This window comes from Ursus americanus, chromosome 32 (assembly GCF_024610735.1).
Source record: "Ursus americanus isolate L20-20 chromosome 32, mUrsAme1.1.p, whole genome shotgun sequence".
Classification (NCBI taxonomy): domain Eukaryota; kingdom Metazoa; phylum Chordata; class Mammalia; order Carnivora; family Ursidae; genus Ursus; species Ursus americanus.
The window spans coordinates 17,831,892-17,903,531 of NC_142158.1; the positions used below are offsets into that span (position 1 = coordinate 17,831,892).

The 71,640-nt window shown below is 46.5% G+C and overlaps 1 protein-coding gene across 2 annotated transcripts; it reads left to right on the forward strand.

Annotated features, from left to right (window-relative positions):
• Positions 1-13,728: 13,728 nt before the first annotated feature.
• CD83 (CD83 molecule) lies at positions 13,729-32,628 on the forward strand. Of its 2 annotated transcripts, none has more exons than XM_045811682.2 (5): positions 13,729-13,921; positions 14,017-14,132; positions 27,287-27,497; positions 29,933-30,039; positions 31,481-32,628. In XM_045811682.2, exons 1-5 carry the CDS (start codon positions 13,885-13,887, stop codon positions 31,604-31,606), a joined length of 597 nt encoding a protein of 198 aa, XP_045667638.1. In that variant the 5' UTR covers positions 13,729-13,884; the 3' UTR covers positions 31,607-32,628. The 2 variants fall into 2 exon arrangements, with proteins under 2 accessions (XP_045667638.1, XP_045667637.1); XM_045811681.2 differs by having other exon boundaries at positions 13,733-13,921; positions 31,478-32,628.
• Positions 32,629-71,640: the final 39,012 nt, after the last annotated feature.

The following is a 71,640-nucleotide window of genomic DNA, read 5'->3' on the forward strand; positions in this document are numbered from 1 at the left end:
GACTAAGCGGACACATGAAAATGTAAGATCTGGATCTTTGTGAAGAATTCAAGATTATGGCCTGTGACTAGTGAAAATATTAGAAATAAAATTCAAATTGATGTTATTTTCAGTCATGTACAGTGATTTGGAAGTTGGTGTAGAGGGAGGAGAAAAGTGCATACTGGACTTGGGGGCCCCCTGACTCACGCTCACAGGGACCAAAGGGATGAGGTAAGAACTCATCTCTACTTTCATGTGGTGTCCCAGGAGGTCCGTGTGTGGAGGAAGGGCAAGGTCCTACCAGCTCTTACTCTCAGGCTGTGCTTTGCCCAGGACTTTGGGTTCCAAGGTTGGCAGATGGAGCCTGGATTGGGGTAGAAAAGTGGGATGGGTGAGGGTGGTTCTTTTGCTCAGAGAAAAATGGTGCCTCAGGGTTCCTAGCCCTGAATCCCTATCGAAAAGAGATGTCTCAGATCTTGTAAGAACACACACAAACCCACTCCTACATGGGTATATCCTCAGACCCACAAGCTCAGAGTTGTGATTTTTTCCCTCTCGGATGGAAGCAGCTGCATACCTTCTATTTGCTCAGCAACCGGAGGTCCTGGGTAAAAGAGGAGAGCCTCATCACATAGAAAATGTGTTTTGAACCTCAAGCACTAAACTTTGTTCAAATGTACAGAGCAGCGGAGATGCCCTTTGAGGAATGAAGACTCCCCAAATCCTCCACCTTCCGTGGCTTTTGGAGGGTTATGTGTCTATTCATCACCCAGCTCTGGGCTTGGGAGCAAGTCTGGGGACCCCGGGTGGGAAGCTCTGCTCAGCTGGGGCACTCTTGGTCCTGCTTGATTCTGGCCGAGGGGCTCAGAGTCCTCAAGGTCAAGGGTCTGTCCCTGTTCCCAGCTTGACTTTGCTGTCCCAAACCGTGGTCTTGGCCCCTGCCACATACACACTGTCATATCCCCGATACCAGTGATCTGTCTTCCTGACCTCCCCCCACAGCATACACACAAACGTATACACTGCCTGCCGATTCCACCGTCTGCTGATTCCACCTTGGACCAACTTTCCATACGTATTTCAGACCCCACTGAAATCTTGTCTTTTGTCCCCCAGACATCCCACCTCTCTTTTTCCTGGTTGGCAGACTACCTTTTACAGAAATACTTTCTGGACTCATAACCCCACACAACCCTGTCTTGGGGATAGCGGACAGCTGAATGTCCTACCCTGTTTTGCTCTTTAGATGAAGTCTATTCTGTTTGCTGTGAGACATGAGAAAGCCTGTAATTTAGTGACGCCATATTACTTTGAGCTCAAGTGGGCAACTGTGTGTGTGTTCCGAGGAGCCTCCATTGCCTTGTCTGGGTCTCTATTACATAAATGACCACAGACAAATTTGGATTATCTCTTTTCTTTTGCCTCGATGCTCACTTGAGTTACCTAGAGCGCAGTGGGGCACTAAAGAAGCATGGACCACGGGGCTCCTTACTGGTGGAGCAAAGGAACGAGTGCAGATTTTGAAGTCCCAGCCAGGGACCAGGTTTAAGTGTGGAAGAGAGTACTCAAAATTTGCCAAGTTCAAGACATATGCTTACCATCTCTAACCGTGGTCTTTTGGGTCGGGTCTAGCTGGGCGTCAATTCCCTGGGGCACAGAAGCAGACATTTAATATCACCTATGGGAAGCATTGTAAGGATGAAACGGTGTGCTGCATGCGTGTGTGGTGAGTACCACTCAGGACAGCTTACATCTTTTCTCTTCCTAGTCCTAGTGGAATGTGCTTTCTGGGGCACTGTTGACATACATTCTTGAGAGTAAAACACTTGGGGCTCCTGGATGGCTCAGTCGGTTAAGCGTCCAACTCGGGATAACCGATCTGGCTCAGGTCATGATCTCAGGGTCATAAGATCGAGCCCCGTGTCAGGCTCCACACCCAGGGGGAGTCTGCTTGAGATTCTCTCCCTCTGCCCCCCTCAGAATAGCTAAATAAATCTTAAAAAAAAAAAAAGGCAGTAAAATCCTAAAGAAACCTTAGACGTCTTTGCGCGTGAACACCTTTGCTGCCATGACAATCGGAGATGAACACTCTGACATATCAGCTCTTCCTCTGGCAGCTGCTCCCAGGTCTGTTCGGGTGGGGGAGCCTCTTCCTGGCCTTCCACAGCACCATCATTTGTGCAGCATCCCCAGGGCGACAAACAGCAAGGAAATGAGGGAAAGCAAGCAACATCTGCTGCAAAACAAATACCGTCATCTTACAAATGAGTTGTCTGTGGGATAATGATTCCTGCATATGTCGAGCAGAGGGAAGTCAACACCCGGACCCGATACTAGACAACCAACACCTGACAGGCAGGCCTAGGGCTTACTGATGGCTCCGCTATGTCTACAGCTAAATTCCAGGAGAAAGCTAAATTTGGAAGAAAGAGCAGGTGCTAATGTTCACAGATTTCAGTCACACCAGACGGAAAGCCCACCTCTTGCTCTGTGGTTTGAAGAGCAGAATTCTGCAGGCACGGAAGCATGAGACTGGGTCAGCGCTTGCAGGGGTGCCTAGTGGAGGGTGAGCTCGTGCGAGCCCCGGGATCATCTCTCGTCTTGCTCCCTCAGCCTGGCCGAGACCATTTCCATTGTGTGTGCCACGGTAGTTGGGCGCTCCCGAGACGTTCTCCAGCGTCCTACAGAGTTATGCGTGTAAATGACTAAGACAGATGCCTTATGACTTGTCTGGTTCTTATGGGGGTTATACCCCCAAAGAAGAAAAATGTTAATGAATCATTCAGTTACACTTAACTAACTCCAATCAGGCTGTGATGGGAATGGCCTGGGGACAGATGGTGATGGAGAATTTTGTCTCTGGTGTCCACTTGTTATGTCCTCTCTTCTCTTAGCATGACTTTTTCTCTCTCACCTGAAATCCCAGGCCATCAAGGATCCTCTCTGAAAGGTCCTAGACAAGCCTGCTGCCACCAGATGTTGCTCACCATGACATAAAGGAGAGGTTGCATGGGGACAGCCATAGAGGGGTTCGGTTCGTCTTGTGTGCTGTTTGGACAAAAATCTATCATTTGCAGCATTTAAGAGATTTCATAAATATCTAAATTCACAGCTTCTCTCTCTCTCTATCTTGCACGTGTGAGTGCACGCGTGTCTGCATGCACGTGCGCGTGTGTGAGCACAAACACGCCCTGAACGATTTGGCAAGCCTGGGTTAATTTCGTATTAGCAGCCATTGGCTGGTGCTGACTAGTGGCTGCTCCTTTTAGATGGGCTGCTGCTGTTCAGTTTACCATAGTCCCCACTATTCCCTATTGCCTCATTCTCACTTAGTTCAAATTTATAGTCAGGCAAGTGGCTCTTTTTATTCACTCACACTATCCTTCCTGGTCCTGTAGGTGTTTGAAGTCTCTGCTTTGGATCTTCTGAGCGTTCTACCTCCTCACCTGTTTCCATACAAACCTGGTCAACTCGTGCCCATTTCCACAAGTTACGCTGTTTCAGTGGCAACCAAAGCAGCTCTGATTGGAGCAGCAAATTCACAGAACAATATTAATCGTCCTTAATAATTTGATAACTTCATCAGTTAATGATGGCCATGATAATACTACTTAAAAACTAACTGCAGCTGAGTAATATTCCATGGTATATATGGACCACAACTTCTTCTTTTTTTTTTTTTAAAGATTTTATTTATTTATTTGACAGAGACAGCCAGTGAGAGAGGGACACAAGCAGGGGGAGTGGGAAAGGAAGAAGCAGGCTCATAGCAAAGGAGTCTGATGTGGGGCTCAATCCCATAACGCCGGGATCACGCCCTGAGCCGAAGGCAGACGCTTAACTGCTGTGCCACCCAGGCGCCCCTGGACCACAACTTCTTAATCCAGTCATCTATTACTCAGCTATCAGAAAGGACGAGTTCTCAACATTTGCTGCAACATGGACGGCACTGGAGGAGATAATGCTAAGTGAAATAAGTCAAGCAGAGAAAGACAATTATCATATGATTTCTTTCATCTATGGAACATAAGAACTAGGAAGATAAGTCGGAGAAGAAAGGGATAAAGAAAGGGGGGGTAATCAGAAGGGGGAATGAAGCATGAGAGACTATGGACTCTGAGAAACAAACTGAGGGCTTCAGGGGAGGGGGTGGGGGAATGGGATAGACTGGTGATGGGTAGTAAGGAGGGCACGTATTGCATGGTGCACTGGCTGTTATACGCAACTAATGAGTCATCGAACTTTACATCAGAAATCGGGATGTACTGTATGGTGACTAACATAATATAATAAAAAAACATTAAAATAAAAAAAAAGAAATATATGCATATTGACCTTCCATATTAACCAAAAAGTCATAGTGTGAACAATTGTTAAATCACTTTAGTGAAACTAAATTCCTTGTTTACACGTGTTAACATGAATTTCCAGTCAGTTTTTATAAAGAATAAGAGTATCTTCAGATCCTAAAAACAAAAACAAAAACAAAAACAAAAACAAAAACTAATTGCAGACTCTTTTCGAGGATTCAGCAGAAGGCATTCACTTTGCTCAGTGGATAAATGTTCCAGGTTGGGTTAAGCTGGAGGGGAAAGGGGGATTGGCTCTATTCCATGTTTCTTATCTTCTTCCTGGGACTCATGGGCCAGCCTAGACATGTTCTTCTTACAGTGATAGCAGAGGTATGGGAGAGAGAGTGAAATTGGCACATCTTGACTTCTGCCTCATTCTACCAGCCAACAAGTCATAAAATGAAACCCAAGGTCAAGAGGTGGAGAAGCATTCCCACCCACAGCTCAAGGGTATGGACAAGTTACAAGGCATATATATATATATAGTAACCTGTTAACCTTACCCCAAAAAAGATCTGGCCTTTGCCCTTGGCTATTGGGAGGTGATTGCTAGGCCCTGGAAAGCCCCACTTGATAGGATTATCTCTGTCAGCCTGGGGGTTTTGGCCACTGGAGAGAAAGTTTAGCAATGCGATTTTTGGTGGAGGCTTGTGGTGGAGGTAGTGTCTCTATGACCCCTCTGGAGGGACTGGGCACTAAAGGTGAGCCATACACGTAGTATGTGATAGAACCCAGTGAAACTTCTGGACGCTGAGGCTTGGGTGAGCTTGCCTGGATGGTAACATTCCATGCATACTGTCTACATCACGGCTGGGGGTGGGGGGTGATGCCGTCCATGGCTACACAGGGAGAGGATGCCTGGAAGCTCCATGCTTGGGTGCCTCCCCTACTTTGCTCAGAACCCCTTCCTGATTTTCATCTACATCTTTTCCCTGTAATAAACCATAGCTGTGAGTATAAAGGTTACCAGTGAGTTCCGTGAGTGCTTCTAGTGAATTTTCAGAACTGAAAGTGGTTTGGGGAACCCCCTTGAAGTTGAATTGGTGTCAGAGGGGAAGGCAGCCATCTTGTATGAGCTCTTCCCTGACTTTGCAGTTGGCCTAAACTCACAGCACAGAAACAAGAAGGGATGAAAATTGAAGCTAATAATGCAAATTGCCACAATATCCCTCTCAAGTATATCTTTATCCGTTTAGCAAACATTTATTGAGCACCTACTGTATATGTCTAATGCTATTCCAGGATCTGAGACTAAAAGAAATTAGTAACATATAGGCTTAAATTCTAGCAGCAGAGACAAAATATAAAAAAGCAAACAAATATATGAGATCATGTCAGATTGTGAGACTGACTGTGGAGAAAAATAAAGCAGGGGTCAGTAGGTGGTGGAGGGCGGCTCTATTTATATAGGGTCGTTAAGAAGGACTCTTGAAGGGGCACCTGGGTGGCTCAGTAGGTTAAGCATCCGACTCTTGGTTTTCACTCAGGTCATGATCTCAGGGTCCTGAGATGCAGCGCCATGGCAGGCTCTGTGCTCAGCAGGGAGTCTGCTTATCCCTCTCCCTCTGCTCCTCCCCCCCCCCTCTTTCTCACTCTCATTCTCTCTCTCATAAATAAATAAAATCTTTAAAAAAAAGGGAACTCCTAAAGTCCTGGAAAGGTGACATTTGAATAGATTTGGATGAACTGAAGGAGAAAATTGGGATATGATTCAGGGCAAGAAGGTTCTAGAAGGGTGGATGAGCAAGCCCAAAGACATAGGACCTAGGAGCATGTAACAGGGTGCTCCAGCAGAGATGTTACTGTAACACAAAGAATTCATCCTACAGAAGGTTTTCCTCCTGTGTCCTTGTGCCTGAAGGCTTTCCTTCTAAGCGTCTCAAGTCAAGCCTGAGGCCTATTTCTCTGTGTTTTGTTTTTGTGCACCTTGCTTAAGTGGTGTGGTTCCTTCTGCATGGTCAACATGGGGACCATTTCTCCTGCCTCTTTCCTCCCTCACAGAGGATGAGCAAGTGTCTCCAGAGGCTTCCAGCTTCTCAGAGAGGGAGAAAAAAGAAAGCAGGAAAAGTACAGGAATACAAGTTATTTCTGTTTATTTTGTCCATTAAGTGAACAAATGAGCACATCGCTGGAAAGTACAGGGTGACTAAGGAGCCCAAAGGGAAAAACCTAATGGGGGAATTTTATTAAAAGGCATAATTTACATATCCACCCTTTGGGCTTCCCTCTCAGCTTCTCTGTGGTTCTCAAAACCCCAGGGGGTGGGAGGGGGGTTGGTGGTAGAGGGGCTGATACCAGAAAAAAAAAAAAAGAGTCAAGCAGGGTGTGCACGAAGGTCTTTTCGGCTTGAGGGAAGGACCGTGGGAGTGAGACCCAGGACCTTGTGACCAGCTGATAAGAGCTCCCCACATAGGGCTGTGTTGGGGGCTGAGATGCAGAAGGTGCTTACCACAAACCTCGACTCTTGACAGGGCTCCACGATTGGTAGCCGCCGTGGTAGGTTTGTTGGCAGAATTAGTTCAAGTGTATTCTTTTCTCTCAAAACCCCTTCTCTGGAAAGGTTCAGAAGGCACCCTTGGGGCAAAGGGGAACCCCGTCTTCCCCTTTTGTGGGACTTCCTTATCTACCAGGTCTGTCAACCCAAGGGCGAGAGACTGGAGAGACAGATGGGTGCACAGAGTGCCAAGGCCACATTTTGCCCCCCTCGACTGGCAGCAGTCACCAGACGAGCTACTCCTGGTCGATCTCAAGCATATTCTGCGGATTTGTGACGTGCTCAGCATTTGAGAGGTTCCTGAAGACTATACCACAAATGTGCTCACCGGCCCCTCGTGCAGGACTTTTCCTTAAAGGGTATGCCTTCCTCTCAGTTCCTTTCCCCCTTATCCAATCTGTGCCATCCCTGAAGCTCTCCTGACTAGTTCCTTCCCTCCTTGTAGGGCTGCTTTCAATCCCCCCTCGACCCCAGCATCAGACTGTCAAAGAGAAATGGTGTAGAATCGAGACACAAAGCAAGGTCTACCTTAAGAAGTCGTGTCTTCCCACGTCAACTTCTTGAGAACAATCTTTCGTATGCACAACTTCCATGCTGCTTAGTAAATGTTTAACTATGAGCTAAGATTTCCTCCTGGCCCTGCCCATCTCCCCGTGTCCCTGCCCTGGAAGGGGTAGGTGAGAAGAACTCATGGCACATTCTAGAATTTTCTTCTCTGGGTCTCCAGTCTCTGACCAGTCTCTCAAATGTCTTGAGTTCCAAATGTGACTCTTAGCTTTTACTGGCATGTTCTCTGAGAGAAATAAAATAACAGAGCCACAGTCCTGATGTGAGGAGGAAGGAGAAAGGAGGCTTTGAGGGTCAGCAGAAATGGTGAAGGGCACGGGCTATCTTCATTTTTTTGCCCACGGTTAATGAATGCCTACCAATGACAGTGAGGATGTGTAACCACGATGTCTTCTAATGATTTAGGGGTTTTCTCTTTTTAAAGTAACGGAACAGAAAAAAGAAAGATGTGAAGGGGCCAGCTAGTGGCTTCAGGAAGACAATAAGCACTTTGTATTCACTTTCTTTTCTGTCTCCAGTCAAAGTGGAGATCAACACGCTTGTAAACTTCTCTCACTTGTTCAAAGAGGCCCCCAAGCTAGTGCTTGGAGACGTGGCTTTCCCACGTCCACCGCCACTTAAGATCCACGCTGTGGGGCACTCTGGTTTTGCAGTGGAACGTGGCCTATAGCTAACCTGAGAAGGTTTCATAAGGAATGGCCTTCTCAGAAATACGTTCATGCCTCAGTGCGAGGGACTGTGTAGAAGATGAGGAAGACTAAGCGTGAAAATGTACTTGGGTACTTCAGTGGGTTAAGAGCGAGTCGCTGTAAAGTCACACTGTTAAATAACTAACGGGTTGGGTATTTCTATTTTTAGCAATATGGTTTTCTGTGTAATTAAAAAAAAACGCTTTCGCAAATTTCTAGAACTAAAGAATAAAGTCTAAGCGATGTCTAGATGTACGTGTGAGAGAGTAAAGGCAATTGAGGGGGGCAGAAGGAAGGAAGCTTATGAAACCTCATGAGCTGTCTTGGGGGCAGGGATGGGGGGCAGGGGGTGCAGGTGGGGAAGAGCAGTAGTGCAGGCTTGGGAATTAGCTGTGACATCCAGGAGCTCAGGTTTGAACCACCAGCAGGCACACCAGAGGCGGGAGCATAGAAAGGCAAAACGGAGTTCCCCTGTCCCCGCCCCCCAGTAGAAGGATAAATGAAAGCAGCTGCCCTCTCACACTCGAAATGACAAGAAAGCCTGTAGATTTTTAAACAAGAGCCCCCCCTTAAAATTCATAACCATAGAGATGCCCTCACGTGAATATGATATTTAAATTTATATTACCAGAGTAATCTAGCCCATACCTGACCAAGAAATTAATAGAAAATGCTGTCACAGGCTGGTAACGCCTTTAGGGCACCTGGTTCAAACACACATAAACTGTCTCTGGGAGTCCACATCCAGGATTCCCTTACGTGAAGTCCCAACTAGAGATTAATTTACAACTAAGAATTACAAAACATAAGGAAACAAACAATCCATGGAAAATAGGAGTTAGCAATGAAAACAAAAATCAATATTCAAGAACTTCAGATAATAAAATTGTCAGGTAGATTATCAAATAAACATGCCTAAAATTATGAAAGTCTCAAAAGAAGTAACAAAGAACACCATAAAAGAGTAAGACCAGACTTGAGTTAAATAAGAAATCCACTCTAACTGCAGAAATTTAAAAAAAAAAATTTAAATTTAATATGTTAAACTGAAGATTACATAACATTGAATAATTAACTAGTAGAAGGGAAGATCAATTTGAGGAATGTTCAGAGGTCTGCACAGAGAAACGAAGAGGGGTGACACGTGGAGGAAGGGCTTACTGACATGCGGTATGCAATGGGAGGGTCCAACACACATCTACCAGGTGTTCCAGAAGGAAAGAGCAGAGCAAATGGAGATCAGGCGATAGTCCAAGAGAATAAAAGAGAATTTTCCAGAACTAATGAAAGCTGCAAACCTTAGCAGGTTAAAGAATACCACATTCTCTGGTATCTGGTATTCACCAGATACAAGGCCAAATAGAAAGGGAAGATTTTAGAAGCATTTGTAGATAAAAGACCCATTGCCTACAAAGGAATGAGAATCAGATTGTCCAGAACTTTGCAAAACCAACAACAGAAGCCAGTGGACAATGGAATAATATCGTCAAAGCCCTAAGGGAAAATAACAATCCCTTTACATTACAACTAAATTATCATTTAAGAATATGGGCAAAAGAAATATTTTCAGACAAATGAAAATGAAGAGTGTTTACTGCTAACAGGCTTTTGCTGCAAGAATTACTCAAGAATATACTTCAGAAGAAAATGACCCTAAAAAGCAGCAGTGAGACTTACGATATTAGATAGATTTGAACAAATATATAATATATAAAAAAGACTAACTGGGGAGTAGAGAAACAGGGCCGAATGAAGGTACTGGTCACACCAGTATTCAAAATGGGCAGTGAACGGGCAAAGGTCAGGCATTTAGATATTTTGGGGAGAAATGTGGCAATATTGGTTAACTTCCGACTTTATTAAATCAACTATGCTTATTAAAATTGTGTAAAGATAATCACATCAGATGAGAAATTGTATGTACAACTTTTTTTTTTTTTTAAAGAAAGAGAATGTGCTTGTGCAAGCAGAGGGGAGGGGGAGAATCTTAGCCTGGGGTCCGATCTCACGGACCCTGAGATCTCGACCCTGAGATCACCACCTGAGCCAAAAGCAAGAGTCAGATGCTTAACCAACCGAGCCCCCAGGCACCCCTATATCTTTCAAACCAGTAGAGAGAACACCATTGAATACAAAGAAATGGGTCAATATTAAATAGATGCAAGAAAGAAAAAAAAAGACTCAGATGGAAAGCAGGTTAAGTATACAATATGAAATCAGATGACTGAACTAGATTCAATATAGCAGAATTCAGATAAATATAAAAATAACCCTGAATTAGAAAGACATTGTCAGTTGCCTTGGATTAGAAAAATTTAACTATATGCTTTAAAAAACACATTTAGAACTTAAAGGCAAAGAAATAGTGAATTCAAAAGTATAAAAAAATAAAATAAAAGTATAAACAATACTGGCGTGATACTAGCCCAAAGAAAGTGGTGTGGCTGTAATAAGAGTGGATAAAATTCCTTGAAGCAAAAAAGGAATATTGGGGGAGGGGGAAGGTCACAAAACAAAAATAAAAAGAACAATTCACTGCGAAGAAATCATTATAACTTGCTGTCACCTAAAACATAGCATCAAATCATAGGAGGCAAAAAAAATTGATAAAATTGCAAAAATAAATGGACAATTTCATAGTCCCAGAGGGGTTTTTAACATACCTCTTTCAGGAATTGGTAGTTTCAGATCACAAAAAGTTAGGACCGATATAGACCCGTCATCCAATGAGCAAGCTTGATTCAAGAGACCCCTGTGGGGCATTTGGGTGGTGCAGTCAGTTGAGAGTGGGACTTTCGGTCTCAGCTCAAGTCTTGATCTCAGGGTGGTGAGTTCAAGCCCCTTGCTGGGCATGGAGCCCACTTAAAAAAAAAAGAGAGAGAGAGAGACACCCATGTGGAGAATGCACATTCTTTCCAAGAACACATGACACATTTACCAAAAGCCCACATCTTAGGCCACAACAATTTCTTGAGAACTTACAATCACACAGGCCACATTCTCAAATATCCTCAAATATCAGTAGCAACAATTAAAACCAACCTACATATTTGAGATTTTTGGAGAAAAAAATACTCTAAATAATTCATGACTATGAACATGTCTTAATGAGAATCTAAGAACAGATTGCTAACATTAACCAGAAAGTTCAACAAGCTTCCTAAGTATACAAAAGTAAGTTTTTCTTCACTTGTAATGGGCAACTAGAAAAATTTAGTTTAGTTTAGAAAATTTTATGTGAAAATAGCAATCCAAAATATAAAGCTACCTAGGAATCAATCTACCAAAAATGCAGAAGACTTTCATGCATGAAATTTTAAAAGTTCTTGAAGACCTAAACAAATGGAACAATAAGCAATATTGATGGATTTGTAGAATCGCTTTTTTAAAAATGTTAATTTTCTGCAATATATAATTTGAGTGTGTTCCTTTTAAAATTCAAAAGAAGGGTTTTTTTTTGAAATTCACAAGTTGATTATAATATGTATAAGGTAGAGCAAAGAACCAAGAATTCCAGACAATTATGAAGGGGAAGATCAACATTTGAGAGCTCACCCCTCTCCACCACCATAGCAAGACTTAACTCTGGTTTAAGTAATAAGAAAATGATATTAGTACAGAGACAGACTAGGGAAACACATGGAAACTTGTATATAACAGAGATGCTATTTCAAATCGATGGGGAGAAGAAGGACTTTTAGCAAGCAGCACAGGAAAACTGGTTATCCATATGGAAGAAATAAGTTAAATCTCTACATCAAACCATATTTAAGTGGATTAAAGACCTGTTTACGAAAGAGCATGACTTAAAAAGTTCTGAAAGAAAATGAAGGAGGATTTTTTTATGTTCTCAGGGTAGGAAAAGATTTCTTAAACACAGCACCAGAAGCACAAACCATAAATGAAAAGACCCATACATTTGACTACATTAGCTTATTTTTTTAAAAACCCTTTTGTACATTAAAGACATCATACACAAAGTAAAAAACACAAACCCTTGACTTGGAAAAGATATTTGGCATGCATGTAACCAAGAAAGGATTTGGCCCAGAATTTATAAACAGCTCCAACGGAAAAGGCCAAAGGATATGACCGGCAATCTTCAAAAGAGGACACCCAAGGGCTTCAAAACGTAAGCAAAGACGTTCCTCCCTCCCGTAATCAGCGTCATGTAAATTAAACAAAAAGGATCTGGTATTTCACACTCATTAGATTGGTGAAAATGGAAAAAAAAGAATCTGATGATGCCAAGTCCCGCTGAAGAGAGCATAAATGGGCATGTGTATTTTGGAGGACAAGGTGTCATGTTTAATAAGGTGGTAGGATTGCTTGGCCCGCGGATTTGACCATGTCCAGCTTCAGGCAACATTGTTTATCACAGTAGCAAATTGGAGAAAGATATGCTCAGGTATGGGGTCAAGCAAGAGACAGATGTTTTATTAAGAATATATTGCATACAGATGTGTTTGATATTATTATTTTCTGTACTTGCTTAAAAATTTCCTAATTAAAACATTAGGTTGGACGAAAAGCACTTACACTGTCAATTACTGTAACCGCCTCCAAGGGCAAGGGGGAAGTTTGGTAACAATTTATGTTGGCAAGAAACAGACACCCTCATACGCTGCCGGTGAGAACACAGATTGAGAACGCCTCCGTGGAGGTAATTTTGGCGATATTTAACAAAACTGTGAATTCCTTTTGACTTAGCACAATTTCCTCTAGGTATTCACTCAAAGAAAATAAGCCATGTTAGAGCAAAGGTTTATCTCCAAGGAAGTTCATCATAGCAATCACAGCACCGTTTGGAATGTTAATAATAAAAAAGCAACCTACCACTACCAAACGTAGTCTACTAATGATAACATTAGACTGACCATGTCTCACATGATCTAATTGATTCTAATTTACGAGGGAACTGCATGACAGAATATTCTGCAGCCATCAACATGATGCTGTGCAACTTTTTAATGATGTGGAAACTCTTGCAAAATATTAAGCTAAAAGGTAGGTTACAAAATAGTGTATAGCGTGTCCCATTAAAAATACCTACGTATGCACCGAAGCTAAGACCCCGGAATGTCAACAGAAGTGACTTCTGGACAAGGTGATTCCTATTTTCTTCCCTTGTGTTGTTTGGTTTTGGTCCTCTCCCCCTCCCCCGCCCGCCCCAAACTCTGTGTGTGTGTGTGTGTGTGTGTGTGTGTGTGTTTCGTGTTAATAGGAGAGGTTCTCCTGTGGCTGAAATAGTTTCGACAGTTGGGCCTGATAGCCCACGCCGGGAGGCAGGGAGCCGCGTACTAGACTCGCGGAGTTCCGTGGGAAGCCTAAGGAGTCTCTGGTCACAAAAGAATCTGGAGAAGAGTGAGTCCTGAGTTCCCTCTGGCGTCCCCGGCCCCGCGATCTCTCTGAGTCTGGGTTCGTCTCGGTGGAAGGAGGGGACACCCCCCCACCCGGGGCAGGCCCCTCACTCCCCCTTGCGGGGAAGGTCAGCGGGGCGCCGTTACGCGTGCCCGCGCCGTTTGCAAAGCCCAAGCGCGCCGCGTCACGCGCGGGTGGCGATCCCCGCGGCCCCGCCGCCGCCTCAGCCACGCGGACTCCGGGCGCGCGGGGGCGGGGCCGCGCGCGGGGGCGGGGCCCGGGGCGCCCGGCGGGTGGCAGGCGCGGGGGAGGGCCCGGCGCCCCAAGCTGCCGCAGCCCGCTGGGGATTCCCCCAGGCCGGCGCCCGGGGAAGTCCCTGTGCGCGCGGGTATAAGAGCGCGGCGCCAGCGAGCGCGCCCCAAGCTGGCAGTCCCCAGCCATGTCGCGCGGCCTCCGAATCCTGCTCCTGAGCTGCGGTAGGGCCCCAGACGCTTGTCGCCCCCATCCCCTCCCGGCGACCCCCCCCCCCCCCCCGCTGGCTCACGCCCCTCTCTCTCTGTCCCTCTTGCAGTCTGCAGCCTGGCGCCCGCGACGCGGGAGGTAAAAGTGGCTTGTTCCGAAGCGGTGGACTTGCCGTGCACCGTCCACCTGGACCCTCAGGGCCCCTACAGAGTCTTCTGGGTCAAGGTAAGCACGGCGATGCCCGCGGTCGAGGGCTTGGCGGGCTCCGCGCTCCGCCGGAGGCAGCGGGGACCACCTCCCTCGGGCTGGCGACCCTGTGTAGCCCCGGCCCGGCCTCCGAGTCCCTGGTCTTCCCGCACGCCTCCCTCACCCTCCTATTCCCCCCCCCCCCCCACGCATCTAGGAACCACGCGATTAGATTCCATTAGATTTTGTTCCCCAAGGACCCGATCCTCTTCCTGCCCCTAAAGGTAGCCTGAGATGAACGATCCAAATAAGCCTCTTTGGAAGCAGAGACCCTTTTATTTGGATGAATTCTGGAGGCCACCTGTGGTTGTGGCCAGTAGGCCACGAAGAAAGCAGCTAGGGCAGATCTGGATATGGGACAGGAGGCCTGTCCCCAGATTTCTGATTTCTGGTGTTTGGGGACTGTGATTGCCCAGAATTTGGAGGCAGGGAGGGAACTTGGAGAGGAAAGACTAAGAGATCGTCAGAGGTGATTTAGGCTTGTTTCCCAGGTGGGAGTTGTCTGTCCGCCATCCCCTTTGTGGGTTCGCCTGGCCCCTCGCTGGTCCCTGCTGCTTGGCACTCAGGCAGGCAGTCCTGGGAGGCCCAGCAAAGGGGGCGTCTGGGAGGGGGCCGGCGTCACTGTTAGAGAAGTGAGTTGCTCTGGGGCCTTTTTTTAAGGATGCCTCTGAACTGGAACATTTTCGGACGCTAAGACGGCGGTTGTGGCGGCTTTGCCAAGCCAAGCAATCCCTGGTCTTTTGCTCACCTCCGTTCACGAGGTTAGGGCCACAACAGCTCCTCTCCTTTCAGCCAAGTGCATGTGATATGCTAGGCTAACTCTGTGCTCTGATGGAACGTCTGACCTTAGAGGAAATCTGTGCGTTTGCCGCTTTGCACGGAGTGCAAGGTTTTTCTTCTGCCCTCCAAGAAAGATGCCATAAGAGCCTGCACCTGGCCATTTAGCAAGGCAGCATGGGACAGTTTGCGTGTGTGTGTCTCCTCTCCCGACCAGATTGTCAGTTTCCCCCCACTGTGTTGCACCATCGATTTTGTGTATTCTGCACAGCACCCTGTGTTTGCCTCGCTAATTGCGAAGGTGCTTAGTGAATTCAGGCTGGTGCTTGGTGAGTTACGTGCCCTGGCTGTGTTGCTCATGCCTGGGAGCAATGTACTGTGTAAGAAAGTAGGTTTGTGATGATTTCCCCTTTTATTCACTGTGGGATCAGAGAACGTAACACTTCCCAAATTGTTCTTGTAGCAAAAACAATAGCACTTAAAAATATCGTAAAAACATTATTACTTGAGTGCTCACTCCATGCCCAGCTCTGAGGTGAATATTTACCTATGTTACCTGTTTTAGTCCTTCCAGTGGACGTAAGAGATCAGTCCTGCTACTGGTGTTCCCATTTTACAGATGAGGAAACTGAGTCTCAGGGAGTAAAGGAACCCCGCTCACTGTTACACTTCTGGATAAATGATGGGGTGGATTTGAACCAAATAGTCTGATTCCACAGCCTGAGTTCTCAGAGGCCTATCTTAATGTCTCTGTTTTCTACCCCAGTTACTTAAGGTAAAGAAAATAAAAGTGTCCTTGGTCTAGCCAGGCAGAGACTTAGTTATCTTAAAGAAGGGGGAACATGAAACCACGGTCCCCTCCCGAGAGCAATTTAAAGAAGAAAATAATATTAATATCCCCAGGGGAGTAATTAAAAAGTCCTCATGAAACAAGGAGATGGGGTTTCAGACTGTAAAGTTCAAACAGTTGTCAAGGTCAATCTTCTTGCACAAGGTCACTTGGAATGATGCAGTAAACCATAGCAATTAACCTTTGGCTTCTCCTTGGATGTCAGCTGAAGACGTAACTCTATCATGTATGTGTTTGTTTATTGAACACGGTTCTTACGGATTTACCCTGAAGGTCTCTCAAAACTCTGTTAAAAAAAAAAAGACAACAGTCTCTTGGCATTTTTTTTCTGTTGGTTCATGCAATAGGGTCATTGCAAAATCATGCCATAGTAATTTTTTTTAAAGAGGTTAACAGTGATCAGGTCATGGTGGATAGGGAAGCTTTGTGATGCCAATAAACTATTCGGATACCTTGAAAACGAAATGCATTGTTCCTTCAAGTGCTGTTTAACAGGTCTCGGCGTGTTCTGTAGATATTTATTCTTTTCCAGCCCAGTAATTATACTTTTGTGCTGATTGTGTTTGTACAACTAAAGTGGATAGAGTATTCTGGAAATCAGGTCAGTGGTGAAATTCTGAAATACTTGGCTTTACAGAAGGTTGAGCATCTTGTCATTCTTTCCCCACACCTCTTGTAAAATGTTTCAGTGGACTGAAGAGGTGGCTGTCAAAGGAGGACTTTAAGCCCGATGACCACAGCCAGCCTCGCTCGTGTCACGTCCCTCCTCATCCCTAGTGTGGTATGTCAGATCTCTTTGCGCACTTGTGGGCTGTGAGCTGGACGAGGGAAGCAGAGAATCTCTTGGGGTGGGTTTGTCGTGGATTTTTTGTTCTGTTTCGGTTTGTTTGTTTGTTTGTTTACCATCCACCAGATCGATTCACATTCTCACAGGACTTCTGCATACCACAACTATGGTTATAATGACTCACAATTTAAAATTCCGTGTACCACTCGCTTCTCCCACACCATAGGGCACCCTGCCACTGTCCAATTGGCACTGATTACTTGTGATTACCAAAGGACCCATGGAAACCATGTATTTCTTATCAGGTGCCTTTTACAGAAAGACCCAAAGCAGAGGGCATCCAATTAACATTTGTAACATTAGGGCGAGTGGGGAAGAAACAGTGTCCGTTTTACCCTCTGTTTCAAAGGCACAGTGAGAAGGGGCCGGAGGAGGGTTAATACAGACATGCACAGGGGGCCACAGGGGGAGCCAGGAGTGGGCAGAGATAGCCCAACTCCTGTTCGCCCAACTCTTATTTCCCATGGACCAGTGTCCTTCTAACTGGGATCCATCCATGGGTCCTCCTCTTACCCTTTCCTGCATGTACCTGTTAGGGCAGGGTGCGTGATTGAGAAGACATAGAAATGTGTATTCACATAGCCATTAGAATAGTAGCTAAACTTAGCCTTTGGAGTTATGAATTGACTGTGGTTGTTTAGGGAGGTATTTTGAGAAATGATGCAAGCAGACGTTGGTCCAGCACTCTCTCCCATTGGCTGCGAGCGTCTTGGATCAGAGGGCATAGCATCCCATGTCTGCTGGGAGTAAGCACATCCATTAAGGGGCTACTCCTGAGCGTCCTGCTGAGCGTAAGTGGGGTCACAGTCTCTTCAATGAAGCTGCACTAGGTCTGGAGGGAGAGGATGGTACTGGACGGAGTGTTTGAGCACGGTGATGTTCGCTGCCAGTAGCAAGTGGTTATTTATCAGAAAGATGTCCTACCATCTTGTGGCATGCTTGGAGCCCCGGCAGACTATGTTGATGCATAACGAAAGAGGATATATAGTGTCAACCTAGGACGACATTGCGGGGGTGAGGACAGAGACGCGTCACAAGGCAAATGCCCTTTTCAGATTATTTCCAACGGAAGGGAGAAAAGGGAAGTAAGACTGATTTCAGAGGTCAGTCTTGATTTTGTAACAGTGAGAGGAGCCCCCAGCTGTGGCAGATCGTGGGCTATCCCCTGGCCCAACGGAGCTGGCAGAGGGCAGGTTAATGGCTTGCAGGAAGCGACTTCAAAGTTCAAGGACGGTCACCACGTGGCTCTTGCTGGTTCTGAATCTGTTAGGAAGCTGTCTTCCGTGCATGTTGCGAATCTCCTCTCCAGTGTAGTTGTATTTTCTGTCTCGACTATCTTGTGTGATGAGACACCACAGAGCAAAAAGCCCTGTGAAAGCAGAATCCCCTAGAAGGGGCTGGAGTTGATGAACGGTCTGGGCAGATGTCATCTGTTCGGCCACAAATGCTGATGGACCTGTGAAGGAGCCAGTGTGCGCCCCTCACTAGACTTCCTTGATTCTAGAATTTTATCTGCTGTAAGATAGATTTAAGAGCATGTTTTTAGGAGAGAAGGGAAACATTCCTGTCTTAAACAGAGAAGCCCCGAAACATTGAAATGTGGAAACGGTGTGTGTGCTAGCATCAAAGCAAAGTCCTGCTGTCCACATCGGCACCTACAGTACTTGACCTGGTTGAGTCACTTTTATGGGCTCTACCTTAGGTCAGACCATGAAGGACATGAAGTTGGTTTTCAGAGGTCTCTTGTATTTACACTTTCAGTAGCCAATATTTCTGAAGTCCCAAATGTGTTCCAAGTCCTGGGCCTCATGCTGGCCATCTTAAAATCAACAGGAAACTTTTGCCAGAGGACCATCTTGAGCAAAGGCATGGAAAAGGATTCCACAAGCATTTTGGGGAACCAGTGATCTGGAAGGGAGAATTATGCAGGAGAGGGCTGGGAGATGTTACAAAGAAGGCTGGGAGCAGATGGTGAGGAGCCTTGAATGCCTAGCTACACTGGCTTGAACTCCTTTTGGCAGCAAGGAGTCATTGAAAGTTTTTAAGCAAAGAGGATGACCTAATGACACGTATTTGTAAAGAAGAGCATATTTCTTGTGCTGAAAGACACACTGACTCATCCTGGAAGATGAGTCCCAGAGGGAGGCCTTGTTCTCTCACTGCAGCAAAATCCAATCAGGTCATCTCAGCCAAGACCTCAGCACATCTCTGAGATTTACCTTCCCTTCTTTCTTGGCCACACATTGTGTCCCCACAGTTCGACAGAGGGGTGGGCAACACAGCACGTGGCTGCCTCAGAGGGGCTTTGGAAGTCTCAGCCAGCTGCAGACGGGCCATCAGTGAGATTTGGGGACAGTGACAAATCAGAGCAAAGTTGCCACAGTCTTGCAGGGTGCAAGAGGGTAAGGAGGAAGAAGGTAGCTGGGAGTTAAACAGAAAGAAATCAAACACTTATTTTCCATGAATAAAAGGGGGAACCTAGGTCATGTGAGAATCAGCATTATCTTAGTTCTGTATTTGGTTATGTCACCACACAAAGTCAAGAGGAAGTTCGGAGAAGGTCTCAGTGATGTAAGGGAAAGTCTAGCGTAGAGCAGGGCTAAAGAGAGATTCATTACCTAAAAAAGGGTTTCTTCATCTAAAATGGTTTGCATAATCTTTTCCTGGGGACTCCAGCAATGACCCCAAATTTTCTACCAAAAGCCCTAGCTCGACCCAGAGCTGGACCCAAGTACTTCCCTAGGATTTGAAGACCATTCATAAACCTACTTTGGATTTTTGTCTTTGCTCTGGGGTATAGTTGGTTAAAATCCTGTCTGGGTCATGTAATAGCGGTTCCGACTAGGGGCCCCAGGCTTATTCCTGTCACCTGGTGTGCTGTGGAACACCAGCTAGTCTACTGCGTGTTCTTGCCCCAAATCTCCAAGAGATGGTAGATTCCGGAAGAGGGGGTAGTTGTTCAGGATTATAGGTCCAGGTGGGGAAAACCCATGAGAAAAAGCAGGAGGCCAGCTGCCATAAGGAATTCATGATCACCTTGGACCTGACACTCTGGGTCAGTTCTGGAGCACAAAGGTTCTGAATCACATTAGGCCTGTGTGTCTCATTCCCTGAGGAGAGGGAAGCACGTGAGCCCGAGCGACGAGCAGGACTGGTCTACAGGCTGGAGCCATGTGGAGAGAGCTCCCTCCATGCCACATTAATTTATGGGGCGGTTTGAGGTGTCCCTGTCAGTGAGGACCCTTTCAGTTGTGAAGCTTTGTAATCCAGTCAAAACTTGGTTAAATAAAGGGAATATATTGGTTTATGTAGTTGAAATGGGGAAAACTTGCAAATTATTATTCATGCTTCAGTGTTGCTTGGTGTTGTGGGTAGAATTGTGTCCCACAGAAAGATTATCTCTGGTATCTGCAAATGTGACCTTCTATGGAAATGAGGTCTTTGCAGATGTCGTCATTTTAAAGTGCGGTCATACAAGAGAGGGTGGGCCTTGATGCAATGACTGGTGTCCTCATAAGAAGAGAAAACCGATACAGACGTAGACACACAGGGAAAACACCATGTGAAGTAGGGGCAGAGACCGGAGGGATGTGTCTACAAGGAATGACAGGGATGGCTGGCAGCACCAGAAACGTCAGGAATGAGGCACGAAATAGATTTTTCCATAGAGCCTTCAGAGAGAGCATGGGCCCGTCAGCCCCTCGCTTATGGGTTTTGGCTTCCAGAACCATGAGAAAATACATTTCTTTATTTTTTTTTATTTTATTTTTAAAATTTTAATTCCAGTACAGCTACCATGCAGTGTTATAGTCGTTTCTGGTGTATAATGTACCAGTTCAGCAGTTCCGTGCTTGACGTTCATGGTGGTTAGTGTGCTCTCAGCCCCTCACCTGTTTCACCCGTCCGCCCACCCACCTCTCCTCCGGTGACCATCAGTTTGTCCTCTAGAGTTAAGTCTGTGTTTTGTTTGTCTCTTTTTTCCTTTGTTCATTCATTTCGTTTCTTAAATTCCACATATGAGTGAAATCATATGGTGTTTGTCTTTCTCTGACTTATTTCACTTAGCACGGTACCCTCTAGGTCTGTGTTGTTGCAAATGGCAAGATCTCATTCTTTGTCATGGCCGATAATATTCCATCGTGTGTGTGTGTGTGTATACACACATACCATATCTGCTTTATTCATTCCTCTATCGATGGACGTTAGGGCTGCTTCCATAGTTTGCCTATTGTAAATAACACTGCAGTAAACATAGGGAGACCTCCATCTCTTCAAATTAGCCTTTTCAGCTTCTTTGGGTAAATACCCAGTAGTGGAATTACTAGATCATTGGGTAATTCTTTTTTTAATTTCTCGAGGCACCTCCATACTGGTTTCCACAGTGGCTGCACGAGTTTGCATTCCCACCAGCCATGCACGAGGGTTCCGAGAAAATACATTTCGGTTTTGTTATGTTGCTCAGTTTGTGGCACTTTGTTATGCCGGTGCAGGAAACAAATACAGCTGCATTTCGAGGTTCATGACTATCCCCAGGGCTTGGTGACTTTCCGTCCCTCCGCTCTTCCTTTCTCCGTATTGGTTTGATCGTCAGCCTCCATCCACGCGGCAGGGAGACAGGGGCTGATAACTGCAGTCTTGCGGACCCTCTCAGGATCAAGTGCAAAGGAAAAGATTGCGCCTCTCTTCTAATATCTCAACAAGTACCTGATTATATTTAAGCGGCTTTGATTGGGGCGTGTGGCCATCAGAGCCAGTCTCTCTGGTCACAGATGTCAGGCCTGAGTTACGTTGCTTCCACGAGACCCACAAGATGCAAATGGAAGAAGATGCTTGGCGTGAACAACGAATGGGCAAATCCCAGTTCCAAAGGGTTTTGCCACATATATTACCACGATGCTTTAGAAAATTGAGAATGTTGTGGCTATTTTGGACACATTGTGGGTTGAAAAATAATTTCTCTTTAGAGCAGAGGTTGGGACTTCTAGAAAACTTTGCCAGGGAGGAAACAGGAAGTTATCAGCCATGAAGAATGACGGAGAGCATGGATAGAGTGGAAAGCTATCAGATATAACAACTGCTATGACCAGCATGACCCATGATAAAGCACTTTCATGTGTTTTCTCTTTTGATACTTACAATAGCTCCCCGTAGCAAGGAAGAGAGTCACAGGTGGGGAAATGAGACTCAGAGATGAAGTGCTTTACCAAAGAGAACCTAGCGCATCGACTGCGAATCTGGACTTCGGGCCTTCGATTCCAAAGCCAGTGCCCTTGTGATAAAAATTCACTCGTTCACTCAGCAAATGCTTTTTTTTTTTTTTTAAAGATTTTATTTATTTATTTGACAGAGAGAGAGACAGCCAGCGAGAGAGGGAACACAAGCAGGGGGAGTGGGAGAGGAAGAAGCAGGCTCATAGCAGAAGAGCCTGATGTGGGGCTCGATCCCAGATCGCCGGGATCACGCCCTGAGCCAAAGGCAGACGCTTAACCGCTGTGCCACCCAGGCGCCCCTCAGCAAATGCTTTTTGACTAATTCCAGTGTGCCAGGAACTATTTAGAATGCTGATTGAACTGTGGGCTGGGAAAATGAGCGAGAATAGTAACACATTCAGGGTTCTCTGTGTGATAGACAGACGCTATGCCCTACGATGCACGCCCATCATCACAGGTGTCTTCACACCACCCTCGTGAGATGCAATCACCCCCGTGTCCGCAGAGCAGATGGGGGCTGCTGGGTCAGTTGGCCAAGAGCAGGACTAGCCGTGGTAGGACTGGGCTTTGCTTCCAGGTCTGTTCCACTCCAAAGCCTGTGCTCTTAATTACGTTACCTCTGCCATACTCATAACTCGTAGCAGCCATCAATTCAGCTCTGTCTGTTAGACCCAGTAAATTTCAAAGTGGAAAATCATTTTTCCAATAAAACTACACTTAGAAAAAAAACGATGTTAACGTGCATACATTCTACCCTCATTATGACATCAACCTCCGAGCCAAACTATTTTGCACGTTATAAAGAGCTGTTTTTATGATGAATGGGGATTATATTGGCACTTTAATTGAGTTAGAAACCAAGGTACATGGAAGTTAGTGCATGAGAAATGCAATAAAGAAAAAGCTGTTCAATGTGATTGGAATATATCAGATTACTTTCATACCACCTTTAAGTACATCGAGTCCATACCTTTAAATACGTTTAATCAAATTGTTGCATTAAATATTTAAATGAACATAGAAGCACACACATTTTGCTCCTCAAAAAAATCTCTTCCCTTTCCTTTAGATTTCTATCACATTCTTAACAGATCTCATGTATGATAAATTCGGATTCCAGGTTTGTGATCAAAAATCTTTCTTTGCAACAGGCATGGAACTCTTGCTCTCTTATATTCAAATATGGCAATCTACAAGGTGAGCATGTATTTGGATAAAATTATTTAAATGAAAAAAATAACTTGCCACAATAATAGGGTTTTTGACTAAAGTATCGGTTCAATTTCAAACATACTAATTCTTTATTTGGTTTCTTTTATTCTAGTTCACATTTGTCCATCATTAAAATAAACACTTAATTCACATGCCCTTAAAATTAATACTTGTATTTGCTTGCTTTAGTATTCAGCAAATTAAAAAGTTTATTTAATTTGGGGCTTGTGGTTTCCTTAAGGTCAAATCTCCATTTTAGAGGAAGAACATATTACTTAAATTATTTAGTCACATCGAGGGCCTTGAGACAAATCACATGTCCCTCGGCTTTCTGAAAATGAGATGTCTTGTATTTTACCCTTCTCTAATCCAATCAAAAATATAGAATTGTCAGCGTAAGAGTTAGTGCACGAAGCGTGGATTTTTAAAACATAATTGGGATGAGTGTTTTGAGGAATTAATTTTCCCAAATCGTGTTGCGGTTTAGCGCACTACAATGTTAGCTTTGTAAAGGACGCATTAAATAGTCCCCATCAATTATGCGTGGCTGTGAATGAATCCGAGGGTTCCTTTTGTTATAAATTACTATTTCCTAAAATGCTTTTGCAGAGAGGCAATGAAACCCTTTTGGATTTGGAATGTTTAAAGAGCCGTTCTTTGCCAGTGGCTGATTTTGAGCCAGTGCAAATGTTTATAAGAACTCATAAAACAAAGCAAGGTTGAGGATGGCCCCCTTGCTGGTTGCTTCATTTCCCTCTTTCTGGAATTCTCCTTTGGTTCATGAACGGTGCTGCTTTTGCCACAGCGGACTCAGCGATAGCTGCTTGGCCACAGCACTGAAGTTAATGATTTGAACCTTCGCATAAAAAGTCTCTTGGTACTGCTGGTACCCGCTCGCCTTTTGAGCATGCAACGTTAACGTAAAATCGACAACTATTTTTGCAGCTGTAGGCAAATCCCAGAATCCCCAGATGGAGTCACATGAGAAGATCTCTCTTGGAATGGCATCAAGAAGGGGAACTAGGTGTTGTGTGTCCCAATGGCTTGAAGCTAGAGGGAGTGTTCTGAAATATTTCCAGGTGCATTGTGTGAATTCACAGAAGGTTCCTTTTGCTATAGTCAGTCATCAGGCAAAGACCACTGCTCGTGACTTTGGCAAGAGTTCCCAAGTTCAGCCAGTAGTTCGCTCAGGCCATTGGAAGCTGGCCCCATGAGACTTGAGATATTTTGCCATGATCCCACGGATGGCTGTGATGGGTCAGGAAATCAAAATTCTGCAGGTTGCTTCGGGGTTCTTTGTTTTGCCTTTCCCCTGCTTCTTCCCTCTGTCTTTCTCATGATCTCACTCTGCCTTTGTTTTGCCTTTTCAAAATAACTAGAGGCCCACGGGAGGTTTTGCCACAGGCCTGTGGAAATCTGGCCATTGAATAATGCCTTCGCTGTTGTTACTGCTGACTTTTAAAGTGAATTCTGCAGATAGGCAGAAGGCCCCCGCCAGCCCGTTCTGATCACCGGCACACCCTGGCTTCAGCCCGTTCGGCGGCCGACGGGATAGTAGGGCCACCTTTCTGTAAATAAGCACAATAGTTTATGTTTCCACCCCCTCCAGGGGGGGCCGCCGTTTTGATCTTGACTTTCAGTTGGATCTTTCTGAGTTGAGAGAGGGATCACTGGATGGGACCAGAGGCCCCCAAGGAGGAAACCGGTGATTAATAATCTCAAAATGGTTGTTGCAACCAGGTTTCCGTCCTCTCAGATGCAGGATTTCTAGCAAGACAAGGTCTGGTGAAATCTATTAGAAATAAATCTGAGTTGACGCGTTTGGAGGTTAATTCAGAAAAGAAAGGCAGGAGGAGACATCATCGTGCAGGCAGCAGAGATTGGGCTGCGACCCTTCAAAGTGGCCTCGTGGAGATGTGAGGGTGGCTCTCGGGACACGTGGTCCCTGGAGGGCCCTGGGCACACGCCCCTCAAAAGCTCAGGTAGGAGGGAGCCCCTCTGCTGGGCACGGAGGAGGGGCAGGCGTGAGCACACAGTGAGGCTGCAGTTTGTGGTTTAATTAGGCTTGGAAAGGGAAAAACTGGGCTAAATTAGATGCATCCTAGAATCAGTTGTACGGCGTTAGCTCCCCCGAAGTTTCCTTGGGCGCTCTTTGTATTTTGCTTTACTTTTAAACACCGGAAGACACCAGTCTGTAGTGGTGAACACCTTGATGATTTAGGAAGGACCCTTTCCACACAAGAAGAACCGTCAAGAAGTGGGATTTACTTTCGTAGACTGTGCCTGAGAAAAGCCATTTGTCTCAGCCGTGTTTGCCGGCCGAGGATGGAGCCGGGCTTCCTGCAGGAGCGGGGAACCTGCCACCAGATGTCTCTGCAGCCCGCCCGGCGGAGTGCGGACGAGCCCCGGCTTCCGCTAACCTCCGGCTGCAGCCCCTCGCCCCGCACAGGAAGGACAAGCCGCCCAGTGTGTGTAGTGTGTGTGTAGTGTGTGGTGTGTAGTGTGTGTGTATGTGGAGTATGTGCATAGTGTGTGTGGTGTGTGTGTGCAGCGTGTGTATATTGTGGGGGTGCATGCATGTGTATACTGTGTTTTTTGTGTGTGTGCAGCGTGTGGTGTGTTTGCAGCGTGTGCAGCGTGTGTGCATTGTGTGGTGTGTGTATAGTGTGTGTGTGCAGCATACGTGCAGTGTGTGGTGTGTGTGTAACGCATGTGCAATGCGTGTGTAGTGTGCGGTGTGTGTGTGCATGTATGCAGCATACGTGCAGTGTGTGGTGTGTGTAGTGTGTACGCACAGCGTGCGTGCAGTGTGTGATGTGTGTGCAGCGTGCATGCAGTGTGTGATGTGTGTGCAGCGTGCGTGCAGGTGTGATGTGTGTGCAGCGTGCGTGCAGTGTGTGATGTGTGCGCAGCGTGCGTGCAGTGTGTGATGTGTGCGCAGCGTGCGTGCAGTGTGTGATGTGTGCGCAGCGTGCGTGCAGGTGTGATGTGTGTGCAGCGTGTGTGCAGTGTGTAGTGTGTGTGCACAGTGTGTGTGCAGTGTGTGATGAATGCACAGCGTGTGTCGTGCGTGTTCCTCCCTGGGCGTGCCGGCTCCCTTGGCCCCTGACTCGCGCACCGGTGCCCTGGCGGGTGGGAGAGGTGCTGCCAACCCCCAGCAACTAGACGCAGGGAAGGGCAGGTGAAGGCAGGGCTGTGAGAGCTGCTGACCGCCGTCTCTCCGGGAGGGGCTCGTTGGTGCTGTCCCATCGCTGGGGACAGGCAGGGCGTGCCCCTGAGGCCCAGGCTCCTGCTGGTCCCTGGCTGCCCCCGAGCTCGGAGAATAGTGACTTGCCTTCCCGTGTGTGTAAATCAGTGTTAGAAGCCGGAAAACGTTTCCGTGGAGGACCGGCGGACAAGCCACTTGGGCAAACTAAAAATCTGTCTGGGGGAATGGGATGGTTGTCTCATCTTTGAAGTCATACATGCAAAGACTCCACCAATGTCACCAAAAAGATAGTTGGGGGAGAGAGACCCAGCCTGATTAGCGGGGCTGGATCTGGCCTCTCCTGCAGTCCCGCTGCTCTGTGCAAAGATCGAGGCTCTCCGTGTCCTTGCACGTGCGTCTTGGTGTGAGCAGCACATGACCGGACACACACAGTCCGCACACGGCGCCACCGTTGCTGCCTCCTGCCGTGCTGGAGAGTCAGAGCCCTACGTGCGGTGACATCATGCGCGGCCCCGCCCACGACACAGTTTTGGCAGGACACGGTGTCCATTTATCGGAGGCATGGCTTACGCAGCTCCGGGCTTTCCGCTGAGTCGTCTGGCCGTGGTGTTCAGTTTAGGAACATTTCCAGATAAAGGGCCGAGACACAAAACTAAGAGTCGTTCCGTGGGTGAGTTGGTATCTGACGAAAACAAGAGAACATTTGATACAGAACAATCAGCCACAAAATATGACTCAAAGTGATTCATGCCCTTCCTCTCGTCACCCTCGTCAACGCTCTGTCCTTGCGGAGGCTGGAAGCTGGGCTGCACCGAATCATAAAGTGTAGGCTTGAGCCTATTTCAGAAAAGATAGAGCCGGAAAGAATTTTCATAGATTTTTCTCCTCCTCCCCCGAAGGTCACGCATGCATAATATTTTGTTTTAAAAAGACTAGTGAGGATGGCAGAGCCTTGATGGTGGGGGGACGTGGCGGGCAGTGTTTGCAGCCTCCGTCACGGCATGACGCGGGGTGATTCTTCTTCAACAGCTGACGGAGCGGGGCGAGGAGAGGCTGGAGGTGCCCCAGGAGGGTCTGCAGGACCACCGGCAGAAGGAAGACTCCTTTGAGGCCCCCGGTGAACGGCTGCACCTGAAGATCCAAAACGCCAGCGGCTGCCACTCGGGGACGTACAGGTGCACCGTGGAGGGGCTGCACGGGCAGAGAAACCAAAGCGGCACCGTGACCTTGAAAGTGACAGGTGAGGTGACCTGCTGCACCTGTCTCCTTGCCAAATGCGTGTGCTCTTGCAGTAGGGCCCTAAAACCCATCCCCTCAGCTGGAGTCTAACTGGGAGTTTTGCATCACGGCTATGGCCGAAAGCTAGATTCTCCTGCAAGAATGTCATAACTTTTTCTGCTCTTTCTCTCCTTCCCTCCTTTCCTCCCTCCCTCCTTCCCTTCCTTCCTTCCTTCCTTCCTTCCTTCCTTCCTTCCTTCCTTCCTTCCTTCCTAACAAAGACAGATCTGCCCAGTCAGATAGATGCCACATGTAGCCAGACTATGAATCCGGGTGTCGTTTATTCCTGCGGGAGTCAAGCAAAGAGGAAGTACCCAAGACTGATTTTTGGAGGACAGAGAAACTGTGTAGTCCCCAATGCGTCAGGCTCCTGTGGGCTATTCCGCTCATTTGGGCCTTTCTAACCTGGCCTAAGGGGGCTGTGTCATGTTGCCACCTTTTTACCGTGAGAACAGCGTTTCCCTCCCATTTGCGCTGATGACATTGCCCAATACCTCAAAGAGGGCCGCAGAAAGAGGACACAGCGAGAAAGCAATGCCCCAGTGACAGAACACACAGTTTTGCTCTATGCAGTAATACCAAGAATCGAGCTCTACGATGAGGATTTCCTCTTTGGATTTTTCCCATATCTTCCTTTATGGAGCTTAAAAGATGCCTTGCCTTTGACTTTGCCCAATCTCGTTAGTGGCGCAGGCTTGAAATGACACACACGCTGTTCTCATAGAGTTTCCCGATTCTTGTACCATAACGACGTTTTCCTTTTATTGGGAATCCGAAAGCAATTTGACTTAAGAGAATATTCCTTTTTTCACAAGAACGGGATCTCTGTATAGGGCTCAGTGTTTGGATTTGGTTCACTGTTACACACACACACACACACACACACACACACACACGTAGCCCTCGTGCCCTTCTCATCTCGAGCCTCTCGTGCTGCTTTGTCTGTCTTCCTGCACTTGCTGCACCTGACCAGACACGCTCTTGTGCTGGTCTCCGCGGTAGCCGGCTCGCGGGAGGCTCTGTGTGAAAATGCACGCTCACGAGTGCCGGAGGGAGAGCAGAGAGACGAGGCCTGTCGTGCAGGGAGCGGAGCCGAGAGATGCAGAGAACAGCTGCTTTCCTCTCCTCTCCTCTCCTCCCCTCCCCTCCCCTCCCCTCCCCTCCCCTCCCCTCCCCTCTCCTCTCCTCTCCTCTCCTGAAAGCCATGTTGCCTGCAAGTTAGCTGGTTAGACAACAGAGTCACTTGGACCTGGCTCAGTTAGGGGCAGTGCTGCTCGTTACTGTGTGACCTTGGGCAAATCACTATCCTCTCATGTCTAAAATGGGGGCGATTGCCTCTCCAGCACACGCTTGTGGTGACGGTTGAAGGGGATATTGCACTAAAATGCTTCGTCCCGTGCCTGGGATACACTGAGTGCCAGATCAAGGTTAGGAACCATTAGGACAATGGCTCTCCACATTTCTTTCTTTGAATCACAGACCCTGGCGAGAACCCATCCCTACCGCTACTCGTGAGATGTTCAGTCCAGCCTCAGGGCTTTCCAGCTATCTCTAGGCCCATTCCTGGCCCCAGGGGAGGGCCTCCCCAATCATCTGCACTCCACCTGCCCCTGCCTGGACCTTCTGGGAGGCTCCGCACATGTGGGATGTCATGTCTGAGTGAGGAGAGGCCGTCCCTTCCATGTCTCCTGCTGGGCTGAAGGCCTGGCTCCTCCTGCCTTTGCGTCCCCCAGTGCTGCAGCCACAGCTTTTGGCGGCCCCTGGGGGAGCCCCTTAGCCCACCTTGGCTGCCGGCCTTGGTGGAGGAGCTTTCGCGATTCCATAGAGACACGCTGACATCTGCAGTACTGGCCGGGCAGCTCGCCTGCCTGGTTCCTTCAGCCCCGGTCCTCCTGAGGGCAGAACACCTAGCATTCTCCACAGCCCCGCCGAAGCTAGATCATGTCATGCACAGAGCACAAATGGTGTGTCATCTGGTGTGAGGACATCAGATAAGCCAGGAAAGGCCCGGCCTCTGAAATGGAGGCAGATGGGCAATGGGGTCAGTCTGGCCCGGACACCTGGCTCTAGCCCCTGCCTTACTCCCTCTGCCTCTCTGCGCCCCAACCCCTTCATCTGTAAGATGGGGAAACGCACCCCCGCCTCCAAAGATCGAGTGAGATGCCGTGCGTCAGGCCCGTAGCACACGGCCAGGCACAGGTGCGCGTGAGCCCCAGCTGCCACCGTAACCACTGTTGCTGCGGTCACTTGCGCTCTTCTTCCCGATGGTACAGACGTGAGGTTAGGAGTGGGAGACAGGCAGGACTCGATACAAGCCGGCGCAGAGCATTCTTAGCTTTTTATCATGATCGGAAAGGCCTGTTAAACAGCCTCATATTTTACTCATTTTTTTTTAAGGGTGCCCTAAGGAGCGCAAAGAAGAGACTGTTCAGAAATACAGAGCTGAGATCGTCCTGCTGTTGGCGCTGGTCGTCTTCTACTTAACACTCATTATTTTCACTTGTGTAAGTATCTTTTTAAAAACACCTATTACGATGAAAAGATCACCCGGGGCACCGATCCGAATATATTTTGTAGACAGTGTGAATCCTTTAATGGTGGCGAGAGAAGTTCTTCTCTGAATTCTGCACTTGCCCAGGCGCCCGCACTGTGAGATCCTTGCGGGAAGCGCCCAGCTTGTTTACTGGTTTCAAGCAGAGTAAGGCGTGCAAGGGAGGTTTGGGAAGATCCTGGTGGGGACAGTGGTGGAGAGTGCAGTACCAGCTTCCCAACGTCCTGGGGCCAAGGCACCACTCTTGCCATAGGCTAGTGGGCCCGCGCAGCCATGGGGGTAGACCGGTGTCCTCCTGACCTTGAACTGTTCCCTCCTGGCGGGTTCTCCTCTTATAGTTACGAACTTCCACTCCTTGAGAATGAACCCTGAGAAGCCAGGGTAGTGGGGCATAGAGGCAGTGTCCCGCCGTGGAAGATGGCTGGCCAGTGCTTACGTGTCCTTGACATGCCCTTGAACTGTTGGTAGCAGGCTCTCCAGCTTCAAGACCCTGAGCCTCTTTTCCGCTTGGCCACACACCCGGATTGACCAAAGTTGTCGGGGAGCAAGGCCAGCTCTGGGCCTGACCCACTAGGAAGGGCTCCGTCCCATATATCTTAATAGCATCAGGAAGGACTGGCTACTTAGGGGCCAGGATAGAGCTCCCCCAAGAGCTATCCCGGAGCCAGTTCCTGTCACTCACTGGCCCCCTCTATTCACTTTCCTGGCCTCTCTGGCCATGGACTCATCTCTCGGGTGCTATTTTGGACATCAGTCAACCCAAAGACTCTAGTATGGCCTGTCCTGCGTACAGGCATTAAGCTAGGCGCTGGTAGGGGACATTAAGCTAGGCGCTGGTAGGGGACATTAAGCTAGGCGCTGGTAGGGGACATTAAGCTAGGCGCTGGTAGGGGACATTAAGCTAGGTGCTGGTAGGGGACATTAAGCTAGGCGCTGGTAGGGGACATTAAGCTAGGCGCTGGTAGGGGACATTAAGCTAGGTGCTGGTAGGGGACATTAAGCTAGGCGCTGGTAGGGGACATAAAAAGGTTACAAGACGTAGCTTCCGCCCTCAAGGAGCTTGCGATTTGGTCATTAGAGTTATTTACACACAAGATAATTAGAATTGCTGGAGAGCAAATTTTAAAACTGAGTGACTTTAGTTTCTTGTTAGCAAATGCCTTGTCTTTATGGGCACTGATTTTCCGTGTAGATAACTAACAGTAGGGGCTTGAAATGGCCCCAGTCCACAGTCAGGGCATCTGGTGGTCAGTTTGGAGTTGCCAGTGAAAGAGTGTGAGCCCACTGGTAGACCGAGCGAGGCCTCCAGCATGAGCTGTCCAGCCAACTCTTAGGGAACGATGCATTTTCCCGATTACTCATTTCTCAACTTACCTCTTTTATTTTTTCAGAAGTTTGCACGACAACAGAGTATTTTTCCAGATTTTTCTAAGCCTGTCATGGAACGAGCTTTTCTCCCAGTCACCTCTCCACATAAACATTTGGAGCCAGTGACTCTTCAGAAGACAGAACTGGTATGAGCAGGATTTCTGCAGGTTGTGTTTCCTAACGTCGAAGAAGGCTCAGTGGTATGCCTGTACGTCCACAGGACAAGAGAAGAATGAGCCCCACACCGAAGAAAGCATCCTTCCTGTGAAGTCCTTCTGAAACCCCTGACAGCGGGTCCCAGCCCACTTTTTTGTGAGCAGGACTTGGGAAGCCATTACATGACCACGTAGCATGGGGACCCCTGCGGGGAGGGCCTAGTCCTGCGGCTTCACAGCTACCTTCTTCGCATTTTTCTCAGCTATCTGGTCAACCTCTTGGAAATCTTTTCAGTCATATACAAGCTATGGTGAGACGCAGTTGGAAAAGGGTCTTGGGAAATATGGATGCCCGGAGCCGGCCCTGTGATAGACTCTCGACGACCGCTGTCCTCTGCACATCTGGAAAACATCCCTTTGAATGTGCTGTGTTTTCTTATACTAGCCCAGATGGTTTCTGTCTGGGAGAAATCGACAGGCCAAACTGTGAGACAGTGGGGAATATTTAGCAAATAATTTCCCACTGTGAAGGCTCTGCTATTATTAAGGAGTACTGTGTGTACGTAGAAATAACAAGTCGATGAACTGTTCCGCAATGGGGCCTCTCCATCTGGGAAAGACACCATAAAGAAGCAGTAAAGAACAGTGCCACGTTTATTTTTATACCCATAGATACCTGGCAAAGAAGGATTTGTCTTTTGTTCTCCTTTTGAAATCTACATCCATAGTTAGGTGTCAGGGCTCACGGACGTGACCTCAGTATGGAGAGTGAGTGAGAGGTCAGAGAGCATGACCACAGGACAGCCAGCTAGGTGATGACCTGCTGGAAATGCTGGCCCAGTCATGCAGTCCGGCTTCGAGCCCCAGTCGTCCCACTACCTGGCTCTAGGATCTTGAACAGGGTCCTCATGATTTCTACTTTCTCAGTTGTAAACCGTAAGGTGTTGTCTGAGTTGATTGCAATAATGTATGTGAAAATGCTTTGGAAAAGCATAAAGCACTATAAAAATTTGAAGCTCCATTGGGTCATTATCCTTATTATTACAGTGGTGTTTTGGGCATGAGAGAATGCCTTTCATTCTTCGTGTTTTCTATCATTCCAAACAAAGAAGGCCGCAAATAAGACTTTTCCATCATCTTCTATGAGTTCTTTTGGGGAAGCGAGGAAGTCAGGTCAGTGACCCAGCAGCCAAAAGTACTCCAAGATATGGACACACAGGAACCACTGGGCCATGGGGAGAAAGGAGTCCACAAAATGTCACATTGACATTTTGCCAGTTGTTGGACTTCTCTTATCAAACTTGGCCCTTTCCCAGCTTGCTTTCCAAAGGGATTTTATCCCATTAGTAGTGTGTGCGTTGCCCACACTGATATTAGGGAGTCAGAGGGGAGCCAGGGTAATTCAGTGTTCCTCAGGCTTTGTCATACCCTTCATGCCATGAAGTGACTGCATGTGAATAGGGAGTGTTTTTCTTTTTAGATTTAAAACTACTCCTCAAACTTTGGGATCAGTGCTAGGACGTCTGTAAACTAGTTTGAGAATCAGAACCCAAGATGAAATTCTGGAGATGTAACATTGGCTGAGCCCTTCCTCTGAGAGAGGGGGCATTTATGGCCAGCGGACCTCTACGAAACAGCACCCCCCTTGTTCCCAAGGATGCCCTGACTCCGTCCTTGAGTTGACCTGCCACCAGGAAGTCCATGATCAACTGGACCACATGCGTGACCACTGGTCAGGGGTGAGGGATGGAAAGAAGGAGGGTCTTGACTTCAGAAGGATATGAACAGTCAGGGTCTCTGCACCTGGGTTCCTAGGGTTTCACTCAAGATTCGCAGATATGTCCATTACCCTCAAAACGATAAGAACAGTCTAGTACAAGTGTCTATAATAGTTGTAAAAGTATCATAGCTGAATCTTCTTTGGAAAATGGCTCTTTATAAAGATGAATGCTCATAAAATGTCTGTAAAAGCTATAGATTCCCTTTCGGTGGAATCAACTCCATCCTCAAATGCTTTCCCAGAAGCGCTGGGGAGACCGCTGGCATGGTAATTACGAGCTCCCTCCTCAGCCGGGTTTGAAGCCCAGCTCCAACACTTGCAAGTTTTACTCGTAAAACTCGGGGCCAGGGACTGCCCTGTCTACACCTCAATTGGCAGATCTTTAGAACAAGAACAGCATCTGCCTAAGAAGTTGGTTGTGAGGATTAAATGAGGTAATATGTCTAAGAGCTGAGCCCAGGGTCTGGCAAAGAGTTAGCCTTAGACTAACAACAGAACATGAAAGAACAGAAAGGCAGCAGAGACGGTGGCAGTGACCATGGATCTTTGACAGACAAAGTGGTTTTGTCAAAAGCAAGGAGTTGACCCGGTGTTCGAGTCGTGTTGCTTTCAGAGGGTGCATACACAATGAAACCGAATGCTTTGTGGCCATTGGGACTACAGTTCAGGGAAGACCAGGGAGGGGGCCGCCCTTCCTTAGCTTGAACTGACACAAGCGAAAAACACGGAGATTTGAAATCAGACTCGACATTTTATACCTAGTGTTTGGTCTGAGAAAAGACGTGTGTGTGTGTGTGTGTGTGTGTGTGTGCGCGCGCGTGTTTGTCTGTGGGAGAGAGAGCGCAGGGTAAGTGGGTAGGGCAGAAAGTATGAAGGAGAGGGAATTGCCTTGATTGAGGAGGGTAGATGACCATGGAACATACTTGTTCTTTGTCTCCACTGCCAGGGAAAGCTTTCTTCTCAGGGCCCTCCTTGGTCGATGGAGTTAGACCCACAGTTCAAATAATTTCACCTTGGGATGTCCCAAGACACAAAAACAGGCGTGAGTATCCACTCCACATCTTTCCAAAAGAAGGCCTGTGGTTTTGGTTTTCATGAAAATTCTTTGCAGGTTTCATCATAGAAAACACTGAGCTGCACTCACAGAACCCAACGGAGCCCGATTATTTGCCAGGGTTGCAGGAGAAGAGATCCAGCCGCAGCCTGTGGACATAGAGTATGTGAGGCTCATGTGTTCGACCCCATAGCTTAGGGACAGTGGGAGTCTCAGAATAATGCTGTCTGCTTCTCCCGCCCTTCCCTTGTTGGCAAACTTCTTTGGCTGGATTAACTGGATCATTGTTCGATACTCCATCTTTCCTATGTAAAAACAGCCAAAGGCCTAAAAATCCTAGGATAGGAACTGTTTGCTTAATTCAACGGCAATTATGCCTCATAGTTTAGCAGCTGATTGTTGGCAGAGCCAGATTTGATCGAATTGGTTGATAAGATACGATCAATCCGTTCTTTGCTGGGAGTCTATGATTGCTATATATTATCCTCTGAAGACTGTGTTTATATTTTAATTTTCATTTTTAAATTCCATGAGAAGTTCAAATTCTACCACCCGTAGAATTCTACCACCTGCTGTCTCTTGTGTGTCTGTGTGTGTCAAATGGGTAAAGTTAAACACGAAGGGTATTTGCTAAGCATTTACACTGGACAAAGTACTATTGTAGGAAGTTTCTGTAATACTCAGAAAAAGCAAGACACACCCTTGCTTTCAAGGGCTTACGATCTAGTGGAGGGAGGGAGAAAGGAGCTCGGAGCAGTAAGCACAGGGACCCCTTAACATTAGGCAAGTATATAAAGAAGGGTGGGAACACAAAGGAGTGTGGGACAGTCCACATTCACGTGGGAGCACCTGAGAAGGCTTTAAAGAACGATTCCATTTGAACTAGGACTTGAAAGATAAGCAGGATTCTGAATGGTAGTAATGGGTGAGGAAGGGCGGTGGGAGTGGCAAAGACGCGATCTTTAAGTCACGAGACAGAGCATGGACTCGAACGGCGAATCGCATGGGAGTCCTTTAGGCAGAGGGCACCCAGAGCCCAGGCCACCTAGGGAGGAGGCCATCATGGAAGGTGGACAGGTTTTTGCAGAGAATTTGTACAGAGGGCAAGTATCGAAGGATTCTGAGCCAGGCAGCTGTAAGATGAGATCCATTTCCAGGACGGTAACCTGAAGGATGAAACAAAGGAGCTGGAGGAAGCAGGAAGCAGGAAGAACATCTAGGAGGCTGATGGAAGCCCAAAGAAACACAGCATGGAAAGGAGAGAAAGGGAGGAACGGAAACGAGCTAATTCTTAGGTGTTGTCTTTTCTATCTTCAGTGCTGGGTTTGCTTATGGTCCTAGCTGCTGAAACTTGGGTCCGCTTTCTATTTGTAAAATTATAGACTGGAAAGAAAGAAGTATCCCTTCTATCCTGATCTCTCCATCATCTTAGACCGCAGGGAAGACCCTCATGTGTCACAGCCATTGTGATAACTCCTAGGACTCTGGTGCTGCTAGTACCAGACATCGCATGGGTAAAGCTGGTTTTATCCATCTTTGTGCCCACTCCTGCCTCAGTTTCCCTGTCCCAGCAGAATAGTCCAGGGTTTTCCCCTTTTAGAATCGGATACTACATTTGGTCCATAGCTGGCTGGCTCAGGAAGCAGAGCGCACCCCCCGAGCTCTGTAGGCGAATATTTTCCTGTGCTTATGGCCCCATAGTGGACGTTTGCTTCTTTCATTGTGTCCGAGCCCTTAGACTTTTGTCCAGCTGATGACATGTTACGCAACTCTCCTTAGCAAATGTTTACAAGTAGAATCTTCCAGCAGCTGGCTGATGAACAGACCCTGCCAACAAAACGCAATTAAACCAAAAAAGATACCTTCGAGGGAGCCCAGCAGGTGGGGTATGGTCAGTGTGGGGGGTATGAATATGTCTACATGGAAAATGGTGCCATGTAACATGGCTGCTTGTCCCAGAGCTTGACAAATGCCATACGAGCCTCATTCTGTCGTTCAGAGACAAGGCATTTCACTTGCAGACATAGTCTTGCTTTTCCATTTCTTTATGCCATTCTCCCCATGGGACCCCAGGCAGGCGCACAGTTAGGGTAACAAAGGACTATCAGGAAAACATCGTCTAGGCGGGGTGTATTTGTTTCCATGGTTCCTGAGAAGTTAGGGTGAAGGGAGGAGGCAGAAGTTGGACCCTTCCAGCAAATCGTCTCTTCTTTTCTCCTTTCAATGCACGAACACGTACAGAATCCCTCTGGGCAAGGGAGACAGGCCTAACTTAGTGGTTCATTTAGATTCTGTATGAGAAGAAGATATTGTTTTATTCCTCATGGTAAGAGGGCCTATTTCTTCAAATTGACCATTCCCCCCCCCCCACTCTTTTCCGAAGTAGCCTGTTTACAATCTCCTCTTGTAGATTATGGTACTTAGTAGAGACAAGTAGAGAGAAATCCAGACACTGAAAAGCTTCAAGACATCCCGCAGAGCTGGAATGCTTTTTACAAAGGGGAAAAAAAAAATCTCCAAATGTGTATGTACTTGCCTCTCTACGCCAAGAGCCAGCTGGACAGCCTATAAACGGTTCCCATTCAGGAACAACAAAAGCTCGTGTCAGAAGTCAAGGGACAGGAGGCTGAGAACTAATAATAATTTTGCACTTACACAGCAGTTTTCATCCGAAGACCTCAGAGTGCTTTATAAACATTAATTAAATTGCCCCGCAGCCCCGTGAGATGGCTGTGTATCAGTATTTCCAATTTTCAGGGGGCTGGAGGGAGGAGAGAGGTATGCATGGGGTGAGGTTGGAACAGGGCCATGCGACAATGCACGTGGCTTGTGGATTCAGAAATAGCAACAGGACCTCATCCCCCTGTGAAGCCAAGGCTAGGGCCGTGCGCCACGGTACCCGCTGGGCTGGGAAGGAGATGGTCTGGCAACCGAGCAGCTTAGGACCCCTCCCCAGTGGGAGCCACCTTGTGCACAAAGTGAACAGCTGCCACCTGCCCTGAGCTTGAAGGGTGCGGACACATGCTTATCACTGCAGGCCGGGCTGCTGTTCCTACAGACTCATTCCTTGAGTGACACTCAGGACGGCAGGTCGGGTTCCCCAGTGATGTTGCCTTTGGTTACTTGCTGTGCAGTGGGGACAGCGCTGGGAAGGACTGTGATGTCCACTCCGCTCAGCGGAAAACTCCTATGATCAATTACTGATTACCTGGCCTGCATGTGGGAAAAGGTAGTTGCGGGTTAAATTGTGTCCCCCCCCACCCCACAAAAGATACATTGAGGTCTTAACCCCAGGACCTGTGCACGTGACTTTATTTGGAAATAGGGTCTTTGTAGATGTCATCAAATTAGGATGAAGTCATATTGGATTAGAGTGGGTCCTAAATCCAATGACTAGGTTCATGAGAAAGAGGACATTTGGACACGGACACAGAGAAGGCCATGTGAAGGTGGAGGCAGAGATTGGGGGGTATGAGTCTAGGAGCCAAGGAATGACTAGGATTGCTGGCGACCGCCAAAGCTAGAAGAGGCAAGGAAGGATTCTCCTCTAGAGCCCTCAGAGGGAGCATGGCCCTGCCAACACTTTGATTTCAGACTTTGAGCTTCCAGAACCACAAGAGAATCAATTTCTCTTGTTTGAAGCCACGCAGTTTGCGGGATTTTGTTACAGCGGCCCTAAGAAATTCACACGATAGTCTAAACGTTGGAAGTTCCAAATGTAGGATCATAAAATGGTCATTGACTTAAAAGCTCATCCCACTGCTGTAAATAAGTGAAGGAAGTTTTCCAGGAGAGATCGGGCAGTGACAGGAGAGGTGAGGACGGGGTGGGTACATTGTAATGCTGGTGACACTGACATCACCGTGTCCTCTGACATGCACACACTGACGGTTCTCAGTCACTTAGATGTTTTGGCAGGTCAGTCCTCTTATAATGTGTTGAATTGCAATTGTGCAAATGTATTTAATACATCCCATTTCTTTCTTTCTTTTTTTTTTTTAAAGATTTTATTTATTTATTTGACAGAGATAGAGACAGCCAGCCAGAGAGGGAACACAAGCAGGGGGAGTGGGAGAGGAAGAAGCAGGCTCCTAGCAGAGGAGCCTGATGTGGGGCTCGATCCCATAACGCCGGGATCACGCCCTGAGCCGAAGGCAGACGCTTAACCGCTGTGCCACCCAGGCGCCCCCATCCCATTTCTTAATCCCTATAAGGAAATAGAAAGAAAATCAAACACTGCATCCAGAAGTCAGATCAAGTGTCTCAAGAAGGAAAAATTATCTACAGGAATTAAGATCCAAAGCCTGGGAAAATTAGTCTGGCATGGGTGAGGCTGCTGACGTTTGGGGCAAGAGACCATCTGTTGCCTTTGGGTTCAGTATTGCCCTTTTTGGGCTGCTTCTTTAAAAAATGCAGACAGTCCTGGGAGGGGTAACACATAAAGCAATCCCATCATGCCAGGCTACATACTGTCCTGGAAAGAAAATGGTCTTTGGAGTCAGACGGATGTGACTCGGAATCCAGGCTCTATCAGTTACCAGCTCTGTGGTATTAGGAAAGTCGCTAGACCTCTCCGTGCCTTGATTTACTTATCTGCTGAGTGGGCGCCATGATATCCTCATAGGCTTGTTGTGAGAATTCAATGAGTTGGTATTTGTTTCAAAACCTGCCATCTGGAATGTATAGTCCTATTAGAAAGGCTTGCGTCTGCTCAGTAAGTGGCCCTCCTTCCCGTGGAGAGTGGATGAAGGGAGAGAGGCAGGCTGGGGAGGGGCAGAGAAGGAGCTCGGGAGAGACCACCGGTCAACCGATCCTGCATAGTTGAGTCTGACGTCGGACTGTGGTTTGAGGAGTTGCTCCCTTCTTTGCTTGGCCTCAAGTGAGCCCTGTTCCTAGGATTCTTCTTTCCTCCTTGTCCAGGGTCCAGAACTGCTGGGAGTGAGAGCAGCAGCCTGCCCATTGTAGGCCAGCTGTGGGCGATGGGGGGCTGCTTCCTTGAATGCCTTTGCTCTCTAGGGACCTGGAGGCGGGGAGCCACTGGAGACAGCTCCAACTGTCGATGGAACCCTTTTCACAGGCCGGGAGCTAAGCAGAGCAAGAGAAAAAAAAAAACAAAAAAACAGAAGTTGCTCCTATTAGACTGGGCCAAGGGAGAAACCAGCAGCCTTACCTCCTTGGATAGTGATCTCTGAGACCCAGTTAAATGCGTCAGCTCTAATTTACCCAAACCAAAACCATCTTTGCCAAGTGGCTCATTAGCTTTTCATTTTTTTTTTTAAACAACGCTAACAAGTTTTGAGCATAACTTCTTATCTCCACCCCCCATGCTCTATACAGCCAAAGGCATGAGTATCGGCCTTGATAATGATAAAAATATCTTTTTAAAAAAGAGATTGATTGATTGATTGATTTTTATTACATTATGTTAGTCACCATACAGTACATCATTAGTATTGTAGTGTTCCACGATATTTATTTATTTTAGAGACAGAATGGGGGGTGGGGGAAGGGCAGAGGGAGAGGGAGAGAGAGAATCTCAAGCAGACTCCCTGCTGAGTGTGGAGCTTGACAACATGGGGCTCGATCCCACGACCCTGAGATCATGGCCTGAGCCAAAAATCTCTATTCTTGTAGAATCCAGTTTGAGCAAAGTGGTCAAAATCCTATAAAGTCAGCTTAGTGAAAATTCCCCACCTGCTGTCTGACCCCTCTTGACAGTACGCTGGTATCAGGCTGGTCTGTCTTCAGCAGGAATTCTATGGAATTGGTCTAGCAAGAATTCCCCCTACGGCTGATGTGTCCTCTTCGAATTTTCCAACCACCGATCCCCACTCTGCTCCTTCACTGCAAATCCCCACTAGTCCTTGCTGGAGGCAGTGTCGAGTCCAATCTCCCTCCTGCACGGCAACACCCCACTGTCGTAGCCCCGGTTGGATGAGAGCTGCCCGACCATCTTCAACAGGTGTGATCCATAATTTTTTTCGTGAACACACCCCAGCTGTCACTGCAGGAGACCTGCCCTACCCACATGGGGCATCACAGGCTGGGGCAGACTTTCTCTCTCTTCTTTGAGACTCTTAATCCCAGGAAGGGCCGGACCCATCAGAATTCAGGGCTCTCGAGGATCTCCTCCAGGAGGCCTACTGAGGTTGGCTGCCGTACATCGTAGATTTGGATGGGCATTTGTAATTCCAAACCATCTTTCTCACTGCCAGCAAATGAGTCTGAGTTTTTTTGTTTAAGAAGAGGTCTCCATGCAATATGTGTCCTCCTTACTACCCATCACCAGCCTATCCCATTGCATGGAGCACTGGGTGTTATATGCAACTAATGAATCATGGAACTTTACATCAAAAACCAGGGATGTACTGTATGGTGACTAACATAATATAATAAAAAATATATTATTATAATAAAAAAAGATAGAAAAAAAGAAAAAAGAGGTCTCCATACCACATCACACCAGTCAGAATGGCTAAAATTAACAAGTCAGGAAACAACAAATGTTGGCGAGGGTGTGGAGAAAGGGGAACCCTCTTACACTGTTGGTGGAAATGCAAGCTAGTCAGCTGCTCTGGAAAACAGTATGGAGTTTCCTCCAAAAGTTAAAAATAGAGCTACCCTATAACCCAGCCATTGCACTACTGGGTATTTACTCCAAAGATATAAATGTAGTAACCCGAAGGGGCACCTGCACCCCAATGTTCATAGCAGCAATGTCCACAATAACCAAATTGTGGAAAGAGCCCAGATGTCCATTGACATATGAATGGATAAAAAAGATGTGGTCTATATCTACAACGGAATATTACTCAGCCACCAGAAAGGATGAAATTTTACGTTTACATCCACATGGATGGAACAGGAGGGGATTATGCTGAGTAAAACACATCAATCAGAGAAAGATCATTATCATATGGTTTCACTTATATGAGGAATATAAGATACGGCACAGAAGATCATAAGGGAAGGGAGGGAAACACAGAATGGGAAGAAATCAGAGAGGGAGACAAACCATGAGAGATTCTTAACTATGGGAAAGAAATATGAGGGCAGCTGGAGGGGTGGGGGATGGGGGGATGGGGTAACTGGGTGATGGGCATTAAGGAGGGCACGTGATGTGATGAGCACTGGGTGTTATATGCAAGTGATGATTCACTGAACTCTCCATCTGAAATTAATGGTGTTCTGTATGTTGGCTAATTGGATTTAAATGAAAAAAAAAATTCTCCATATTTTCTGCTCAGGTATACTAGGGCTTCTGACCATGCTAGGAGTATTGTTGACAATCCCTGGGGCTGCTACACCCTCCCTTCTGTGGGAAGAGGTGAGACCAAGAGCCCAGCCATCTCCTTGAGCCTCAGAGCCTGCCTGTCCTTCATGACCCTCCTGATGACTCAGCTCGGAAGGGCAGCCGACTGGCTGGGATGTGGCCAGGAGGCCTGCTTTCTGAGTTTCCCAGGTCCTGGGGACTAGATAGGGGCACGAGGGGACATGGGAGAGGAAGGGACGTGCTTTTGTTCTCATTCCTCCTCCCTGCCTCCCTGTCTAACCTCATCCTGGCTGGGAACGTGATGCACGAATCTAGGTATTTTTTTTTCTTCAAGAAAATCCAATCCCGTGGTCCCCACTTCCCAAATGCTTGGTAGAAAGAGGGCTAGGCCAAGCCTTGAATATGATGGCAGGAAGCAAAACAGGGGGTGCCTGGGTGGCTCAGTCATTAAGCGTCTGCCTTCAGCTCAGGTCATGATCCCAGCATTCTGGGATAGAGCCCTGCATCGAGCTCCCTGCTCAGCGGGAAGCCTGCTTCTTCCTCTCCACTCCCCCTGCTTGTGCTCCCTCTCTTGCTGCCTGTCTCTCTCTGTCAAATAAATAAATAAAATCTTAAAAAAAAAAAAAAAGGAAACAAAATAGCCCTGAGATTCTGGGCATTAAAATGAGAAGGAGCTGACAGAAGCCCTGTGGCAAGTCTTTGTGAGAACGGGGGCTGGGGTACACTCGTGGGGAGCATGGGCTTTGCGCCAGGCACTTCACATCCATTAGCTTTCCCCCACTTTATAGATTAGGTAACTGGACCTCAGAGAGGTTAAATCATGTCCCTGGATCATGAGTGGAGCCAGGATTCAGACCTGGGTCTGCAGATCTATTTGACTTCCATGCTCTGGCTCTTTCCACGAAACCCGACTCCTCCCACTGGGGGGAAAATGTGTGTGCTCCTGGGAACAGGTACGCAGCTCTGACACATCTTCTACAGAAGAAGCCTGGCTGTCTCCCTCTGCCGCCCCCTCCGAGCCGCAGATCTTGTTACTGTTCATGAGCTTTCCAATAAAATATTTGTAATAATCTCCGAGGTGACAGAATGGCACCAGCCCACAGACATCTGGAAGGGCTCAGGACTGCCAGGACCACGGGTCCAGGCTCCAAGCTCCGCCTGTATCCCGCTGTAGACCACAGATGGTCTGAATCTGATACCTGAGCAGGGAAGGGCGTAAGCACAATGGCAACCAGGCCCGGGAGGTTTCCCTGAGATACAGCCATGAGTTATGTCCCTGTGGTAAGGCTGATCCATGCAGCAAGCCTTTGGGGAGTAGATAACCCAGCCTGACAAGTGACCTTGACAGAATTACAGCAGTAATATTTTCAGTTGGTTGAGCCAATCTTGGCCAATTTCTCTAGAGCGTTAGGTGCAAACATAAGTCTGTGACTCCACGTTGCACGGGCACGTGTCTGCCTCTTCCCCTTCGCTGTTTAAAGTATTTATCCTGTGGCTTGTACAAGCGACATCTTTCTCTTCCCTGGTGAGAATGAGAGTCTCCAGTCTTCCCTCCTCCCTCCACTGGGTGTGCAGCGAAGCAGTGCGGACAAGGATCTTGTTCCAGGCCCATTGAGCAGTGCTAGCATTTACTGACCTTCTGCACCAGTAATTCTGTCCTTTGGGGATTGAAATTGATTTTCCTCCTTTCTGTGTGTGAGCCCGACCCGAGAGTACAGCTCTGTTACGAACACTGATCTCAGGTGTGTATTTAAAGGTGAACAGCAACACTCTTGAAACAATAAATGAGAAGAGTTGTTTCAAGAATGCCCACTCTAACCTCTATAAATGAACAGTATGTGTGCTTACGTTTCCGAAGAGTAGCTTTTAATTTCTCCATGCCACTGTGTGTGTGTGTGTGTGTGTGTGTGTGTGTGTAGGGATGGGCGGGGGTGGGTGATGCTGGGAGAGAAGATGCCAGGCGGAGAGTCAGGCAAGCAAGGTGCTTGCCTTTGGTATAAGATTTAAGGAAGTGTCCAAAAAGTCAGTACTGGAACAATGTTTTAATGTAACATATTTTTAAGAATAAAAATTAACGCAAAAAATCCACAATGGGCAACATCAAAATTTCAAATGCATAAACAATTGATGTTACCGATCTTTTTTGCCTCAGTCTCCAATGTGACTCAGCACAGCCCTTTTTCATAAACTTTTGCTCTGTCATTCATTGTTGACTTTCTTCACAATAATTTTGATTTTTAAAATATCACATGAAGATATAATTTATCTTGATTATTGAGTTTTCTGGCATCTCTTTAGGTTTTGGATGCTGGATGAATGGACCTCTACCTGGTCCCAGGCCCCTTCAGGCATGGCCCGAATCGGAGGCAGGGCTGTTTTTGAGACTGGCTGAAGATACTAGCTGGCATCTGTTTTCAGCCTCCAAACTGAGAGTGAGTGGATGAACTATTCCTCTAGCTGGTAACTGGTTAGGCCCAGAATGGCATTCAGATTTTGTCATTTGCTCGGTCATAGCTCACGTCCTTGCGAGGGCCAAGCGGGAGTTAATAGGAGTTGGTTCTCTGGGGGGTAGTGTCCATTCTGTCTGTGCCAAGGATGGTCCAGGAACTATCCAGGCCATGGGAGGAGACAGCGAGGGTCTCGGTAGGGACTCAGCTTTCACTTCAATGTCCAGTCCTCGCTGCTGATGTTTGTGGAAAAGCCTCAGCATCCTCTCTCCAGCTACGTAGCTCATGGCATGTGCTCAGCTATGTGCCCAGAGCTCTTCGCCCACACACATCATTGTCATGGCGCGCTCACCAGCGAGAGGCTGTATGGGTATCACTTCGATAGCTGCCCTTTAAGGACATGGCCTGATGACTTCTGGTGCTTCCGGAAAAGCTAGTTATTTCATAACTGCACAACTGACCTCCATTCCGCAGCTCCACTCTACAAGGGCATGTTTCCTGGCAAATCCATTGTACCCAAAATTAAATGACATTTCCTGGCGAGGGATGGGCAAGCAGTTGGAAATATCACAGGAACTACTGCACTCAACCCCTAATGCTCCTCTACGATCAATAACCCAGCTCCTTCCTGGGTCTATTAACTGGTCATGTTCAGGGGCAACATTGTGAGTTTGGAGTTCTGCCATTTGGAATAGGTCAGTGAGAGGATGTGTGACTCTGGTTTTTGGTTTGAATTTTCCCAGTGTATGCTTTCCCATCTCAAACCTGTTCTTCCCCCTCTTGTATGCCTTCTTTGAGTTGATATCATCGCTTATACCCAACCAATCACTCCCAATATTACCTCTTTCACCATCTAGATCCCACTCTGCTGCCGGAACGATCTCGTTCAAATGCTGATGTGATCTCGTTGCTTTGCTTTTTAGAATCCTCTGCAACTCCTTCTAGGCTAGAAGATGAGGTTCTCAGATTCCCTAGTTTGGCTCTACCTGCATCACTGTGCTCCTGGCTGACTGTTCCTCCCATCTGTCCACTGGCAGCTCTTTCTCAACCCCTGGGCCTTTGCACACATCCTTCCCTCCTGTCACACTCTAGTTTCTGGTCTTTGGGTAACTGCATGGCTGCCAGCCTTCTCAGAGTTGAGCAGCTGACGAGGTGGCAGTGGGGTCTCAGGGTTCAGCATGTAGACTTTTACCCAATGCCTTGACATCAGTAGGGTGCCACTCTCCCACCCTCCAACATGCCTGTGGTTTTGGTTTTGGAGCCCCTCACTTCATCCCCCAGGTAAGACCCGTGCTCCACCTGCTGGGAGGGGTTGGGGAACCAAAGGCCTGGCTGGACAAGGTGTTGGAGCCTCCTGGAAGATCTTGCCTGTCGTGACTTTCAATCAATCCTTCTGTTTCCAGTCTCCTGCCTCTCTCCTGCGATCAACGACACTCTAACTTCTGAATCTTTCCAGGATTCTAGAGAGCAGATCATTGTTCATCCTTAATATCCCTTTTTGGAGGCACTAAAGATAGAGCTTTCTGGGGCTTGTAACACCCTTGGTTGGACTTCATTTTACTTACCCATACAATGATAAAAATTATACATCGTGTTCAATTCCCTAAGCCCTCAGGTGACTTCTCAGCCAGGATTATCTTACAGTTAGTCAGGGAACTAATTGGAGGAATGTTGTGACATTTCTCTTTCTTTCCTAGCTGACGGTGATCAGAGGGAAATCAGGCATTGTTGGCTCAAGGTAAAACTGGCCAATTCATGTACATTTGGTTTTAGATGAAAGTAAGATGCTTATTGATTGTACATATCAATCTTTTTTTTTTTTTTTACAATTCCTCATTTTACTAGACTTTTTGATTAATTGCCTGACAGCAATAGCATGGATAGCGTGTTTTTTTTTTTTTTTTAAGAGACTGCGTGAAAGGAAACGATCAGGGGCTCATTCTGGGGAAGATCTCGAAGGGCCTCCTTAGAGAGGCGTGAGTGACGTCACCCTCTGGCTGGGGGAGTAACACATTACCTGTGTCCCCTCTGTGACTTGGTGGGTAGTGGCGTAAGATTCAGGGAGAGATGTTATTGTCCAATTCAATAGTTCAAAGCCCTTAACAAAGACCAGCTTTCCTTACGCTCTCCAAGAGGGGCTGTAACTTGTACTTAAGCACAAGCCAGCCACGGAAGTCTGAAACACATTACGACTCAAAGTATGTGTTGTTGTTAGGTGTGTGGGACATCATCCTGAATGGCTACTTGGGGAGCTCTGTGTGGGCACCGCTGGCCCCAGCCAGTTTTCCTGGCAAGCGTGGCTAGGATCTTGGCGCTGTGATTATTTTGGAATGGTGAAGGAGCAGACGTGCCCCTCGCCTGCCTCCCCTTGGGACTCATTTGCACATTCTATGGGGCTCTGATACCCCAAGGCACATAGTTGCTTTGGGTTAATTGTTATTACTGTGTGTAAGAGGAACTCTGGCTGAAAGTGCCAAGTCTCTCGCTAGGACCAGAAATGGAAAACTCTTTCGAACAGAAAATGAAGTTTAGTTTGGCATTCTAATAGATCATTAGCTAGAAACCGTACACTTGGCCTTGAGGTTTGAGGAAGGGAATAGTGTGACGCAGAGTTTATGGGCTCTGCCGTTCGAGGCCGAATGGGACCCATAGAGCCCTAGGTCTGGCCAAAGCTCTGTTTCAGATCGGCGTTCCTGCCCTGTCTCTTCGCTGTCAGGGGAAGGGTTAGTCCACCCCCAGAGTCTCGTTTAGCCAGCATGAGCATGTGGCTCTGTTGGATATTACACTTGGTCTTTTCAAGTCGTACTGCTTCCCATGGCTGTGCCAGCTCCATCTGACTGGCCCTCACTTCCCTGCGTGACTTGGCCTCACTTCTGCCACTCTGCCTGCCTGCTCCCCTAACTCGTCTATTACTGGGAAGTTCAAAATAATACTCCTGTGATTTCTTCCTCTTCTTCTCCCTCTCCTTCCCCTCCTCCCCCTCTTGCTCCCCTTCCTCCTCCCCCTCCTCTTCCTTCCCCTCCTCCTCCTCCTTCTTCTTGAAAGATTGATTTATTTATTTTAGAGAATGAGAGAGAGCACGAGAGGGGAGAAGGGCAGGCAGAGAGGGAGAGAGCAAATCCTCAAGCGAACACCATACTGCGCGTGAAGCTGACGCGGGGCTTGATCCCAGGACCCCGAGATCATGACCTGAGCAGAAGTCAAGAGTCGGACGCTTCACTGACTGAGCCACCCAGGGGCCCCAAGCTGTGATTTCTTCTAAAGTCAGAGTCCCTTCTTGACAGGCCTGTGCCTGTTGAGGATTTTGGCTGATTTTGTTGGGTCTGTTGCATGGTTCCCACAGAGGCTGTTTACCCAATTTCTGACGTGGCTGAATTTCATCCTGAGTGCAGAGAAATGTACCAATCTTTGGACATTCACAGCTGGGTTTGGAAGCCAGTTGACCTCATTGATGACGTAGGGGTTACGCAGATTTATGTGACAAGCTCGTGTAATAAGCCACACCAGCAGGGCCTCAAACCCCCGTCCTGTCCAAGCTGTGGCCAAAATTCATCCGTCTCCCGCAGTGTTCTTCACGTGAAGGTCACGGACTCTAATGAGGTGCCGAAATCAAAACAAAACGTTCAGTCATGAGTTGACTCTGTATGTGAGGGAGGGTGAGCAGGAGCCAGGGAGGGCAGAGCGAGAGATACCCAGGCCTTGTGGACGGAGAGAACAGGGGCTGACAACTTGAGTGCAAAAAGAGAGAATTCCAAGGAGACAGAGCAGGCTATTTCAAGACTGGTTTCTGGGATCTCACACTGGCAGAGCTCACAGAGGAACTGAAAAACGTGAACTGGGATGGACACGCCTTTAGAGTCAAATATGTGGGGTCTGAACCCTGAGCATGCCACTAACTTCGAGACTTGACTCCGTGCCTCTGTTTCTTGTGTTGTGGGCACCGTGAAGACTAGACAGTCAGCCCTCGTGATTGCTCCCTGGAACTTGTAGGAGTCTGTTTCCAAGTGTGGAGTGAGGTGTGATTGCAAAGACCAAGGCTGTGTCCAGGACTCCATGAGCTCTCCCACATAACTGGAGGTCAGGTGCTGGACGTGACCCGGATGCAGGAGGAGAGGCATCATTTGCTCAGGGCCCAGAAGGGATAGAGCCTGGGCAAGCAATAGGAGAGAAAATACCTTAAGAAGAAATCCCAGTCAGAGCCATGCAGGCCATCCTTAGGGCCATAGTCTGTTGTGTTTACTGTACCTCTCAAGATGTGGCCCCAGAAACCCCTAGAATGTGCAACCCCACGAGCGAACTATAAGGTAAGCTGTGGACCTTGGGTGGTACTGACATGTCGGCGTGGGTTCATTGATGTTCGCCATCTTACCACTCCGGTGGCGGCTGTTGGGAATGGGGGAGGCTATGCGTGTGGGGGAGCAGGGGGCATATGGGAAATCTCTGTAGTGTCCCCCGATTTTGCTGCAAGCCTGAAAGTGCTCTAAGAAAGAAAAGTCTTACAACATTAAAACAAACATGGCCCCAGGAAGCAAGCTGTCTGTATAGCTGGATACTGTCTAGTCAATGACAAACCGGCCCCTGCACTTGGATCTGGGCATTTAAACCTTTACGAATAACAAAGTGCTTTTTTTCCTTTTCTTTTTAGCAATCATTTTATGTTAGTGGCTCACATTGGCTAGAGATTATTTGAAGCTAGAGGTGAACATAGAGTGAGGCGTCTCTCTGAAGTTGCAGTTGCGCGTTTGATTTCAATAATTCGCAATACACTATTTTATATTCAGTTCCACCAAATCTAATCGTCTTTGATTTAGATCATTACTCCAATTTGTCAAGCTCTTTTGGAGACTGAGGTCTGTCTTCCAATATGCTCTACGTTATCCCCAGCTTTCTGATAAATGCAGATTTGATATTCATGTTTGATATGCTGTTACTGACAGAACGTGTTGAAAAGATAGGGCGAGGAGCCATTTCTGTAGAATTTCACAATGATTTCTTTCTAGCTTAATATCAATCCATTGCAACCAGCCAGGGGTTGACCATTCTAGCCAATGTGCCCGATACAGAATCTATTTCTCCTTCGTGGTGAGTGGTCACGCTGCCGAGGCCACCCTTGCCCTGTCATCCCGAATCTACCGCCTCTCTTTTAAGGGAAACTCCCTTACCTAACGTCCTTCGTAGGAGCCTTACTTTGTATGTGTCACCACTCCCCCTCGCTGGCTCATCCTAATTCAGGAGCATCCATCCTATCACCTTTGGCCTGATGCAGAAAAGCTGGGCCAATCTGGACGGACGAAAATGAGAAGAATTTTATAATTTGCAATAGATCTGGAAGTGAAAGGATATCATCAGGTTGCCAGGGAGAGAGAGAGGTGAGGAGGAGGTCTGAAGTCTTCCTTTGTGTCTGGGATCGCTCTGAGAAAGTCATAAAAGTGTGGACTCTCTCCCAGAGCAATGTACAAATGAACACATATAAGACATTTGGCTTAGAATTTAAGACATTTATACACCTTCTAACTCTTGGGGTAGTTCGTCCTAGAAAAGAGCTAATAAATCTGGTTGGTCCTGAGTGTGAAAAGAGAGAATTCTAAGGAGACGGAGCAGGCTATTTCAAGATTGGTTGAAGAGGGTGCACAGAGAGAAATGGACCTGGAGAGGGACAGAGACCCTTAGACCTGCCTCATCTTCCGTGGTCTACAGGTTGGGTCCTGGTCCACCTGACCTTTCCAATAAACCTCACTTTTCTTGAGATAAATTGAGTGAGTCTCTGTTCTTGCAACTGAAGATGCCTGACTTAAATAATGAGGTCATCAGGCAACCAGCCATGCAAACCACACACCCTAGAGACATCTGTGTCTCCAAACATCACTTTCCAAGGGCGTCATGCTTGACCTTCCATCCTTCTCATTGTGCTGATATTCCAGGGGCAGACTCGTCTCTTCTCTATACTTATTTGCTTATATCCTAATGATTTTTACGCTTCTTTCCCAAACCGTAGACCAGGTAGCCAACCACTTCCCGAACATCTCTACCTGTTTGCCCCATAAATATTGCAAATGTAACTTCAAAACCAAAATTGTAGCGTTTCACAGAAAAGAAACAGAAAGCAAAAACAGAAGCAAGGCATACAGAATTGCTCTTCTTTAAATATGCTTTGTCCTTTTTAAAAAATTTTTTAATTTGCCCACAGTATCCATTCTAAGGAGCCTAAGAAGCGTCCCTGACACCCTTCTCTCATCAGACCTCAACCAAGCCAGTCATTACAGCTTGCTGATTCTATCCTCTGGAAAGTTCCCACACCCGTGTGTTTCTTTCACTCTCCCTCCATGACCCTCCTCAGCCTTCCTCATCCCTTAGCTGGATGAGGTTTGTTGTAAAATAAAAGTCTAGTCTGTCTCCCCGTCTCCAATCTTGGCCACTCTGAGCTGTCCTTCAGCTGCAGGCACGTGGTCAGTGTCAGTGACAATTCGAAGAAACTCCCACTTGACACTCTTTGGCCGTTCCCCATAAGCTACGAGATCAAGTGCACACGTCCCCCAGGGCACGGGGACCCCCACGACGTCTCCTGCTTACTGTCCTTCCAGCACATCTCCTGCCCCTCCCTGAATGTCCCTTCACGCCCCAGCCAGCTGACTTGCTTACGTTCCCATGTCTGCTGGGCGTGCTCTTCCCTCGCTGAAGGTTTCTCCTAGGTCCTCTTCCTAGGTTCAGCTAAATTCCTTTCGGGGGTCAGAAATATAGATATACAAATATACAAAATTACTGATGCTTTCATGAAGAAATTGAGAAGAATTGCACATCCCACACCACATGGCCAAACATCAGAAAATTCCATTTAAAGATATATAACATGCTAAGCGTACCTAATGTCTACTCCCTAAGGTCCCCAGGGTCCTTCTTTTGGTGATGTCTTCATGGCTCCTTTCTGCCCCCAGTGACATTTACTCTTCGACCTCTCCAGCCATGCTCACCTCAGCCTTTGCTGGCTTTTCTATTTCTATCCTTCCTTCCTTCCTTCCTTCCTTCCTTCCTTCCTTCCTTCCTTCCTTCCTTCTTTCTTCTTTCTTTCTTTCTTTCTTTCTTTCTTTCTTTCTTTCTTTCTTTCTTTCTTTCTTTCTTTCTTTCTTTCTTTCATAGAGACAACTGTGATTCTCATTTACACTTTCTGACTATCCTCCTCCCACTTAACACTCCATCAGCAAAAGCAACATTTTTCCTAGGAATGGACCTTCATTGGAAGGCAGTGTGAATCTGAAATATATGAATTTAACTAATACGTGAATTTTAAATATCATGTAAATTTTAAATAACATTTTTTCCCCTAGTTTTAAAAGTAATTTCTGCTCATTGAGGAAATATTAGAAATTACAAAGGACTATAAAGAGGATCCCAAAAACTACCTCATTGCTCACTACCACAGACAGAACATCCCTCTCTCTCTCTCTGGTTTGGCTAGGATCCCCACCAGAATCCAGGGAGAATCTCTCTTAGGACCCCTTAGAAGGCTGAAATCAACTTGCAAAAAATTCTGAAGAAAGGTGAAATTTTCTTTTCTTTTAATGAAAACAAACCACTGCAACCAGGAACCCACAGGTATTCACTCTCAAGAAATGGCTCCCAGATGGCTGGGAGTCCGACTCTTGACCTCAACTCAGGTCTTGATCTTGGGGTTGCGAGTTCAAGCCCCACGTTGGGCTCCATGCTGGACAAGGAGCCTACTTCTGAAAAAAATGATTGATCTACTATTTGAGTAGGTGGTATATGACGTGGTTCAGAATTCTAGCAGGATAGAAATTTTGTGGCATTTATTTATTTATTTATTTATTTATTTATTTATTTCAGTGTGTCTCTTTTATTTGAATTTTCTTTTTTTTGATAATAATATTTTTTGTATTATATTATGTTAGTCACCATACAGTACATCCCTAGTTTTTGATGTGAATTCCATGATTCATTACTTGCGTATAACACCCAGTGCACCATGCAATACATGCCCTCCTTAATAGGTCTACAAATTCTTTTCCATTCCTCCCATCAAAAGATACAGTCTAATTTCTCCCCCCTTGAACATAAACTGGCCCTAGTGATCCGATTTCTTGAAGGTCCGTCCAGAGATTTTTATGCACTTGAATAAAATATAAATATGTATTCCCCTCCCTCCTCTTTACATATCGTTTCATACTTTGGTTTTTTTCAACCATCAGGACATTTTGGAGATCTTTCATTCTTTTTTGCAGTTGAATAATATTGTCTTGTCCGGGTCCCTTTTTCATGGACATTTAGGTAGTCTCCAATCTTTGGCTCCTACAGTGTTGTGACAAATAATCTTGTATATACTTCACTTTGCATATATGTGGGTATAACTACAGGATAAAGGTCTTGAAATGGAAGTGCTGGGTCAAAGGGGAGGCACATTTGTAATTCTACTATATTGCATATTGACCTTTGTAGCCTTCCAATCTATTCCCCCTCCAGTGATAAATGAGATCCTTACACTTCAGGCCTCACCAACCCCGGACATTATTGGACTTCTGGATCTTTGCCAATCTGAGTGACCAAAAATAGTATCTCAGTGCATTTTTAATTTGTATTTTTTAAACAAGTGATGTTGGACGTAGTTGGTATGTTTAAGAGCCTTTTTATATTTACTTTTCTATGAATTGTTTATATCCTTTGCCCGCTTTTGAATGGCTTGATAGTCTTTTAAAAGATTAACTTGAACTTTCATAGTAGGGGAATTGAGACTTCGTCTATGATGGAAGAAATAAAGTTTTTCCCAATTTGCTGTGTGTCTTTTTGGATTTGCTCATAACATTTATTGCATGGAGAAATTTTATTTTATTTTTCCATAGTGGAATATATTGTCTTTCCTTTACGGCTCCTGAATCTTATGTCACAGTTGGAAAAGTCTTTCCTTTTTTTTGGAAAAGTCTTTCTTATTCTAAAGTCACTAAATAATTCCCTTAAGCTTTTTTTTCTACTACTTTGGGGTTTTAATTTTCTACATCTGGAGTTTATCCAGGTGTAAGGTGTGAGGTGTGGATCCAAATTTCCTTCTTCAAGATGGCTTCTGTGTTGTTTCAACACCGTTGATCGAGTAGCCCACTTTCTCCTCAACCACTGGAAATGTCACCTGCAGATGGTTTACTGCTACACTCTCTTTTGTGCTCCGTTGATATGTCTGTCTGTTCTGAGGTAGTAGCATGCTTTTTCGTTGTTACTGTCTCAGAATATGTTTTTATATCTGGTATACATATTCACCATTCACTGCTCTTTTTATTCATAGTTTTCCAGATAAATCTTGTTTATTTGTCACTGTGAAATTTTGGATCACCACATCTCCATTTTTAGAAGTGATGTCTGAAGTGAATGTCTACATACACCCTTAAGACTTCGATGATAGGACCGCCTTCTTTCAAAGTTCTTATCTCTCTCACATTCAATCTTAAGTGGTTCTTACTGTTTGGTCAGAGGCATTTCTAAGGGACACATCTTCCTCTACCTTCTGAAAATGAAATTATTAGCAAGATGAGGCAAAGAAATCATGCAGCTAGTGGACTTGCACTTTCGCACCTGTCTGGAGAGTTTAAATCCATCACTAGTAACGGGCAGATCTTAGGAAAGCGTTAGTGGTGTCCTCTATCTGGCCGGGCAGTCTGTAGCATGGCGCAGTCTCTCCCCACACACCTTCCACTGATGGTTCCCTTTCTATGCATGAATTTCCATTCTTATTTATTCATCAGCTCTTTGGGGGAACCCACCATGTGCTTGGCACTGTTCTAGAAAATGGCAATGCTGTATTGTACTAAAAAAACTGTTGTCTCTGTGGATTGTGGAATTTACTTTCTCGAAATCCGATGGGCACATATACATACCAACATGCAAGTATAAAATAAAATTGTATTACTCTATTACCAAACCCAAGTCAAGAACTCCTGACCAATGTCCCAGACATCTGTTGTTCTTGGCGACTCAGACTTCCTGGCCTCTTACTTTGACAGCAGCACTCTGGCTCTCCTTTGGGGAACCATACTTCTCACTTCTCGCTCTCCAGGAGCCAACAAGAGTGCTTCAAATCCTCGAGCTTTGTGACTGGTACAGGCATATGTAACATATTAAACAGGAAGAATAAGAGACTGGGACTTTTTCTGGAATCATTGAGTAACGGGAATCCTTTACACCAGGTTTAAAGCTCATAGAAGGCAAACTGTGCTTTCTGTGGCTATTTCAATCACCCTTCCAGGGTGGAACTTTTATTTTATTTTTTAATATTTTATTTATTTATTTGACAGAGAGAGAGAGAGGGAGACAACTAGCAAGAGAGGGAACACAGGCAGGGGGAGTGGGAGAGGAAGAAGCAGGCTCCCAGTGGAGGAGCCTGATGTGGGGCTCGATCCCAGGACTCTGGGATCATGCCCTGAGCCAAAGGCAGACGCTTAACGACTGAGCCATCCAGGTGCCCCCAGGGTGGAACGTTTTTAAAGAATGAAGACAACGCAGAAGAAAGCAAGACCAAGACACTTTACGTCTATTTTACTGATTGAACTCCTTGATCCACCTTGTTTGTTTGTTTGTCTATTTATTTATTTATTTTAGAGAGGGGAGGTGGGAGGGGCAGAAGGAGAGGGAGAATCTTTTTATTTTAATTTAATTTTATTTGAATTCAATTAATTAACATATAATGTGTTATTAGTTTCAGAGGTAGAGTTCAGTGATTCATCAGTTGCATGTAACACCCAGTGCTCATGACATCAAGTGCCCTCCTCAATGCCCACCATCCAGTTACGCCATCCCCCCACTCACCTTCCTTCCAGCAACCCTCAGTTTGTTTCCTGTAGTTAACAGTGAGAGAGAGAATCTTAAGCAGGCTCCATGCCCAGCGCAGAGCCTGACGTGGGGTTCGATCTCACGACCCTGAGGTCATGACCCTAGCCAAAACCAAGAGTCAGGCTCTCAACTGACTGAGTCACCCAGAGGCCCAGATCCACCTCATTAAAACCAGATCTACCCTTGGACTTTTTAGTTTCATGAGCCACCGATTGTTCGTTGAACCCATGAGATCATATTTATTTCCTATTCTTAGAATTTTATTTTTTGACTCCTATTCTGGGTCCTTGCATATGACCTGTGAAGCTATAAACATTGTTTTAAGTGTTCTTCTCCACTGTTCTTTCCCAAGAGGACCTGGAGGCCCACCTCACCACCGTTCGTTCATTCTGTGTCATGTCTGTTTTTGCTGTGCCACCAAGACTAAACCAAGATTGGGGGAGGACTGCCTGGCAGGACCCTGCCTGAGTGTGGCTGTTTCCAGGGCTGCACTGAGCACAGCCCAACCAAGCTATGTTTGGGAGGTGCAGCTGGCGGCTCAGTGAATGGCAGTAGAAGAACCAGCTAGAAAGTAAGATGAAATGTAGGGCCAGGATGGAAATGAGGCCGTCAAGGCCTGAAGTAGGGCATAAGCAAGTGAAATGGCCAGGTCTTAGGACCTCAGTCTGTAAACTCTGGGATGAAGTGAACACTTGAAGGGAGCAAACTTGGCTGGGCAATGACATAGTGCTTGTCTGAGTTTTTCTCTTTTCCACACTTGACTGTCATTCGGTTATCTTGAACACATTATCACGTCTTGCTAAGTAGGTGAGTCTGATATTTACAGGCTAAACCCTATCCTTTTCCAAGATCTTATCATTTTAGTACACCAGACCATGATCCGGAAGACTAAACAAGTTCCTTGGGAGAATCCAGTACTACTCAACTGGATACCACGCCCCAGGAGGGCAGTTGGAATTGTGTTGAGGCATTGGCCGGTTGTCATTGTGACTGTGGGGTGTTAACTGGTGTTCGATGGGCAGCAAGCGGGACTGCACTGTGGGTCTACAAAGTGAAATATTGTCCGGCCCAGACTGAAAACTGTGTTCAGCCCCCAAATGGAAAAGTCCGAATATACTCTAGACAGTAACTTCCACTGTCTACTTCCTAAGGCTCCTTTACTTCGGGTCATGGATTTTTACCTCTGCCCCAAACTCAAGCTTGCCTCTCCTGTGGAGGTTATCTGTTTACACCTGAATCAGATACGCTGGGTAGTTCTCAGGTTGTCTGGGGAATGCCTGTCATGTTTCCTTTACTTCCCATTGGCTGTCCCACCTGTACTCACAACTCATCTGCAATGGGGAGATTCCAGCTACCATGATGAGTCTCTTCCTTCCAGTTTATCTGCCCATGCATTATGAAATGTTCATTTTGCTTCCTTTTGAAGCTCCAGATACACCTTCTGTGGAAAGAGGCTACTCCTGATTAAACAGATCAAACCTTTCCCACTTACTCATTTAGACTTTAGCTTCTTTGGTCGCATCACGGAGGAAGTATTTTGTGCTGTGCGCCATGTTAAGGGCGTACATGTCACGTGTTTTCCACTCACTCACTTCTTGACATTCTTTTCTCTTCTATTTTCTTAGAGTTATTTTTCCTCTTAATGCTTTTGGCACTCATTTTGGCCATCGAATCTAAGAACTACTTATCCTTTCTAGTCAATCAGAATTTAGGAGACCAGCCCCCAAACCCTTTTCTTTCCAGCAAAAAGGTTTGTGTTTATATCATACTCAATCCACAGGAGGACAAACATGAGCATGCCCTGCAACTCCCTGAAAGAGCTCAGTCCTCAGGACGTCCTTCTGGACCCTTGCCTGTAAGCTGGAGTCGTATTGAGACCACTTGCCATATTTGTTCACTGGGTCACTTCTGGTCTTGAGGAATTACTGGAAACTTCTACTTAGAGGCAGCAGTATATCTGTCTCCAGTTAGTATATACAGCGCTCCAGCTAGTTGCCTGTGTGTTTGCTTGCTATGCAAATTATATAAATCATCATTATTTACTTAAAAAAATTCCCCAACTCTGCTGATGGCAGAGTCCCCTTCTCTGACAGATCACCAAGTATCCCCTTCAGTTCACTTAGTTTCTTTTATGAGGACTAAATCTGTCCCATTCTCAAGGCTTCTGACTCTAAGGTTCCTGCATTTTTTAATGGCCAGAATTTGTCTGAAGCTTCCTCATCAGGGTAGCCTAACAACCATCGTTGGGAGAAACTTCAGCTTTTCTAATCCTTTAGTCCTTGTTTATCTCATCCCGAGTCTGGTTCCCCATGCTGAACAAGTGTTGGGGTTGGAGGCTGGGCCGGGCCATGGTTCACAGGGAAGGCAGAGGTCATGGAATCCCACAGTGGATACCCCAGTCATTCTGCTCCTACAAGTAGCAAGTGTCCAGGCGCCAGACCCAGCTCCGACAATAAGAAAGCTCACAGCTCAAAATTGTGAAACTGAGCAGCAAAGAGACCAGAGTGTGCCTGTATTTTTAAAAAGTTGGATCCATTGCAAACATACAGCCCTTGTGAGGGAAGATAGAGTTATTAAAGCCATCTGCCGAGGCTTGATCTTCTTCAGTCTCACATTCAGAGTGCTCATAGAATTGAATTCTCTGGGGTGAAAGAATTCTGCTTTGTTCAAAGAGAATGCCCAGTGCTCCTCCCCACTGTCAGGGGCAGCCTTCTCCTGGAGACTCCCGGGTCTAGATGACGGACACTACTTGGTTGTCCCCAGAAGGGTCTACATGTGGAAAGAGGGCACTTCCTAAAAGTACATTTAAGACATTGACTCGGGGGCTCTGGAAAGATCTGGCCTCTCAAGGCCTCACTGGGGAAAGGTAGAGGAAGACATGAAGGAGAGGAAGGGGAATTTCTTGCAGGAGGCAGGAACTCAAAGCAAAGACTGGCAGGAAGCAGGAGTGGGAAGCAGAGAGACATCAAGCTTATGAAAAGAAAAATGGAAAATTTTTGAAAAAAGAGGACAGAGAGCTGCTGGAAGCCGTGATAAGGCAAGAAAAGTAGGAGGCAAACCAAACCAAACCAAACCAAACACTGAGCAGTAACAAGAAACAGAAATCCCTTTTCTGGGGTCCCCTGAAGTGTGAATCTTGCTGTAAGTAATTGTGCAGTTGACAGGTACAAGCTGATTTCAAGGAGTGACAACATTTATTTATTTATTATTCACTTATATTTTCTGGAACATCTGAATCTTCACAATTCTCTTCTTGGCGTGTGCAGAAGTGGCTCACCTTGCCCGAGATTCATAAAACAAAGTGGAGGCATTCTAGTTTCCGATGCATTTTGGTGGTCTTGAAAACTTCTAGCTCAAGGCCTGGGCAATGCTAAGTGCCTGTTCATTTACTGTGCTCTGGGTAAATAAATGAGGGAAGTGATGTCAATGTCATTTCCAATGATGACGGACATGTAAACAGGCTTGACGCCCGGCAGTAACACAGCCTGGTGTAATCAGGGCTGCTGGCGCTTCTTACAGATCGTAATTAATTTGGGCAGAATAGACTCACAGAATCTTAAAATCGTTTTGGGGCCTGAGAGCAATTGTCTTTGAATCTATGCACATAACTGAACATAATTTCTGTGGTTGCTGTTGAAACTGGGTCTCTGTTGAGCTCCTGCCTGAACGGTGGAGACACTCTTCCTCAGGACAACCCAGCATGGGAGTTGAGTTTCTACTACTGGCAGAAAAAAACCTTTACTCATGTTACGGACTGAACTGTGTGCTCCCCACCCCCCACCCCCTGCAAGTTCGTATGTGGAAGCCTTATACCCAGTGTGGCTGTATTTGGAGACAGGGCCTTTAGGGAGATAATTAAGGTTAATTGAGGTCATAAGGGTGGTACCATGATCCAATAGGGTTGATGTCCTTATAAGAAAAGAAGGGACAACGGGGGAGCTTGTGGACAGAGAAGAGACCATGTGAGGACCCAGAGAGAAGGCAGCCCTCCACGAGCCAAGGAGAGAGGTCCCAGGAGAAAGCAACCCTGCTGACACCTTGGTCAGACCTGTGAGAAAATAAATTTCTGTTGTTTAAACCACGTAGTCTTTGATCATTTGTTATGGTGGCCCTTGCAGACTTAGACAACCATTAGCCTCCCTTCTATGGTTTTTCTGCTTCTGTTGGAGCCATACGGGGGCTTGAGCTCCAGCTTTGGCTGTGCCATTACAGCTTTGGCATATTCATAAATGAAAAAATACAGCACAGGAGAGAAACCGAAGCTTGACCCCTGGCTCAAACTCTGACATACTGTAGGTGCTCAGTAAATGCTTATGGACTAAATGCAGAAGCAGATGGAAATGACTTTTCATAAAAAGTGCCTCTGGAACTTCCGAAGCAGCAACCACTTAACCTTGACCCAAAGAAGAGATTCAGAGGATCCAGCTGGAAAAAGGGCATGGAGAGCAAGACCAAAGAGGCTCCAGCAAAGAAGGGTCTGGATCAGGGAGAAGCCCCCTAAGGGAGGAGCAGAAGTGTCTCAGAAGTAATGACGAAAGTGGCAGAAAACTTCAGGGGTCTTTTTGTTGTTATTGTCTCATTTTTTTGTTTTTTTTTGTGTTTTGGGTTTTTGTTTTTTTTTTTTTTTGCCATGAGTGGATGAGCAGATTAGGGCCCAAGGAAGGGGCTTAAGGTCAAAGGACCCCAGTGGCTGGTCCACATGGGGCGCCGAAGTAAAAAATCATTGTCATTGTGAACCTAGAGGCTTGCAGTGGGGAGAGTGGAGTGTGGCCTGGGGAAGCAGGGTGTCACCCCCTTTTCCCAGCCTGCCCAGAAGCTTCATCTTTGTCTACACAAGACTCTACTAAAAATTGCTATTCTGTGTACCCCCATGGCCTCCTAGTTCCATGCTCATCTTGGGCAGTGACGGTAATACACAGCAAGAGGGTCAGCCAAAAACAGTAAGTGAAACGCGGAGCTTGGACAATCCGGAGTGGACAAAATGCTGGTGAACACACTGTGGTGCGTGGCATCAGAGCCGTTCTGCTCCTGGATCCCTCGGTAGGACAAGAAGAGGCTTTCTTCTTTCCTTCTCCTTTCTCTGGATCCTCCGACGTCATTCCATGCAAGATGCCAGCCCAGCATTTCCCACTTCTCCTTTTCTATGAGACACAATTCATCTTTATCCTTCGAGAGTTCTCGCTGATGCTGAGTTCCTACTCTTCCTCCTTCCATCCTTGTTCCCAAGCCCTACCTTGTCTTTTCAGAACCCTTCTGAGTGCTCCAACCATTATTTCCAACTGTCCCTACTGCCCCATGCAGCCTTCAGGAACAGTCTGTGTTGCTCAGCTACTCGAAGAAGCTCCCGGTGGAAGTCCATCCAGTTGCCTCCTCTCTCCCAGGAGCTATCCCAGCTCCAAAGGCATGTCTCTCCCACCATTAACTCTCTGGCTTGCTTTGCGAGCACTGACTGCAGCTGCATAGAGATACCATGAGCCTCACCTCATGCCCTTCCAGGTTGGCTTTTGATGCTCTTTATATTTGACCCATTATCTGTAGAAACTTCACATACCCTTGACATTGTCACTCCAAAGCTAAAAGCAATGTCTTGACCATTGCAGAATATTCTGTGACTCGTCTGACTCAACCCAGATGAGAATGTCTAATTCCAGCATCACGAGGAAGGATGAAAGAACATAATTTCCTTAAAAAAAAAAAATGAAATCGTTAGAAATACAAGCCCGTGAGCCCAAGAAGCTCAGTTTCAAAATGGAGAAAGCAGAGAGTCTGAGAAGGCTTTCTGGAACCACAACAGCTGCTATAAATGTTTTACAGTCTGCAAGAATAACTTTGAAGAAAAATAAAAATCGACACGCGAGGGGGAACACTCTGTGTATATAGCAGTTTTTAAAATATGCATTTGTTCACACTCAAGAGTCCAAAACCTCTTGGGTTCCTCTTCCTACAATGGCTTTCTGTCTCGCTCTAACTCAACAGCTGAAATGGCTTTGGTTAAGCGTGCCAGTACATTTCCATTAACATTAGCAAAATTTATGTCAACGGCACTGACAACAACTGTCAGTCTTTAAAGACCTTAATCTTCCCTCGCAAGAGAACACACATCCGTGTCACACCTACGGCTGCTCATGCGCCCTGGTCCCATTTGTCTCTCTCGTTTCCCTTTTGTTCTACTCTGGACTCCGAAGGCTCCTTGCTCATCAATCAGCTTTAGTGTCAATGAGGTATATTCTGACTCGGTACAGGCTCCCCTATTATTCCCTCCTCTGGCACAGCTGCCTTTTTACACCAGCGAATGAGGTTTTCCTCGCAGAGCGGCCACGGGGTGTGCTGCAGAGACAGAAGACGGATTGATTTCGAGACTGCGTTATGCTGCATAACCGCGGGGTAATGTCCATGATTCCATAAACAGCATTTTTTTTTCCTATGGAAACATATACAAGGGCTTACGACTCCCACCCATCAGGAAGCATTACCCCAGGTTTACAGTTTTTCCAGAAAGTCACGTGATGTGGACAGTCCTCAAGCTCACAGCCTGTTTTGTAGACTGATTGAGCCACCCCTACGTTTGATCCAGCGGAGAACTCACCTGGGGCTTCTCATGCTCTTTGTGGTGATGGGCCAGTGCCTTTTATTTCCAACACGTCACGGGCTGCGACCTTTATAAAATGCAAAAGCAGACGTTGGATGCTGCGGCCACGTCAAATTTCAAATAAGTTTCTAGGTGCTTGTTCTCACGTTCTATGCTTATTGCAGATGGTGAGAGTTCACGGAGCAGCCCAGATCTGTGGACCAAACTTTGGGGAGCATTCGGACGGGATCTCTGGTCACATGATGCTAAGACTCACCCCGGAAAAGCCATCATGTGACACAGGATGCGTTCTCCTGTTTTCTAGAGCAGGGTGGATTTTAGACCTATGAGAAGGGAAATAATTTAGACTCGCTTTTAAAAGAACAGGTGCAGTGGGGCGCCTGGGTGGCACAGCGGTTAAGCGTCTGCCTTCGGCTCAGGGCGTGATCCCGGCGTTATGGGATCAAGCCCCGCATTGGGCACCTCCGCTATGAGCCTGCTTCTTCCTCTCCCACTCCCCCTGCTTGTGTTCTCTCTCTCGCTGGCTGTCTCTCTCTCTCTGTCAAATAAATGGATAAAATCTTTAAAAAAAAAAAAAGAACAGGTGCAGAAAGCATTTATCTTTGTTGGAAGCCTGAGTCACGGCGCTCAAAGCGTGATAATGCACGGCTTTCAGGTGGGAAGGAGAAAACGAACCAACTTGCCAATCTATTCAGTGGCTACTCAGAGTTGGAAAGGGAATCACAACCAAAAATACAAATGAGTTAGAGAAAACAGAAAAAAAAAATTAAAAAAATGAAGTGTGTGTATTTGTCCATTCACTTGCCAACAAATATTTGAGTACCTACTGTATACCAGTCTGGGTGCTGGACACACAATGAACGGAGGAAATCCCTGACCAATCCATGAGGAGGCATAGCTAAAATCTGACTCAAGGATAAAACCCAAAAAATGACCGCACAACCAAGCCAAACCAAAGATGAAGCCAGTTTTTCAGTACAATGTGTTATTTAAAGGAAGCGGTGGGTAGTCCTCATATCGCAGAGAGGGCCGTGAGGTGACAATGCTATGTTCTCTTAAGCATCCCTTGGATGATACTTTAAAAGGAACAGCACTGGTTGGGGTGACCCGCTGAAACAGCCCAGGGTATAGATGAGTCGTGTTTTCCAACTGTAGACCTAAGTCCTTTCAGAGGGAAAATGGTACAGGACAAATAAAATGGTGGAAACAATGCTAACCAGTCAGTTAGCAATCAAATAGTAGCCTGTTCTGGGCAGAACCATGTCCTGAGTCTGTAAATATTGAACAATGATATATTGCTTGCTTTCCATGACTCATTTATATTATTTAATTTTATTTTTGCAATAGTCCTATATTAGATAATATTATATTCCTATCAGATATGAGAAAACCAGTTAGAAATGGATGCAGCTGGGATTAACACCCAGGGTCGCCTTATGTCAAAGCCACTGAATTTTCCATCCTACTACATGGTCATCTCCGACCAAACTGTCGAAAGACAAAGACACAGAGAGAATCTTGAAAGCCACAAGAGAGAACGGACAGGCTGTGGTGTAAAAGGGGTCCTCAATAAAATGTGAAACTTACTCTCATCAGAAACCTTGGAAGCCGGAAGACAGTGAGATGGCCTATTCGAAATGCTGAGAAACAAAAGTCGTCAACCAGGAAATCTGTATCAGACAACATTATCCTTCAAAAACAATGGAGAAATGAAGACATCCCCAAGTAAACCAAACACAGGAGAATCTGCTTGTACCAGATGTGCCCCACAAGAAACGTTCGAGAGACATCTTCAGGCTGAAATTAGAGGACACTAGACAGTCACTCAAATACACATGAAAAAATTAAGAACATCAGTAAAGATAGCTACATTAGATAATTATAAGACAGTATTAATGTATTTTTTTGTTTGCAACTCCTTTTTTTCCCCCTATCTGGTTTAGATGATAACTGCATAAGGCGACAAGTATAAGTCTATATTGATATGGACACAATATATAAAGATATAATATGTGACAATAACAACCTGAAGTTGTTTTAGTATGCTATTGAAATTAAGTTGGTATTTATGTGAACCAGTTTTGTACAACAAAAGAAACCATCAACAGCACTAAAAATCTACTGAATGCGAGAAAATATTTGCAAATGGTGTATCTGAGAAGGTATTAATATCCAAAATATATAAAGAGCTAATACAACTCAACACCAAAAACCAAACAATCCAATTAAAAATGGGCAGAAGACCTGAATATACCTTTTTTCAAAGAAGACAGATAGATGCCAACAGACACGTGAAAAGATGCTCAATGTCACTCATCATCAGGGACATGCAATTCAAAACCGTAATGAGATACCACCTTACACTGATCAGAATGGCTAGAATAAAAAAGACAAGAAACAGCAAGTGTTGTCAAGGACGTGGAGAAAAAGCAACCCTGGTGCCCTGTTGATGGGAATGCAAACTGGTGCAGCAAAACAGTATGGAGGTTCCTCAAAAATTTAAAAATAGAAATACATTATGAACCAGTAATTCCAGGACTGGGTAATTACCCAATGAAAATGAACACACGAATTTGAAAAGATACACACACCCCTATGTTGATTGCAGCATTATTTGCAACAGCCAAGATATAGAAACAAGCCAAGGGTCCACTGATAGATGAATGGATAAAGAAGATGTGGTGTATGTACACAACGGAATATTACTCAGCCATAACTCGGGATGAAATCTCGCTATTTGTGACAACGTGGATGGAGCTGGAGGGTGTTATGCAAAGTGAAATAAGTCAGACAGAGAAAGACGAATGCTGTATGACTTCACTTATATGTGGACCCTAAAAATCAAACAAATTAATAACCAAACAGAAAACAGAATCAGACCTAGAAATGCAGAGAACTGATGGGTGTCTGACGGGAGAGGAGCGGGAGGATAGGCAAATGGGAAGGAGAGAGGGAGATACAGGCTTCTGCTGATGGAATGATGAAGTCACGGGAATAAAAGGCACAGCATAGGGAATATAGTCAATGGAATTGTGATGGTGTTGCATGATGACAGACGGGAGCGACGCTTTGGTGAGCGTCGCATAATGGAGAGAGTTGCTGAATCACTCATTTGTACACCTGAAACGAATGTAACACTGGGTGTCGCCTGTGCTCAAATAATAATAATAAAAAAAAGATGTGAGTATTATTTAGCCTCAAAAGAGAAGGAAATCTTGCCATTTGCAATATGGATGAAGCTTGAGGACATTAGGCTGAGTGAAATTAGACAGAGAACGATCACTGTTGTATGACGTCACTTATATGTGGCATCTAAACTCACCAAACTCATGGCCACAGAAAACAGGCTGGTGGTTGCCAGGGGCAGGGGTGGGGTGTGGGTGGCGGTTGATGGGAGAGTAACATGGGTGAAGGTGGCCCAAGGGCACCAACTTACGGGTTCTAAGCTGAATAAGGGATGTCATGCACACACGGTGTGGTGACTATGGTTGCCATCGCTGTATTGTACACTCGAAAGCTAAGAGGGTAAGTCTTAAACGTTTCCACCACACACACAAGTTGTGACTATCTGAGTTGCTGAGTGTATAACGAACCTTAGTGTGGTCATCACAACATGTATCAAGTCACTACCGTGAACACCTGAAACTTACACTGTATGTCAATTCTATCTCAGCAAAGCTAAGAAAATGAAAAAAAATTAAAAAAACAATGTGAACCTTGAAGAATTGTATGCAAATTTGAATATTTAGGTCCTCTGGCTGCAGCTGGAGAACGGATTGCCAAGAGTAGGAGGGCGGAGACCAGGCAAGGGACGGTCAGAGGAGCACAGGTGGGGGCCGGGGCCGTGAGCAGGTCCAGGTTAGCTGTTCAGCACAGCAGGCCCCATGCTCATGGCCCACAGCACGTTAGTAGCCCGTGAAAATGATTAATTTGCTTAGCTTAAAATCAGAATTTAAAAATGAATATAATAATGATGAACATATAATAAAGAATTCGGCTTGGATTATATCTGTCTTTATATGAATGAAGTGGTAAGACGTAATTTTAAATATATTTTTTATGGCAGAAGGGATCCATGAAGGCAAGAGTGCCCATAAGGTGGCATCAGACTGTGGATCTGTACTTGAGAGCAGGAGGAAAGTGACCCAGAAGATAAAAACTGATAGGGTTGGTGATGGGTTCTGGCGTTGAATGTGCGGATCACACAGCCAGTGGTGCCCACAGCTAAGATGGGAAACAGCGGGGAGAAGACTGAATTGGGGGGAATGGTGATGAGCTCAGCTTTGGACACTTTAATCCAAGGTGTCCGTGGGACCTGGAGGATTACAGATGGACAGTCTTGGTGCCTACTGTGTTGCAGTCCGACCAGCAAAGTTTCATTTCTTTGGTCTCTGCCACTGGGACGAGAACATTGCTTTCCCGAATAGAAGCTTCTTTTGTGATGGCATTTATGATGCTGGGATTTTACCTGTCTTACTTTTATGATAGTAACTGGAGGTCTGGGGACTGTTTGGAGAGCTTTGAAGGAGTATCATTCTTTTGCTGCAATGTGTAAACTCTATCAGTACTGATTACATTTTGCAAGATGCAGAAAACCCTCGCTGATTTAAAAATTAAAAAAGAAAGAAAAGAAAAACAAAAACAGCTATTCACTCAGCCCCTCTTTGCCCATTTAGGCAGATAATACCATGAATGTGGGAGCATAAACAACAAATTATATTAAACAAGAGACGCTCTGCGCATCTCCATTGGAAACACGTTAGAAAATACAACGCGACAGCTGCCAAACGTACTAAATGATCAAATCAGACGGAAGCGAATGTCTTTTTGAAGCTCTCCAAAAGGATTTACAACTCAAGTGCTAAAAAAATCAGGACGTTCTATGCTTTTGATGGTGACCCTAGAAGCGTCTTAAGTATCTTTTGACGGCAACTTCGGTTCGTGTTTTATTAAAACCTTTGTTTCTTCAATTACATCTTATGATATAAAGCATTTTGCACATTAGAGAGAATCTGAGGTCTTTTGCCCGTATTAAAAAAAACACATAAAAGATATGACTCCAATTTAGTCTTTTCTGTAATAACATGAAACTTGACCCAACACATCGTAATAAAAGAGCAGTTGAACCAGGCCAGAAGATCGACCTCTGAGAAATGCACGAGTCATCATTTTGATAATTTCTTCTTCCTCCAACATCAGCAGAAGTGGGTCTTTTGTAAAAATTAACTATGCTAAAAGTCTCTTCTCTTTAAATTTCCTCCTGACAATTATTAATTTTTAGATCAACCAGAGCCATAAAATCTATGCACATCGAGATCTCACCATCTCCTTTTCCTTTTGCCTCTGATGCCTGGGGTCACGGTCAAGCCAAAAACAATTAAGCAGAATGTAGGTCAGTTCACCGGGTGATCAATTTACCCATTCCTTTGGGTCGTCACTCTGAAGATTCCCAGGCTAACACCATGGCAGGTGCTATTTTGAACAGAGTTGAAACAGGAAGATCTTCAAAGAATGATTGCACCGTGAGCAATGTTCCTAGAGCATCTGAGGGAAAGGTCTGTGGGAAGGGATTCTTGGCTTCAAGACCAACCAGGAGACTATGTGACTACACATGCTGACACATTTCTTTTAAGAAGGTGGATACGACATGCAGTGGAAGACACTGGCTGGAAGGAGAACCTTGGGCTGCAAGTCAGTTGCTGGATTGTCAGGTCATTAACCAGTTCATGTGTATGCGGTAAGTCTTTCAACTTCTCTGGGCCTCAGTTTCTTCTTCTGCAGAGAGGGTGTCAGTTCATCTTTCAAGTTCACTTCATGCGCTTCCATGAAAATCTTGGTGGCCTAACAATCTTCTGAGAACTGCTCTTCCCCTTTCTATGTAGGGTTATTTTGTCAGTTTGGACATCTTGTCTTCTTCCCTAGTGTGGCAGGCAGAATAAAGCCCCTCCCCCCAGGATGTCCTCGTCCTAATCCCTGGAACCTGCGAATGTGTTTCCTTGCATGACAAAAGGCCTTTGCAGATGGAATGATGGATCTTGACGTGGAGAGATTGCCCTGGGTTCCCCTGGTGGGCTCAAAGGCACTGCAAGGATCCTTATAAAGAGGGAGGTATGAATGTCTGAGTTACAGAGAGAGAGAGGGAGAGAGAGAGAGAGAGAGGGATTTGAAGGTGCTATCCTGCTGGCTTCGAGAATGGAGGAAGGGGCCATGAGCCAAGGAATGCAGGTGGATTCTAGAAGCTGGAAAAGGCAAGAACACAGATTTGCCCCCAGAGCCTGCAGAAGGAAGCTTTGCCAATCCATTTTAGACTTCTGACTTGCAGAACTATAAAATATTAAATGCATGTTCTTTCAAGCCACAGAATTTGTGGTAGCCACGAGGAAACTCCTGCAGCTATAGAGGGAGGACTTCCTGGTCTGTCTCGTCCCTCTGGTGCCGTGGTCAAGCAACATAGTAACAGCTCGGCTGCTTAGCATCTATCCACGCTGGAGGAAAGATTTTTCACTTACAGGCTAGGAAACCACTGTAGAGGATTGGCCGCTGGCAGGAGAGAAGAACGAACGATTCAGGCAGCACTCAGTCAAAGAACTCACTCCTTTACACTTGAAGCCATGCCTATCAACATCCCTTCTCCGTGGAAGCAGGAGACCTGCCACCGGGATTGACATCTGGAGGCGGCATCATCTTCAGATGAAACCTTGTTTGGATTTGTGGAGTATCAAGTGGCTCAGAGCCCAAGAGCAATAGAAACACTATTGCAAAGTGGGTATGGCTGCAGAAGGAAATTCCCTTTCAGGTATGGATTTCAGAAACAGACAAAGTCTGTAACAATCACACATTGATCGATATCTCGCTCGCTCCTGGGTAACACAGGAAGGTTGGGGTGTGTCTGTGTTCATCTGAGCTGGGTTGAGATCCCCAGGGCAGAGGCCCAAGGAAAACTCTAGCCAAGGTACTGTTGAGGCTCACATGACATAATGCATCCAAGTCCTGTCCACCAGTTGTGACTGGCAAAGGGACATTTAATGGTGCCCTATGGGAATGATCATGGCGATGGCTCCCCCAGATCTTCCCGACTGAGGACCCCACCTCCCCAGCTCTAACAAGGAAGCCTCCACACCCACCATGCCCTGCATCGCCACAGTGTCCTACAGAACACACCCCAGAGGAAGAAGGGCCAATGCACAAAACTCACATTGTCCCAACGGGGACAGATGTCGAAGAAAACACTTGGCGAGGCATATACTGGAGGGAAGCAGATTCCTGGAGAAATTGATTTGATATTGAGTCAGCATTTGAAGGCCCTTAGTAAAAAGGGCTTAAGCCAAGACTTCGTCTTATTGGTAACAGAGTCGATTAAGGAGACATTCCAGAGAAGGCCACATGGCACGAGGCAAGGCTGGCACAACACTCTGGATTATTCTCAGAGCCGCGCTGCTCATCCCCGAGATGACCGGAAGAGGCATGTCAGAATCCACTCGAAATTGCTTAGCTTCGAAAATGTATACAAATTCACAAAGCAAAGGCCACCGTTCTTGCTCATGGAGCCCTTCTGCTGGCTTCTCGGTGAGGTGCCGAGTAAAAGTACTCTTTGTGGTGTTCATAAGTACAGGCAGCTCAACTGCGGCTGCTCCGGGGTGCTGGGGGCTTGGGTTCGGTGCTCTCAGGGAGATGGCATCACCTGGTGAGGAAGCACGGAGCTCGGAACCCCGAGATCTTGGATGCACGCGTTGTTTCTGCCACGGGCGGGCTCTGTAACGCGAGGCACTTGCTTTGCTCCTATCAGCTTCAGGGCTGCGGATCTTAACACAGAGGTTCAAATAGTACCACCTTCTAAGTGAGTGGATATAAAAACCTAAGCCGAGGAAGTGCCCCGCGCAGAACCAGCGTTCGCTGTGTCCTCGTTATTAATAATAATTCGTCCGCCTGTGAGGGATGGTCAGGTAGCCAGCAGCTGTGAGCTCAAAATCATCCCTGGGAGCAGCTGCTCCGTGGAAGAGCCGAGAACAAAAACAAAACCCCAACCACCCTGATATTCACTGAGCCTTGAGCACCTGTGTTTTGCTCTCCTGGTTGGCAGCTTCCAGCAAGTTCTCTGGCAAGAGCCACTCCGTTTTGTAGTAGAGATTTAAACTACCTTCCCATCTGCATGGCCAGAGCATGCCTTGGGGCCTGTGGGCTGATTAAATATGAAAACTCTAGAACTGGGGAGGAATTCTTCCTTCCTTCCTTCCTTCCTTCCTTCCTTCCTTCCTTCCTTCCTTCCTTCCTTCCTTCCTTCCTCTCTCTTTCTTTTCCTTTCTTTTCCTTTTTCTTTTTCTTTCCTTTCCTTTCTTTTCTTTTCTTTTCTTTTCTTTTCTTTTCTTTCTTTTCTTTTCTTTTCTTTTCTTTTCTTTTCTTTTCTTTTCTTTTCTTTTCTTTTCTTTTCTTTTCTTTTTATCAGTGAGAAGGCCCAGCAGGTGCCCATCCAAGGCAGAGAGCACAGATGCCCACCGTCAGTCCGTACTGACAATATCAACAGTCCTCAAGGGTCCTGAGGCCCAGGGATCACCTCCCAAGGCAAATGCTGCTCTTTCATGGACCAAAGGAGCCCACAGGATGCCAGGAAGAGGATGCTACCTAGGCTTGGGGACAGGGTCCCCCTCCCTGTGAGACCAAGCTCTCAGCAGTCCTTCTCCCGTCCCCAGTTTTGTATTGCACAGGACCTGTCGTGGTCTTGAAGAGGTGAACACTAATTTCCTCTTCAGTGGCACACCAGGGTCTTGGCGGGGGCGGGGGGGGAGGGGTGGAGGGGAGGAAGTCTCCCTGTCTGCATCCCTGTCTCTCCGGGTCGTGGAGTCCCAAATGCCTGCACCTCCAACAATGGCAGATGGGGTCTGCCAGGGAAGAAATGACAACAGCTCGGCCTGTGGGGATGGCTGGCTCAGCTTCCCGGGCAAGACTTTGTGTCTTCTTTGACGACTTGTCTGAAAGCTGACGGCCCCTCCATCTGCCGGAAAGCTGTAGGGTTTGGCCAAGGCACGAAAACTGATTTTATTCCTTTTCGTCTCTGCGGGCTAACGTGCTTGGCCGGGGCGAGGCAGGTGCAGTAGAACATAGCAGCGGCCCCGCGGCCCTGGTGGGGTCCTGGCTGCCCCCAGGGTCTGCTCCCTGAGTCTCCCCACACCCTGCCACAGTCAGAGCAAATGCCTTCTTTTCAATAACTCCCTGGACCTCACCAGGCAGATTCATAATTTTTACCTTATTCAGTTCCCATGAAAATCTCATGACATGGGAAAGGAAAATCAGTGGTTATTGGCTGTTCCCTCTCACATCCGTGCTAGGTACCAGTACCTAACTAGAAGAGTGGGTGGTATTGACTGAGCCGCCATATGCCCAGTGCTATTTTAAACACTTCCCAGATTTTCGTTGTCACTGTTGCTGATTCTCATTATAGTCTTTGAAGAAGTGTGTCACTATCCCCCTTCTACAGATGAGAAAAGCGAGGCCATTACAGGAGGAATCATTGAGCCAGGATCACCCAGCTGGTAGCTGTCCAAGCTCCGTTTAAACCCAGCTGTCCCAGGGCAAAGGTCTTGCTCTTCATTCTTCTGATGACGGATCCTTTGCAGGACTCCCAAGAAATCTCATGACAAACGTATAATGCAGGAATCATTATTTACATTTTACAGATGAAGACGTGGGTCTTAGAGAGGAGAAGGAATTTCTTCGTGGCTACACATTTTCTGTCCTTGAGAATATGGGTGAATCTAATCTAAGACCTCCATTCTCTCTTGAGTCAGGGATCCAGTTTTATTTTGCTCTTCCGTTGGCTCACTGTAAAAATGGTGGGCTCTTAGAGATATGTGTCTTCTTTTCTCAGATTTGGTTTCAGGCCATGAAATGGTGCTGCTACAGTGATTTCTAGAAGACACCATGAGCCCTGGAATCATTGAGATCCCAGATCCATGTATGGTGGACCTGTGGCAGGCACAGGGGCCGCCCAGCTCCAGCCTCCACATGCTGAAGCTACCACAGCCACTAGACAAAGGAAATAAATATCTGTACTTTGTTTCCATCTGTGT

Excerpts from the sequence above, each read along its gene's own strand:
- CD83 (XM_045811681.2), top strand. The coding sequence starts at position 13,885 with ATGTCGCGCGGCCTCCGAATCCTGCTCCTGAGCTGCG. Across the intron at positions 14,133-27,286 it reads ACAGAGTCTTCTGGGTCAAG|CTGACGGAGCGGGGCGAGGA; the intron begins GTAAGCACGGCG and ends CTTCTTCAACAG. Across the intron at positions 30,040-31,477 it reads CACTCATTATTTTCACTTGT|AAGTTTGCACGACAACAGAG; the intron begins GTAAGTATCTTT and ends TTATTTTTTCAG.